Genomic DNA, 72,089 nt, shown 5'->3' with positions numbered 1-72,089 from the left:
GTCGCTGGCCACGCTCCGCTGAGCAGAGGATACCAGCGGCTGAGCGGTCCGCTCCGTAAAAACGCTGATGGCCCCAGCGTGCCGCGCATGCGCAGTTGGCATCTCCGCTCGTCCGCTGGGCCCGCTGAGGCGCTTAGCTATTACTCTCTAGCCTTTGTGGGCGAAAACCGAATACAGCAAAAGTGATAATAAGAAACGCAGGTGGCAATATGAAGCTGCGCACTGCGCGCGACGAACGCCACTCAATTCAGCGCGTTAGGTGGGGATAGTCCAAACTCAGAAGCGCTGTCTCAGCTGTACGACGACCTGTCGCTCTTGAATTCCTCGCCCATCCACGGACCTGAGAAGCACTGGCCTGGTATCTGCACCGGTGCAGGTTCTCATATGTGCCTTCATTGTAGTGTGCCTAAAGGCCACGCTAATCATTCAGTGTGCTATCCTGAATTTATTTTCCTGCACTGACGACTTACGGTGCCAGCTGAATGTCAGCTCTAAGCACAGTACAATGAAAGAACACAACAAAAGAAACGAATAAAATGTGAAGAAGTCAGACAATCCAAAGATTTGCGAAAGCCCCTTCTCAATGTGACTGCGATCATCGCGTTCATTACCGAGCATGTCAGCCTCGCAGGGAATCCGTTTGTAGTACGGAGGCAGAGCAGTCTCGAACAACCTCTGCAGAAGCTGGTGATAAGCTTCCGCGAGGGGAAAGCTTTTTCTAACTGGTGTGGTGGCGAGGGTAAGTTTCAGTGAATCACGAGACTCCACAAAATTTCGTCTTACGTTGACGTTGCACTCTGTTTGACCGCACAGAAAGCACACGAAGCCTGGCCTGCTTGCGCATTCGAAGCATTCATCAGTGTATCCGACCAGGCCCGTCTTCTTGTTCCGATAGAAAGCCTGGCTCAGTTTACGCTCCAGCGATTGAACGCTGTCGAAATCTTTGTCCTCGACGACTGCATGCAGACAGCCATCCCTGAGGATGCACGGCTTGATTTCCCTTCTATCTAGCGCCATGATGAGCTCATCAACGGTGTCCACATGGTTTGGCGGCTGCGTGATAGTCAATCGAGACGTCAGCTCGCTGCGAAAGTAGGCCGATAAAGGCAGAATTCCGAGAAGCCAGGCGGCTAGTGTTGTCATACGGCCAATCCGAGAGAAACTGACACCTCTTCTTGAATAGCCCGTGTCCACGGGTGCCGAGTTGGCCAAGAAAGTGGCGACCAAGAACATTCCGGAGTCCATAAGTGTATCTCTCTGCAACGGTCCATAGTCAAAGTAGTCAAATATGATCAACACAATCCATACGATCAGTGAAATGGCAACGAGGAATATCAACCCCAAGGGAGACCCTCCAATGAGCTGAAATACAGAGTTCTTGACAGGATTCTTGTCCCTGTGCACGTAGAACGTTTCGCGTGTGTATCTTAGGGGGTGGGGAAAAAGCATGAAACGGGCACTTTTATCGTCTACCTTCACAAGATATACAAAAATGTCCACGCTTCCATCAAACATAGCGCGAATAGCCGCTAAATAGTTCGAATATCGCTTGTATACCAGTGTCGCATTCAGGGAGACAAGAGTCACAAATACATCTGTGTATGGTTGGACAGTGCAGGTTGTCGTTCTCCAGACACTGTTTGCTACTGTGGGCGCACATGCTAACGAAACTTGCTGTCCGGCAAGCGCCGAAGCAAACGAAGTTCTTTTGCTGCTGCCATATTGGCCGTACTTCAGAACAGCTGGAGTTGCCCCAGTCAACGAAAGGCATATTTTGTCTTTTTGCTTTGGTAGCAAAGAAGATATTGGCTTTCTGCGATTTTCAGTCGTTAGAGTGAATGAGAACGAATTATTCTTTCCAGACGTGCTATTTTGACCTGGCAAAATTATCCAGTCAGTCATGTATGCATGAACGGGTTGTTTCATTACTAGCTGGAAACAGCTGTGTTGTAATTGTGACTCGTCTAGAAGAAAAACTAGAGTTCTTGCATTGTTTGCAGTGTTTTCCGACAACATATTATAAAACTTAGCTTCCGGGTGAGACCACAGCGTACGCACCTTCGGAAGAGCAGCCAAAAGCTTTTGTTGCATCATTGTCTGGTGACTTGAACAAGCAAAAAACACGACGTCATGTTCGCGACTTATCCAGTATTCAACAGTCGCCGCGCTGGGTTTGTAGTGCCCTTGAATGCTTCGTGACGTTTCCAAAGCTCCCAAGCACCAACAAGCTAGCAAACTGATTACAACAGCAAGAATATGCATCGTTAACCACATGCTATTTTTGGGGAATTGGGAAATTCACGCTTAAAGGACGGAGCTTGATTATAAAACTAGAATGTTGGTGGTGTGTATGAACCTCCTGCTAATAATTCTGCTTACAAAAATTAACTTTTGTCAAGTCATGCTCATATTTTACGAAATCTCAAAGTCAACATTGCAGATATGTTGTTCTACGCCTATGCATCTCGAAGAGAAGTTACAAATTTCAGGTGTTTCAAACATTCCGCAGTATTTAACAGCATTCAGTGTGCACCATTAGGGTGGAAATAGCCTGTTGATGTGCTACTAGCGTTATCATAGGACATTGACATATCCTGTACCAGTAACCTTATTACACGATATATAGATGTCACATGGACTAGCGTAAAGACACAGTAATGGCGCTCCACAATACCAGCTGTGTCATTCGCACCGTACAACAGCAATCACGCAACACTCTGCGGCAATGTATCTAATTGTCTGCCTTGCCCACTGCATGCAGCACTGGGTGTGTAAGGACGTTGCTGCGTTCAGCCCTGCCGACAAAACGCGCGCTTTAAATCTGGTCTGACGTGGTTTTCGCGTTAAACAAAGGATCACAGTGAGTTGAAGGCAGAATCCGTGTAAGCTATTGTGATGAGTCGTAGGAGCAGTGACAGTGATAGTCCACACAGTTACAAACAGTTCATTATAAATACGCGTCAAGGGACCACATCTTAACCACTATCCAAAGCACCAGGCCACTGTTCCTTCATGCGCGAGCACTGAAGAAGGATCTCGAATCACAGCAACTCCCTCCTGCGCCGTATGTAGCTTGTAGTCCTTATTGGTAACTGCGGGTCGGAAAGACGACGAAATGCCGCAGCCTCCAACACCGGACGACCCCACAAACTGGACTCAGCTTTCAGCGTTCACTGACAGGTCGACATCCAGAGGAACATGTTTTCGTGGCCGTGACACGCACTTAGGCACGTTATGTCCATGAGTCAATCAGCTTCGGACATTTCTGTGCGTTTATTTATGAAACGAACGATAAGAAAGTGCATGCGGTGCTCAGGAAATGCTCAGGAAAACGCATCACAGATGAACGTGTCCTTTTCTGAGCGACTTTACACGTGCGCGAGCCGGGATACGTGTGATCACTGTTGCGCACAAGGTAATCAGGCAGTCGTCGCGTATCGAGCAACTGGAAAATCTATGTCTGCATGTGTATCAACTTAGCTTTCCTAGCGAGAATGGCATAAAAAGTAGCCATCAGGGCTAGCACTCACAAGCTGTATCCTCTGCGATCGAAGAGCGCACTAGATTCTGCAGGAAACTGGAGTGCGTCCTCTTCGTTTATGCTCAACGTTATTGCTTCCGTGTACTCTCGTTCGAGATTCGTTGTTTCACGAAAAATGCAGCATAGAATCTATTGAAATTCACCAGTGTTTTCGACGGTGATAGTTTTACTGATTTTGCTGGCCGTATCCTACGCCGTAGATGTTAACGTCTATGGCGCAGGATACGAATAGACGTTAACGCTCATTCGAGCCGGAAGTATGTCATGTATATTCTTCAATAGATCATGTTATATTTTACACTGCACGCTGTTATGCGATCATCGCACCAGTCGATATCGGTGGCGGTGTTGGCCATCGCCGCTTCCAATGCTCGACAAGGCTATTGCGCATAGTCAGAAGAATGAATTCCACTTGCCACCGCTATCAAATCCAAACACTCTCCATAGGCGTAAACTACTCTCCCACTCAGCTAAGCCAGTGCTTCAAAACCACCTTGCTCGGCTTCACGGTACTTAGTCGGCTTCACATTGTCTCCAATGGTGACTGACTACTTCTTGCCTTTTGTTGTTCACGTACTAATTGACCGCGATGTACCTTTGCCTACACTATTTCTCCCGTGGCTGATATCACTGTGCTCGATCCCCCCCGCAACGTGAGTGTCAACTCAACCGGTCCACCCGGCCTGCAATTGTCCCCCTCCACTGCGCTTGACAATGTCATGGTTGCGCTTTGGGCGGTGACAATCCGTTACGTGGTCGTGATGCCAACTTCAGTCCCTAGCCTCTCGACGGCATTAACATAACCACCCCGATCTCACCCTGGCGCATTCTACCAACCTACCACGTTCTTCTGTCCTATCCCGGTATTGCACTTTTGACTACCAGCCAACAGACCGGATACTAGTGAAGCCTATCCAAAATGCACATGTGTATATCGCGTATTTGAAGAGGAGTGCCACGTCATTAAGAGTGAAACCGACGTAATGAATAATAAGACGTCATGAATGATTCCTCGAGCTCTCGAGCCTCCCCTGCCGTTCTCGTAAAAACGAAGGACGGCAGCTGGTGCTTTTCTAAAGATTATAGCAAGTTGAAAATAACCTATAGATATGGCCACGTTTTTTCTCCCATCCGTGACGCCTTCGGTTGCATTTACGGTGTCCAACAATCTATTTTTCCCTTTTCCACCTCGCAACCCTGGCGGCATCCTTAAAAGCGAACTACGATAAGACATTGCACTGCACCGGATGAAGTGTACTGCCTCAATAACGAATGCAATCCGGCCGTTCATCGCGTAGACCCTAACGGAGGACCTCAGCAGACAGCTGTTTTCTATTCTGGTTGAGGAAATGCCAGATATATCTGTTAAGTAGTTGGTATGCATATTAGTTCGCTGTTACAGTGACATTACCAAGAGGGTCGTCAGCATGTTCCTTGACATCAAAGAGATTGCAAAGAGATTGCGTCTGTGTTGCGTCAGCATTAGGGCAGCCTCAGTGACTTTGATGTTACGAACTTTGAATCGCTTTCTTTGAGTTTTAGCACACGGCTCAGTGCTCACAAGAAACTAGCTTTGAGGCGCCGCTGTTTCACCTTCATCAAGCTCAGTGCTCGCGATTTGCAGAAACGCTAGCCAAATGACACCTCCCTGCTCAGAAAGCTGAGGGTCATAAGTCCACAATCTGCCTTCGGGCCATGCGCCATGGAAGCCCTGTTTGGGTTGCCAACCGGTGTTTTTGTGTGCTCAAAACGAGAGCTAAAGTACCTGCAGCAGGTTGAAAGTGTCGCTTCAGATGAACCGCTTCATCTATTTTGGACGAAGGTACGCTGCTAAAAAGGCCCGTCTGGCTCAAACCCAATGGCCCATTTCGCCGCCGGGGGAATTCAGTCGCTCGTTTTGCCAAAATCCAACGCCCAAGCTGAACGAGTATTTTCAAGCCTTGCGCTTACCAATAACTAGATTAGAAATTGGATGTCTGACAAATTGCCTGTGTCCATTCTTGGAAATCCAGGGAATCAGAAACATGAAGTGCGCAAGGTTCGTCATTCCACAAGAAATCACTGCTAAAGCGAATAAGACAATGTTTGCAAGAGTCCCTGCAATATGGTTTTCGAGTGTATTTATGGCGTACTAATTTTATCATTGTCAAAAGCTGTTACTTCAAGTTCCTCCAAATAAAGTCACGCAAGAGGCGTGAAGCCTGTGTGATTCTTGCAACATGAAGTGCAAGATACTTTGTCATACGGCACGTAGAGACCACCAAAGTCAAAGTTTAATGCTTGAAGTTAGTGTGCGAACGCCGTACTCATTTTGATTACCGCCAAAAGACTTGCTTCTGGTCGTTTTACGATGAGTAACGAAAGAGTGAGAAGTGAGTGCCATTTCTCAACACTGTGTCAGGCCCGCACGAAATGACTATAAAGTTAAAATTTAGTGCTTGAATCCCAGCAATTATGCTATTAGGTGTGTTTATCCAATACCCATTATCAATTCCACCAAAAGACTTACTTCAAATCTTTAGAATAAGATTAGCACATAATACGGGTGAAGAGAGCGCCATTTACCTACAGCAACATACATTTCGTCATCCCACACGAAATGACTGCTAATGTAGAAAATTTATGCCTGAGTTGCAGAAGTTGTGATTTTTAAGTGTTCATACTGTAATTATTTTCGTTTCAACCGAAATGATGTTACATTCGGTTGTATAAATAAAAGCGTCGCACTTGCTTTCGAACACGCTTGGCTACTTTGGCTAAATTTACTGCCCTCGGCCCCAGTTGGCTATTTTCGACTTGGCTCTCGGCACCGATGTAGCGCGCAACTACCAACAACGCCGACGGACCAAGCACGTATATTCTTTTTCATTTTTATTGTAAAAATATCGAGGAATATATCTTGGTATAACAGCAACGTTGATGATCTAGGATTTCTTAATGCAGACGTCACACCTGACGTGGCACTTTTGTCATTTGCTAATCACTACGACATTTGTTTATTCTTAACGCACGTCATTCATTAACTTGGCATGTTCAAAACCTGACAGCATGTGTTTCTCTCGACCGCCGCTGTCTTTTGTCACTTCAACGTATCATTCTCGGTACTTCCAAAAGAACGTTAATTTTCTTCTTCTGTGAGCGAGGAAAGAAATTGGGCAGCTCCCACTGGCATTCAGAAATCTCAATGTCCAGCGACAGTCTGCTACGCTCCGTTTTCTCGAAGACGCATGTACCGCTTCGATGTGCACTGAACACAGTTCTTAGTCCCTCCAATTTTTAATACCTGCCAAAAACAGGTGCCACATATTTTACGCCCTGTAACGCGTTGCCTTTGACACTATCGGAAACGGGCAGGCTTCATTTCATTTCGCAGGCTTGAAAGAAGAAACCAAACCGTTGCCTCGTTTCTTTTTTCAGCAAATGCTCGTTTTGTGAAACATTTATCGAACAACAAGGCAGTAAGCGCCCGACTTTGAGGCCCACTTTTTACTTTCTGTTTGTTTATTTTTTAAAAGCGGAACTGTTTAAGGCGACCGTTGGTCCGTGCAGAGCGAACAGAAATTGTCATTATCCTGAACCGACTCACGCTCTCCTCGTTCGCTTCTTCATCGTCGTCCTCTTCTTCAGCTGCTTTGCTTGAAACACGTGCGCCGATTTCTACAGAGCGGGAAGCAATAACTCCGATGGCTGACGGAACGAGTGCAGAGAGACAGAGAAAGAAATAGAAATAGAGATAGAGAGAGTGGGAAAATTTTCGGGACATTCGAACCCGCGTACCCACGATCGGAAGGCGAACGTCTTAACAACTTGGTATCCGGGCACGCCGGCGGAGCATAGCATAGCCTTGTATAGTGTAGCATAGCAAGGGGGTGGGATTGGGAAGTGTAGGTGAGGAGGACAGATTTAAGGGGGAGGAGGAGGAGGGGAGAACGAGTACAGAGGGAGAGGGAAAAACGCTATAGAAAGGGAAAGAGAGAAATATATAAAGAAATTGAATTAGAGGAACACATAGAAGGCGAGAGAACGACTGCAGAGAGAGAGAGAAGGAAAGACATGGAAAAAAAAGAGAAAGAGACGATGTACAGAAAGAAACAGAATAAAGAGAGAAAAGGATAGAAAGACACTGAAAGAAACAGAAAGAGAGAAAAAGATAGAAATACAGAGAAAGAAATACACAGAGAAAGAAAGAGATAGAGAGAAACAGACACAACAACGAGAAGAAAGAGAGCAAGCATATTCATGTATGGTATATTATAGCAGGGGGGGGGGAGAGAGATGAGAGGGTAAAAGCTTAGCCAAGCTAGGACCAGCTAGGTGCCCACCAGCTGCTTTCTGCTCTTCTGACTTTTGTATGCCTGCACCTTTTCAGCCTGTGCCAGCATCCTTAATGCTGATCGCGACGAGTGGTACGAAAAACAACTACACGACGATGACTATCTATATAATTAACCTGTTGCTACTACTAGAAGCTCTTGAAATTGTTTTTAGCTTGAAGCACTTCAAGTTATCCGCTGGTTAGAGATAACAACAGGTGCAGCAAATTATATTCTTGCAGAAAAGCTTTTTTTTCCTTCGTATGCGTGGAGGGAACTGAGTAGTAAACGTTTGTTCCTGTATCAAAAGCATCTGCAGGAAACTGCTTAATGAGCAAACGTTCTAGTACTAGGCACGTGTATTTTCAAAACCACAGAGAAATGTTTTCATAACACATACGGCGTGTTTTAACTATCTTGCACCTAGAGTTAAATCAACACAACACACATACGTGCTACGCTCGTCGAAATAGCCCAACATTGTTCTGAGCCGTATGCAGAACGTCAGGATGTTTTTTGTCCCAATCCGCCAGCTCGGTAAATAACAAAGTTTGCGTAATTAACCTTAATTAGTAACTTGCTCCTAAACGTCTTAATTATGCTAAGAAAGCTGCCAGTACGTCAAGCTGGGTAAATAACAAATAATGCCTAATTAACCTCTGAAACGAAAAATTTTCTAACGCAAAATATTCAATAGAAAAGTTGTAACGCTTGTTCGGCAACGTCGAATTATTTCACTTATGCTATGACAACTGTCCTGTTTATTTTTTTCCCAGTTTTTCTTTATAGTGCGCGAAGTGAATAATAAAAATAAACATAGTTGGCGCGAGTTAGCTGAAACACCCTTTATAAAAGAGCGCGACTTGACGCGAGATTGCTATTTTCAGGGAATTGGGCCGAAAGAGGATGAAGAAGAAGGTAGAAGAAGGAAGAGGAGGAAGAAGACAAGTTCGCAGACAAGACGACGATAGTTTCGTAACACAATTCCCTGGAGAATACAATGCACTGGATTCAGCGAAACAGAACTGCTGTCCGTTCACTTGTATTGAGAAAGCAGAATCGAAGCCATGTAACATAGCCAACTGCATGTACTACAATGCGCTGAGGTTTGGTGGTCTTCCGTAGCATTCTAATTCCTGCAGACAGTGAGTCATTTGTAACATAATTGTCCGACTTCATAAGGCCAACCTGTGTTTTATGCGGAGGTTTTGAGCGGAAACCTTTCATCAGCTTCAATATATAGAATGAGGTTAATTCTTGCAGGTCTGTCGTTTCCAGTTTAAGAAATACTAGCGTACTAAAATTAGATATAGCTCCTAACGTCTGCTTTTACATTTCCTAGTTAATTTAGAAAGAAATGAGGGTGCCAGAGTTAAAGTTCACAAATATATGCCACGAGAGATGTCAATATTCATTAGCCCAAGCAGACTATTTTCATCATTAGAGGTACGCTCTGCTACCTCTAAAGAAACGTTCCCAAAAACCTGTAATGCAAGTGGATGGGTGATCTTTCCGCAGATTACTTTTTTATTTTTATTTGATATTTATGTAAGTTTCCCAGTGAAGGGATCGTTAGCGAAATACGTAGGAGAGGAGGATGCGAAAGAAAAGCATGTGTATATTATGTACTGTGCGTGTACAGATACAGCAAGATCTAAGGAAACATTATCAGCAATGTCAAAGCTAAGTACATTATAAAAAGCATACCTTAATATGTCTACGATACGTTGTAGCGATGCGTTGTAGTGCGGTTCATGTCGTCCAGAAGACACGACGAGTAGACAACGAAACTATTATTAAGCTGCTCCGTGATTATTTCCCCCTTACGTGCGTTCTGTTCTGTTGCTAGTTGGCTTGCTGTGGAAAGGGTTGAGGTTCAAATCCCCTCGGCAACTCCATTTATATAGGTTCTCCAGCGCAAGAAAAAAAGACACGGTTACCACAAAATAACAATGAACAATTAAAAAAACAACATTGCAAACTAAAGCAAATACAGAAAATAGCATGCCAATGTCGTGCAGGTAGCGCGAATAGAGAGAGCTGCAGACAATTAACATCGATGACTCTGAATGCGTTTTGAAACACTGCGTTTGCGTTTAAGCAGTAGACTGTAATAATTAAGGAAATAACTGTGTGGACTTCTTACACTAATGGAGTATTCCTGCTGTAAGCGTAATAACTGACAACTCCAAGCTTATCCTCCCGACACTGTTCCAGCGCTGACCCGGGCAACAGTAAGGTGAGAAATTCAAAACGTACAGCCGAAATCCGTGGAATCTTAAATTAGTGAATCCATCTCCAAAACGAGGACTTACAGAAGCTCTTCTGCTCAACATTTTAACACGAAAGTGTTTTATGCCGGTGTCTACCAAGACTTTCATGACGTATTTCCGTCACAGAAGTACGTCAGCAAAATATATGAACGCCATCAGATGGCAAAGAAAAAAAAATCTATGAGAAGAACTTGCGTTGACAGGAGTCGAACCCATGACAATAGCTGGCGGTTGTTTAGCCCACTGAGCTACCACCGACGGTGGCTACATGAACGAACGCGCATTTTAACTTCCACACTTTCCTCTCACAGTGCTCTTGGATGGATGGATGGATGGATGGATGGATGGATGGATGGATGGATGGATGGATGGATGGATGGATGGATGGATGGATGGATGGATGGATGGATGGATGGATGCTACAAGCCTCCCCTTTATAATGGGGCGGTGACACCTCTGCCACCAGGCTCGAAAAAAAAAAACATGCCGTTGCTACGACCGTCCCATTCGGCGCGTTTCCAATACAGGTTCAATTTTGTAAACGCTTTAACACACCGTGAAGTGGCGGCTTTAGCCCAATCCTCACTCATAGCATTCATCCATGCCGAGAAATAGCTCTTCGACGCTCGCCTGGCTGTCTCACCGCGTTCTCAGCTCGCCCTGTGAGAAGTAACGGCCAGACTAGAGGAACGACACAACGCGCGTAGCGTTTCTCTTCCCATTTCACGACGCTTTGAAGGAGTGCATATCGAGTATCAGAGTTTATTATGTGCTTGTTGGATGCCATCTTTGCGCGGGATTCACCTTATGCGATGTCCACGTATATGTTAAGAACTTCAGTTACCGCAAGGGTTCAATCATGATCATATCATAGGCGTTAGTCGTTGGTACGGAGATGTGCCACTAGGCGTCAACGTGAGTGCGATGCGTCCACATCAAGCGGTGCTATATCTGCCAAACAACAGTAGGCATTGTGCAAGCTCTCATACACCAGTGCACTATAAACAATAAACTACTTCTGTGGCGACAAATTTCACTTTCGTGTTATAGCGATTCCTATAATGGAGGATGTTTTTGAAGATATTTTGCTTCATAATATACGTATCATTCGATGGCATTCCCGCTGAACGACCTACTAGGAATAGAGAATTATCCTGGAACATATGTTGAAAATACCTGAAGCTTTTTTCGCGGTCATGTATCAAGCACGTTGCCGCTGACACCATAGTTCGTTTCAACCACACATAAAATCATAAAGTATAATATTTAAATCTGCTGTACACACACGCACGCACACACACACACACACACACTCACACACACACACACACACACACACACACACTATATATATATATATATATATATATATATATATATATATATATATATATATATATATATATATATATATAAGAGAAAGTCACTGTGACTAACATAACAAGATTTATGCTGAGCTTTCGACCGGGGACCGGCCATTATGAGGCCGGTCCCCGGTCGAAAGCTCCGAATAAATGTTGTTACGGTTGTTTTTCACTGTGACTTTCTCTTATATATTTTAACTGAGAGCCAGGTATATTTTTATATATATATATATATATATATATATATATATATATATATATATATACATATATATATATATATATATATATATATATATATATATATATATATATATATATATATATATATATATATATATATATATAGATATGTACACGTAAGCGTAGTGCATTCAGAACGCGTCGCGTAGCTTACTAGAGGAATCCTTGAAAGTTAAGTTCAGGATGATTAACAGTCGTGCCCTGTATTGTTACACGTGCCATCTCCGCGCTCCACAAAGGACTATGTTTAGTGAGCCAGTCACAAATTATAGTTCTCGTCGACAGAAGCTCCTCTCAGTATTAAATGTACGGGTCTCCGTTTACCAAGAAATAAACTGCTTTCTCCTGCTTTTGGATCGGCTGTTTCAGAGCAAATTCAACTCGCGCTGCCGTGGCATCTAGTTCAGTTTAATGAGACTGAGCATTACTCCTTGTTATACGCACTGCAACAGATTCTCATTGTCCATTTTTCACTTGAAGGCAGTCATCCTATGTTTAAAAAAAATAAACAGGTTGACGTGGACTTCGACAAGTGGGTCGAAGAAAAGGAGGCAATTTCTTGAGCATTTGCGTGGCATACGCTTTCCTAATGCAATTTTATGTGTCGGCTTGCTTTTCTAGTGATACATGACATCGGAGGCTTTGTTCAACTTCGCCTGTTTCATTCCGGCTGTCGCGGGCATCTGCGGCAACCCGGCGGCAGTGAGGCCCTTTGCTTCTTCGCATATCGAAAAGTAAACGCGAGCGGCCGTCTAGTCCGCTCCACTTTTTAATACCTCTCAGAAACACGTGACGAATAAATTACGTATCTGCATTCCTTCCGTTGCTATCGCATGTGTTCCAAATATCAAGCACGCGCTGGCGAGTGCCTCACCCGAGATAGAGCAGCACGGCTCGTTTCTTTGCCTGATAACGTGCAGTGTATTGCCGGTATTGCTTCCTCGGTGGATGTTCTGAAGGCATACACAACTGCCGTCGCTGCCCGGTTGTTATTACTTTTATCCTACGGAGATTAGTTGCAGAAATAAAAAATTAGGATGTCTGTCACTCTTTTTGGTGAGTTAAGTGGGACAAGTTCCTGCAGATTTATAACCACGGAACGTTCAGACATGTTCGACATAACGTAATATCTTAGTGTTTTTAACGACAGTTCACTGCCGTTAAGTAGCTTCCAGTAAATTTTAAATACAGTATGCGCGCATTGGTATGGCTTTCCGACCGCCTTTAAACTCGTTCTTGACCCAGTTAAGCTGGGCATGTTCGTTATGATCCAAGAGAATTGTCTGGAGAAATGGACAGGGAAGAGGTAAGGCGCATGAAGAGATAAAAGAAGATAGGAAGAATATACAAAAAGGGCTGAAAGCAAACAGCTTTCATTTGAACTGTATGAGTTTCAGTGAGTTCGTTTCAATTTGTTTACCTATTCCGGGCAGCACGTTGCTGCCGATGTGAACGCAGTTGTCTAGAATATGCGCAGGGCCGCAAAAGCTTCATATCGAGCATCTTATTATCGGGACAAAATCACCAAGTCATCTCGTGACCACCGCCACACATGCTACCATTTTAGCGTGTTATGCGCACCGTGTTATTGCAAGTGCATCAGCGCAGAGCGAGGTAGGGTCCATATAGGTAGTCCGAAAAGAAATTCTGTGGCTTTATTTAAATGCGAAGCATTTCTTAGCGAACCTCAGGCACTTCGGGGGTTTCTATCTACGTATCTATCTATCTATCTATCTATCTATCTAGCCGCCTACGTCTGGGCGCTCTCCTGGTTGTCTCCATAACTTGTAATATACCAAAATTGCCACAGCAGGGGATCAGTGTATGACGAACACGATTCACTGCTCATGACATGAATAACGCAGAACATCTGTCGCGTACGTCATGAAACCCTTTCTCTCAGTCACGTGTGGCACATACCCGAATACCAGAGTTCATGTTATGCGGGTGTGTGCCACAGGTGATACAAAGTCTCAACCAACACAGTAACCGCGAACACACACATTGATACGCAAGGAAAGTGATAATATTAATAATTGTGGGGGTTTCCTGTCCCAAAACCACGATATGATTATGAGAGACGCCGTAGCAAAGGGCTCCGGAAATTTTGACCATCTGGTATTCGTTAACGTCCATCGAGATCGCACAGTACACGGGCATCTAGCATTTTGCCTCCATCGAAATGTGACTGCCGCGGCCGGGATCGAACCCACGACCTTCGGCTCAGCAGCCGGGCACCGTAACCGCTACACCACCGCGGCGGACGCAAGCGAAGTGAGGAAGCTGAAGACATAACACACCTGGAAGACGCTCAACTACCATGCACTCGTTCATGTGGTCCACGACGTGGACCACGTTGATTACGCAAAAACCGGGGTCAGTGCTTCCTACAATAAATCTGCCGAGAGAACCAGGCCTCTATCATTACCAGTGACTTCAACATTGATTTATCAACACCAAACAACGCCTGGTATTTATACTACGAAAAAGACGGCTTCAATGTGGACAGGGCATCAAGAAACCTCGCAGCCACGTCCAGGACAGGAGGCATCATAGATCATTTCATCGTAGGAGGCGGGGGCGTAGATAAGGGGGGGGGGGGTTGGGGGGGTTCAAACCCCCTGAAATTTTTCAGTTTTGCCTGCGTATATATACACGCACACATACAAACGCACGCACAAACATACACAAATTATAGTTGAACACCCCACCGAAAAAAATTTCTGCCTACGCCCCTGGTAAGAGCCACCGAAGATTTCCACCAGCTGTGCGTGTACGTCATAACAGACAAGTATAAGCATAACAACTCTAACTGCGACTGTAACGTACGTGCAGTGCGCCAGAGCGTGCCACTCGGCTGTGTGTATAAATATATATATATATATATATATATATATATATATATATATATATATATATATATATATATATATATATATATATATTCTTTAAAAATACCTTACAGGCCTCTGTTGAGGCATTGTGTAAGGGGGGCAGTACAAAGGGAAACTTTCTGGAAAACTCTAGGGAAAACTTTCGTGAAACCTTGAAGCTTAGTTGCGAGTAACGGCTGTCCTGTGCATCTCTGTTCCTTCTTTCTCCTGTTCGGATTCGCGCTATCCAGTATTGAAGATTATAAGCACTACATATCAGCTTACCGCGTCCGGTCATGGTAACATCCATGTTGGCATCGTTACGCAACAGTAAACAACTGGTTATATAATACATATACTCTTCAACATATGAGTGTGCGTATACCTCTTTCACATTTGTCTAGCGTCATTCCGTAACGTTTCGCTCAATGTGAAAAATTACGCCAGTCATCATCACGCGCACGCTTCGCATAACATCGATTCCCACGGTACGTGGAATCTGCCGAATTTTTTTCAGATCGACGGTACGATTCTCCCGCGAACAGTTCGTAACTCGGCATTAATTATGGACACCTGCTCTTACCGCGAAGTTGTATATGCCGAGGCGAAACGGATGACCTCAAACGGGTTGTCGCTTGCGTGGGTATGTTCCACAGAAATCTGAGTAGCCGCCCTACTCACTACTAGTCTACTAAAGTGTCGCGAAATGGACAATGCGGCGAAACTACGCGTGCTGCGTAAAGGGAAAACATTAAAGGAACACACGCTACATTCAAATGGGACTTTCTTTACCTTTCCGTACCTCTCATGAAAATTCTGTGCCTTTCGTGAAGGTTCAGCCTCACTTCTTTACCACGTGTTACACAGCTTCGATCAACCTTCAGAGAGTTGAATGGCTCCGTGGTAAACCCAACTGATAAATACCGATGCCTCCCTTTTCTGCTCCGCTAGCCAACTATCTCCGCCGGCTGTATGAGCAGTGGGTTCTTTTATTAACGACCATATCACGCAACTTGAAGAGCGATTTTATGTTTCATCCCTACAAAAGCTCGACCAACGTCACTTGTGATCAAACACATGACGTCGACCTTAGCGTTAGCAAAGCAATAGCCGCTATGTGGCCTTGGTGGTTCCTTAGAGACAGACGTATTGATCCCCGTACAGAACAGAATGCACATTGCAAAGCGTGTGGCTCCGCATCACAACGGCAAGCTAGGCGATTTGGCAGATTAAGATCTTTAAAGTGATCATTGAGTTGGATCTTTAAAATGACAAAGTGATGAAACAAACAATGATTCAAGCAACGCTAGCATGTGAAAACGATAGCTCGTTAAAAGTGCCTTTACTGCAGCTGGACTTCACTCTCTGCCGTATACCAAACACATGCGTGGTAACGCGATCCTGATACACCAATATTCGCATAGCGCCCGCCTCACAATGCCCCTTATGCAGGAGCAATAGCGTCCCACTTCATCAAACATTCAATGCAGCTCTTGCAAAATTTCATCGTGTATTTCCATACAGATACCTTCACGTGTTTTGAGCATTATGTTATGTTTTAGGGAAGATATCTCAGCATTTGCAAGTCTTAATTTTAACGCTGTAGTCGAAGTACCAGCGATTGGGGTATCTTGGTTGTTAGACGAGAAGAGCAGGGCGAGAGGCTCAGGACCGCGAAACTGGCGATGATGATGAGTATAGAGAGATGGAGAAGACGAAGAGTGCGCAGGTTGTATACCCTTGCATAACGAAGTCGCGCATGTGTTGTATACGCAAAGCTGACATACAGCAGCTGTTTATTTGAAATTATAAAGGATGAGAAAAAACAGTGACTTTAGATATGGGTACTACCACCATAGGTCGGCAAAAAATGTGGAGCTCACTCAGACTCACTCATGAATATATTTTGCCTTTAGGACTCACTCGGACTCAGACTCACTGAAGTTTTTCTCAACCGGACTCACTCGGACTCAAGCTCACTAGAATATTGTTCGCTACGACTCACTCTGACTCAGACTCACGGATCGATCTGAGTCTGAGTGAGTCCACTCATGAGTCCATTGGTGTATAATTTACTTTTTCGACCAGTGTCAATGCTCTTTAACATCAGTATCTCATATAACTGGTGTTCTACTTGGCGCATTTTCGTCTCATATCTTCTAATACGAGTTATGAATGGTTACAATGCAGTAAGGACATTTTTATCGAAAGAGATGACTCACACGGGATATTTTATCAAGGCCTTCCCATGAAAGATTTCGCCAGAGGGAGGACCAACCATCCTTCGCTCGATCCCCTCCGTAACTCACGCCTCGCGTCAATAAATATTGAGATGGCGCATGAACGCTAGTGCTTTGAAGTATCTGTGAGTAGATGTGAATATAAACGTGAGTCATCATAAAGCTGATAGTAATGCTGAAGTTGAGTAGATAGGAATCTACCACTGTAGATATCTTTCGCTTCACCTACAAGCTGTTTCATGTTTGGTGACAATTGCCTATTTTTTATCGAGAGAGAATGAGAGAAGAGTAACTTCTATTCACACCTGTCAAAAAATGACGAGGGAGAAGGCTTCAGCCTCAGCTCCCATTCATCCCCCTAACCGTCGGCCGGAATTCGTTGGGACCTGGTGGCATCAGGGCGACACCGATCATTTCGCATGCTCGCAAGCTCATCATGCTCATCGGTTATGCTCAGGGGTTGGGAAATATGGTCTCACAGGATTCTGCATTTCTATACGGATCGTCATAGGAAGAGCAGGTGTGGATCATGTGGACTAGATCCGCAATGCTATTTCAGTGCGTACATCTAGGGCTAAATACTTCCGAATTCATTTTGTGCAGTTGAAGACATAGAAACAAGCCGGTTTCAATTTTCTCCACATACCTTCCTCTTTTTATCGAAAACATTCACTTATGTGAGAAGGTCTCACGACCATGGCGACGCACCGGACAAGAGCAATGGAAGGTGACAAGTAGCTACAGATGCGCTCTGTGTCGATGGATGTTGTGCGCTAGTGAAATATGTTTGTGAGAAAAGTTTGCCCAGTCACAACACCGCACCTGTCGCTCTTCTCTACTTACCTCTAGAGCTTCATTTTATCGCGCCTTTGTTCGAGAAGGCATTCGGTGGCAGTTTACGAAAACATTGGGTAATATTCACGCGAGTGCTTGAGTTTCTACATGTTCTATTTGAACGCATGTGTTGCCTAAGTGTTCGGGTTAGCGTAAGCTGAGAATATTACATTCCAGTGATTGCATTAACTATCAGTCACCACAGCTATTTCCTACATTTATTTTAGTAGGGCTGAATATGATGTCTCGGTAACATAACACCAAACTACATTTCATCAGCTTTAGTACAGTATATCTAAATTCAGTATGATTATAACAGGCAGTAGAACTCGTTTCCTGTGGTAGTCGAAACCGACGATGTACTAATGTAGTGCGAAATACTGGCTGTCAGCAACTTCATGGCCTTTCAAACTATGTGGAATCATGATGTGCAAAAAGTAGCGGTGTGCAAATATTCGAAAATTTTGAACAGCGAATCGAATAGCATTCTATTTGATTCGGTACTGAACCGAATAGTACATATTCGAAGTGCCGAATATTTTTCTAATGGTTTTCGAATAATCAGCACCGAGGGGAGAACCCGAAAGTAGCCAAACTCTGGAACAGCCAAAGGTCATTTTTCCTCTTTAATCACTGAATTACCGATATGCATGCAGCCCACGATTTTACGAAACTACCTACGCTATATTGATTACCGGATGAAGGCGTTTCTTCTGAAAGCTCCACTCTTACTCAGTTTTTACTATGCTGCAGCTGCATCACATTAATCAGTCTCTGTCTTCATCTTGTAATACCTCGAGATGGAGACTACGGCTGCATTCAGCTTCACGAATAACAACAGACACAAGTGTTGTTTTTGCGTAAATTGTTTATGCAGATACTGTTTTCAACACTGATGTTTACATGCTATCGATGCCGAGGCCCATGCTGTAATGACAGGTTCATCAGTTGTATCACAGTTTTAGCTTTATCCGTGGTGTCCAGGTCCAAATTGATTCGTTTTAATGTCTCCATTTTATTTCGAAGGGGGCGACAAAGTATCACTTTGATACTTTGTCAACAAGTATCAAAGTGATATATTTTGCAACCAACAGTTCCAAAATATTTCGAAGGCGCTGGTCGCTGCTGTACACGAGCTTATCTCAGCTTTCATACTTGAGGTATTTTGAATCGGTTAAAAATAACCGTAATGTTATTTGATGAAAATTTGTGAACATTTGTTTAAATTGAAATTTTTAGAGTTCTAGGACCGTTTTGAAAATGATTGTCTTACTGTTCGAAAACTATTAGAAGAGTATTCGATTAGTATTCGTATTCGATACGGTTACGAAATTCACTATTCGCACACCCCTAACAAAATTTATTGCGCATCACTTATTAGTCACTTAGAAATGAACTTGCCTACCCATGAAGACTTCATCTGTGCCTCTCTCAAAGAGCGATATTTTTTTTTCTTTTGCAAACCGAACCGAACCAATACACACTATTATTTGTTCAATTCTTAAAATTGTATTTGCTTTCGCAACCGTTGCATGAAAATGGGTAATCGGATGCGACTAATTCCTGGTGTTTCCTGTAGTGTTTACAACTAAAATGTTTCGCCGAGATAACAATATAGACAGCTCAAAACTGGGTTTCGTCTGTCTTTTCCTTTTGGATATTGTTTAGTCATCATTAATTGGTCTATTACCATAGCCCCTTGCATGACTCAGCGTCTAATTTTAAGCATCTGCGAGGTATCGATCTCTAAAGATATTGAAAACTGCTTCACGGATCCAACATAATTCAGAAATTGTGCTGCCTGTTCTTCACACGGTACCTGGCCGTGAAACTTCAGAACCAGGGGCGTAGCCAAGGGGGGGGGTTGGGGGGGTTCAAACCCCCCCCGAAATTTTTCAGTTTTGCTTGCGTATATAGGCACGCACACATACAAACGCACGCACGAACATACATAAAGTATGGTTGAACCCCCCCCGAAAAAAATTTCTGGCTACGCCCCTGTTCAGAACACCCTATGTCCTTGACGTTCAGTGCCAAAACGCGCGCAGAGGAAAAATACATTGACCTCAGCTTTATAAAAGAAACGTTAATAGATCTTGAGAGAGCAGCAACCTTCAACAAACTCACGTTTTCAACAAAGTTGTGCGAAACCGCAGACAGATTTATGTGTTCGCTAGAACTCTAATGTTGCTCAGTTTGTTAAAAAAAAAACTGCTTCATCTACTTTCTTCGAATCTTGTTTCTTTACCGTTTCTTATCAGATTAAATGTTCGCGGATCCTCTTCATTTGCTGACGCGGATGCTCTTCATGTCTAAACCCAGACTAACATTGCGCTAGTACTTGCGGCTGCTCGTAGCTATTGCACTGCCGCCGGAATTGTATACAATAGCAGTTATAAAAGCCCCTTTACTGAGAGGAAATCCTTTAAGGTTCCAATAAGATTGGGAAACAGCCGGAATGGGAAGTACGGTGAACTGATAGGCTAGGCTCATCTTCGGCAAGACTCGAACGAAATTATGGAATGTTGAGCTTATTTTCACGCTACTATCATTCTCTACCTGTGGGTACTCCCAGTTCTTGCTTCCATTATCCTTTCCTATCGTTGTGCATGCGAGAGCATAAGCAAAACGTCGTCATTACGGTGCGTTCTGATTGTAAGGACCTCAGTGGCAGGGAGTCCGAAAGAGCGCGGGGAGGGGGTGAGGTGAAAGTCCCCACCCCCCTCTCTCTCTCCCAGATGGAAAACCTTGCGTACGCCTTGCGCCAGAGGAGGAGGATATCTTAGCCTGTACGTGCAACGCGCCCCCTCTCTCCCCAACTTCCCCTGTATTTTCCAGCAAACGACAGGGAACAGTAACTGGGCGAGTGTTGGCAGACCGCAGTTACTCGCTACAGTACTGCATTGCTTAGCACGGGATAAAGTTGGCTGCTTGAGTAAATGCTGGCGATGAGCGGCTGGTGCTCGGTTATTGATGGCTATATTTTGGGGTCATGCTTCCTTACGTTTGTTAACCATGCCTGAACGATTGCTTATGTTAGCAGCCGTTAATTGATGATAGTAACATTTGGCTACCTGCTGTTGTAACAGCAACATCGGGTAAGGACATCAAAAGAAAAAAAACATTGCATGTGACGCATTGTCTCCGAGCCAGTGCGCTCTGTCACGCGCATAGATAACATGGCAGTCGCTTGTTCGGTGAATCTGTGCATGGTTAGACTAGAGTGAAGCCACTAATAAGGTAAACTGGCTAGCTAGATTGTTCAGCAACTTGATCGAGAGAACAGCGCGGAAAAACGCAGGAAAGATAGAAGCAGTACACGCGTGTAATGTTCGTGCATCTGCCTTGTCTGCGTTTTGCCGCGCTGTTTCCTGGATCAAAAATGCCGCTAAACTGAGGAAATCAAAAAGACCGGGGGACAGTGACACAGAGGTTCCCTGCAATGAGTCGTCACGATTTTTTCTTTGCAATATGTAGTCCCATTACTAAAGATATGCCCGTCTTTCCAGCGTTTCTACTCTGCGGGAAAGTAACCGACTAGAATCCGATCCAACGGCTCGCAGTGATGTTACCTTCAAGAATAGTGAGCACTCTGGTGCCATTATGAGAACAACAGTGCTGTTTTAATGTGCTTAAATTCTTTAAAATTCTTAATCAATATCTTAACCGTTTTATTGCACATGTTTGCTAGTGTAGTCTCTTTCGGTAGCTGCATCAGACATCAATGTCGCTGTCCAGGGGCGTAGCCAGAAATTTTTTTCGGGGGGGGGGGGTGTTCAACCATGCATTATGTGTGTTCGTGCGTGCGTTTGTATGTGTGCATGTATATATATGCAAGCAAAATTGAAAAATTTCGTGGGGGGGGGGGGTGTTGAACCCCCCCAACCCCCCCCCCCCCCTTGGCTACGCCCCTGTCGCTGTCTCTGTTTTCCTGCCTCTCGGCATTTTCTATTTCTCTATTTTAGTGACTTCATTTTAGCGTTAGATAGATAGCAACCTGGCTAGCTTCCGGCTGAACTTTATTGCTCGCCGCTGAACCCGTAACGCCATCTATGTCGGAGTACATGAACGAGGGCACTGTCCGAACCTGCGCGTTGTTTGGCGGCGGCAAGTTTCAATCAGGTAATCGATCAGGGACCGTTGAAGTAAGTGTTTCACCGATTTTGGAACACGTAACGGTCTTCGGGAAAAAACACAAGGTTAACAATATGGGTTGCATGCCGAGGACGCGAAGAGGTAAGAAGATAGAAGATGATTTATAAAGCAGAAAGAGAGAATATGGCGCACGAGCAAACGTCACTATAAAAGCGCGCCGACGCAGCAAGGACCGCGAAGCTTCTCTCCGAAAGGTGCAAGTACTCTCCGCCATAGCGCACACAGTATGTACAGAGTTAAATATTCTTTAAGAGACGTCGTTGCTTTGTTCTGATGCGTGGATCGTGAATTCAAGCTTGCCACTAGGTTTTTCATTTTATTTTTCCTTGTTAGCAAATAGAATGATTAACTAAACGATGGTACGAGCCGTAACACGTAGTTTTCCCATTTTCCCGCTTGGAAACGCCCGTAAGTGCGACGTCCAGTATGGTAAAAGGGGGGGGGGGTGCAGAAAGGACGAAGTAGGTACGTATTGAGCGAAGCACACAAAGTTTAGTAATTCTTGTTGTGACAGCTTGAAGTTTACGCCGGGCTCGTTTCAACAGCATACTACACGCCTACCATAAGTGAAGCCGGTATTGGGGATGTTAGGATTCGTGGTAGGGGAGAGCTTAAGGGAGAGGGGAATTGCAAAACCATTCCCATGCCACCCTGAAATTTTGTCACCTCTAGTTTAAATCCAATGAGGGGTAACAAAGCACGCAGCGATGTGCATGAAAGCTTTCTCCATTCAAAAGATTCTGCATCAATTCTTTTAGTGGAACATTGTTTTGGCTAGAACCATTCGATAAAAAAAACATAAATTGAACTCGTCATTTCACCAGCGACCTCTACATCACGCTGGCTTTCAGTAGGAGCTACTGCAAGGTAGTTTTGCGGAAAAGTGGGAAATTGGGGTTCGCCTTAAAAAGCCCAGATATCAAACAACTTCAAGGCAGCGTTGTGCAGCAACGTTCGTGTTAACGTAGACCCATGCCATCTTGATCCATACAATGCAAAGTGTGTGCGCAATTTTTTTTTCGCGCTATATTGTCATAATATGATAAATATATGCACTTTAACAGCGGTTCTCAAGTGCGGGAAAATCGCCAACTGCAATTAGATTCCAAGGACTATAGTGGCTTTACGTCCACCAGTATCGATCGTGCTGATGTCACCATTAGAAAGCCAACAGTGACGCTTGGAGCTCTTGAAATCCTCTAAAATCCCTAGTCATAAAATGAGCGTTTTATTGTACAAGTTCGCATTGTAGTCTCTGTCATAATGGCATCACACGTCTGGCACCTAAATGTCAAGCTTTCATGCGCATATGTATTTTGCTCATTAGACCAGCGTCTTCGTAAAAAATTGGCCGCGTGTCTGCGTGCTTCGCTGCAAATGTCGTCTAAAGACGATAGAAGAGGCGCTGCGTGAGATATGAACGCCATCTGGCAATACGTCGGGAAACATGAGTGCTGTGTTGCGGGCTGGTAGTCCCGGCGCAGCAGCAGGCGAAGACCGGCGGTGACCAACGCGACCGGCGGGGACGCCAGCCAGCCCGAACACGTGGTTTGGCGCGAAGCGCTGAAGCAGAAGAAACGTCCGCACTCAACGAGTACTCTCCACACACTATTTTATTTACACGTCGCCTGGGTAAAACAGGAATGCCAGAGCGGCGCCCCATGGCATTCGTACAGTGCAATACAGAACCGAAACCGAAACACAACAATGAGCTCGTGCAGAGGGAACGAAGGAAGGCAAGTTTCAGCGCAGCTTAAGAAACTAGGGTCTTTAGAATTACGTATGTATGCATTTTCTATTAAAGGAACACACCGCCTAATACTTACCTAGTGATGTTGCGCCTCAGATATGCGTAATGTTTGTTTTTTGATCGCCAATGTACACAAGTATGAACCTAGTCAGCCGTTCAAGATGGCTGGCCCTTGGGCAAGTGGTTCAACTTTGGCCGAGTGGCTGAATCGAGTGACGTGCCGACAAACAGGAAGACAGACAGACCAAAATTTCTACGTTTAAGTATCCCAAGAAAGATTATCGTCTTTAATAATACGTTTCAAAATCCCAGATGGCTGGCAGCAGCTCCTACGAGCAATGAGGTGACTGACACTATGCTGGTTTGTTTGAAACACTTCCCTGGCGACTTCTTTCTCCCTGGTGAGCAAACCTTTAATTTGCGTGTGCGTTATGACTGCAGGGCTGTTATGCCCGCCGTTTGTCCGGTTCGCGATGTAGACATGAAACTATCATCATCATGCCGGCGCCGGCTCGCTTCGTCACCTTCTGCTTCGCTCCCCGAACACGTGCGCTCGGCACGCACTCTCCCGCTGCGCCGATTTGTGGGGCGTGGGATGCAATAACTGGGACCAGCGAGAGAATGAGTACAGAAAGAGAGAAAGAAAGAGAGAGATATATATAAATAGAAAGAAAAACAGCAAGAGAAATATAGAGAGAGGGAAAGAAAGAGAAGAGAGAGAGAAAGACAGAGAAAGAAATAGACAGAGAAAGAGGTAAAAAAAACAGGCACTAAAAGACAGAAAATACAAAGAAGACAGAAAGAGAAATAAAGGGAGAAAGAGAGAGAAACAAAGCAAGAAAAAGCAAAAAATAGTGAGAGAAAGAGATAGAAAGACAGAGGAATCGAGAAATAGAGAGCGAAAGAGAAAAAAATTCGGCAGATCTCACGTACCGTGGGAGTCGATATTATGCGAAGCATGCGGCGGGTAGATGACTGTGGCGTAAGTTTTTTACATAGCGACACCTTATAAAGTGACGCTAAATATATGTATAAATTTTATACGCACACACATATATATATGTTGAAGAGCCTCATATGTGTTATATAACCAGTTGTTTACGGTTCAGTAACGCTGCTAATGGCAACGTGGGTATTACCAACACCAGAAGCGGTAAGCTAATATGTAGTGCTTATACGTGTCCCGAAAACGCACGCATGTTTCACGAACCCGTGTGCATGTGTTAAAGAAGTTCTTGACAGTTCTTGAACAAGGGCATCATCACCGTGATCAGTGAGCACCAGCAGCTGGTCATGAATTGTTATAGGATTCGGTCGTGATCGTGGTGACGAGGGGTCCATGTGTAGTGAAGTATGTGGTACAGTAGAGCTGTTGGAATTTTTGGATGCCTCGGGCATTGTGTCGACAAATTGTCTGTGGACAGAGCCGGCGACGTGTCGGAACCTGAAGCCACCCTTCGCGTTGGTGAGGTATAGACCATCGAGGCTGGTAGGCCTGGATAGTGATACGTAGACCAACATCAGTGGATGGTGTTTGTCGTATTCGTAGACTATACCTGGTCGTATGTGGCCTACGTAGCCTAGTCTACCAAGCGGCTGTCAGTCAATCTGGCATCGTCCTCGCTCAGCATGAGGCCATCGCACAGCCTCGTAAGAAATGAAGATCGTAAGAAATGCTGCGTCGTTCTAGCGGTCTAAGTGCACTTTAGGGTGCGATGATGTGAATATCATACGTAACTTTCGTTGATGTATTCCTCCGGGGTCGAGCAATGCTTCAATATAGCTTGCTGAATAATAGAAATACAAACATATAGTTTATTAGACTGCTATAAAAGCGGAGCCAACACTGCAACTACAGACGTTAATCTGAAATGACGCCTGTATCGTAGGAGTACACATCGTAGGGGTATCTTGCAGTGTTTATTGCTTTCTTGTAAAATTAGATAGCCACCACCACAGCCACAATTGACGTTGCACCGATATTACGCCTGCGTAGGCTGTTTTTCCAAACCACTTTACAGACCTGGCGTGGCTCAGTGGTAGAATACCTAATTGCCACGCTGAATGCTTGGGTTCGATTCCTGCTGGGATCCTAATTTTCATTCTTTCCATTCGTTGAGTCAACGCTGCCGATGTTGGTTTTCCTTAACGCTCTACCATTTAAGTTACCAAAGTCTGTTGTCACCCTTCCTGGGTAGATATAAATTGTCAATCACCTGTGGCTCATACCCGTACACCGCGGTCCGTGCTAAACGGGTATGTGCCACACGTGTCTAGTGGAAAGGGTTTGACGACGTACGCGGCAGGATTTTAACGTTATTCATGCCATGACCCGGCAGTCATATTCGTGAAATCCTCTTACCCCCCCATGCAAATTTCGGTCTACACCAAGTTAAGGAGGCGATCATGAGAGCACCCAGACGTAGGCGGCTAGATAGATAGATAGATAGATAGATAGATAGATAGATAGATACGTAGATAGAAACGCCCAAAGTGCCAGAGGTTCGCTAAGAAATGCTTCGCATTTAAAAAATAAAGAGAGAGAGAGAAACACCGAATCGAAAAAATGACTTGAAGGGACTGCTGTCCCAACACAGAATATCTCGCTCGCCACGCGCAAGTGCTCATAAGTCATGCCTGCTGCGCATGAAACTTGCTTTGTTCAACGTTCGATGCGCTCATTCTCGGCGGCATGCATGTGGAGAGTGAACGTGGAGGAGCGCGGAGCGGTGCCCCACCGCACGCTGATTCAGCGCCGGAGAAGGAGCTATCACGTGCTCTGCAAGGCTATGGCGCCCTCTTTTGCGCGGCGCAGGTGTCAGCCACATGTTTCCAAAGTGTCTTTAACGATTTTAAGTTCATTATAGCAATATCTTCTTGGTTATTTCTGCTAAATGTGTTATTATAGACATGGTTCGTTTACTTTAACCCTCTTTTGGGCATTCTTAGCGATGTTTTTGGCCTGTATTGACCACTTGGTTTTTGAGCGTGATAACGCCACATGAGATCTATGGGTGGACGACAAGCAGGAAGCTCAAAGTCCTACGCACTTAAAAACAAAACTTGCCGTAGTTAAACGCTGTTAAACAAAGTCTGTCGAGCGATAGCACGGTTTTGCTTGCTTCTGGAAAGGAAGGCATTATTGGTTTGCAGAGATTTACCTTTTATACAGGCCTTGTCTTAGGCTTGAACGACGAGAAGTTTACGCGCTTTGACAGCACGCCGTGACAAGGGAGCCAGCGTGTTTCACCACAACAGAACACAGACGCTATTCGGCGCCGTCGGCGCCGTCGGCGCTTTAAGCGCGAAGGCGTAATGAACATGAATGTAGCCAGCGCCTCTGGCTGTTGCGGCACTAAATATTCACCTTGAGCAGCTGTTTGTTTCGTAAATGTGCCGCGCTACTATTTCGCTGAAGCTCTTTCGCCTGTGTTCACCTTGGCAGAGCTTGAAGGTGAGATTCACTGAACGAGGCGTTTTCTTGGTTTGTACAGGTAGGAGTATTGCTTTAAAGAGCTATTCGAGTTAAAAAAAAATCACACCATTTCCCGCTAAAGGGGACCATGAGGCGACGCGAAGCCGGAGCACTTGCACGATCGCGTTCCGTTGGCGTTCGCTGGGCATGCTACCGACCTCGGGCATGCTACCGACCTCGCGTCGTGGAACGCGAAGAGGAACACTACGCGCGTCGTGTCTTCCCTCTAGCCTGGCCGTTAATTCTCACAGGGCGTGCGGGGAACATCGACAGGCGCGCGAGAGAGAGGCAGCGTAGGAGAGGTGGGAGAGGGGCAGGGGACGCGCATGCGCTGGCCCTCATCGCGGCGCTGCGCAGGAGAGAACTTCGGCATGTCGAGCCCGCATTTCAGAGGAGCCAACCGAGGCAAGCGCTGGACTGAACGCGCGCAGCGCTCTGCCATTTGAAGGAGGGGAGACTAGAGGAGGAGAGTAGCGTATGCGCCGTGAGAGCAGAAGCGAGAACGCCGGAGAAGCGCAAGCAGGTGCTGGTAGAGAAGTGGAGAGAGTAACGCGCAGCTGTTGGAGAGAGGGAAGGAGGAGAGTCGCGCATGCGTAGTGTGAGTGCGGACCACAACGCTGCGTGCGGATGACCACGCCGCGTTACGTACCCCCGAGCAAGAGATACTTCGCATCTAAAAATATAATTGTGCTGTTTAACGTTTCACAACAACGATATGATAGTGAGAGACGCCGTAGTGGAGGGCTCCGCCAACTTCCACCACCTGGGGTTCTTTAACGTGCACATAAATCTAAGTACACGGGCATCAAGGACTTTCGTCTCCATCAAAAAACGCCAGGCCTGCGCTGAAACCGCAGCACAGTCACAGCGAAAGCTGGAAGACGGCGTTTCTAGAGCCCGTTGTAAGCTCTCTTGGGGCTACCAATACAAGTACACTAGCAAGGTACCCCGGCATAAATCATAATTTTTGTGAGGGGGGCAAGCACCCACTACGCCATTATTCGTCACTCTGCGGAGAAGCGAGGTAGCAGCTACGCACCTGTAATGCATTTTCTGCACTTTGTTGATGCGAAGGCTGAAGGCGATGAAGAATTATGACTGCATGTTTGTGTACAGCGCGAGGATCGACTAAGACGGAAACAACAGAAGGGACACGGACGTCTTTGTCGATCCTCGCGCTGTACACAAACATGCTGCCGTACCGACTAGCCCAACGTCCAATACTGTTGAATTATGACTGATCCCTTAGTAATCGGTTGGATGCTTTAAACGACTCACTAGTTACGTAATTCGCCTTGTGTGACGCCCGGTCGTTATTTCACCCAACCACCACGCTATATAACTTACGTTAACATGAGAAAGAGAGGTAAAAAACTTTATTGAGACCCTCAGGAAATGGATCATGGGGGCTTTATGGGCTTCCTTGGCAACCAATACAAGTGCACTTGCGAGGAAACCACTACGCTATAAATCATAATTTTTGTGAAGTAGGGAATCAGCCACTATGCAACTTTTCGTCATTCTGCGGAGACCCGTGGTACTCGCTAAACACATTAAGACATTATGTGCACTTTGTTTTTCCGTGCCTAATGACGAAGAAATATTATGGCAGAGCCCTTTGTAATGAGTTGTAAACATTCAACAAGCCACTCCCATTTGCGTAATTCGTATTGTGTAACGCCTGGTTGCAGAATTCGCGTTGTGTGACGCCTGCTTTTGATTTTACTATTCTACCACGCTACATTACATATGGTAATGTGGTTCCTCCCCGACATCAATCCTGTATTCGCCGCGAGATCGGGCTACAGGTGGCAGCACCGTCGCCGCGCTAGTGTGGATAGGAGGTTGTCGGCGCGTATACAAACGTGCACAACAGCGCTTCGTTGTGGGCGATGTCACCCGATTTCCGGCAAACAAAATGCGTTGACTGCAGCTTTGTGGTAATATGTGCGCTCTTCATTCCCGATTTAATGCACGAAGCGCGCCGAACGTTACAATTATTTATGAGAGAAGCGCATTCTGCCAACGAACGGGTTGCTCGCCTTCGGCGATAGTCGGCGTTTTCGCAATGGGTGACGTTTTCTTGTTGTTTTATTTGTACATGTTTAGCTTGTGTTCCACCAACTACGCACTGCTGTATTGCGCGACTGAATTAACTATTTACTTCTTGTTCATTTGGATGCCCCTCAACAAAAAGAAAGCCCGTATTCCTGCACGATGAGTTGAAATAGCACTTTGTGCACTGCGTGCTCAAATATTCATTCGAATTTTTTATTCAGTTCTCCATGAAATGTAGGACAGTTGATATGTTTACTGAGGAAAGCTACGTGGCTGACAGCGTTTTAGCGCTACGGAGACGTTTAACACGCACACGCTTGTTTTTATTCCAGTAACATTACACAAAGGTAACTGTACAGCGCGGAAATTTCTTGCACGACAGTAATGGAACAAAGGTCCGGTTATTTCACGGGACCAAAGTACGTTTTTTCATACGAATAATGTCCGCTGCCTTCCGTCAATATAAACAACGCAACACAAACGCTCAAGATAATGTAAAGAAAAAAAGATGTGGCTTCGCGTGAAATTATACGACATAAATGTAAACTACGCCGTTTGGATTAATTTTGACCATCAGCGCTCTTTAACGCGCACCTTAATCTAAGTACGCGGGTGTTTTTGTGCCAATTTCGCAACAAGTTAAAATTGCGCAAGGCAACTCAGTTTTTTGCGATTTCCGTGTCATTTCATTTTCTGTTCTTTTTAGGGGACAATTTAAGTACCGAAGTGTCAGACGTGAGTTAACAGAAATATTTCTCTCTTGTGAGACCAGGACCGTACACAACTAAAGCTCGTAGCGTAACGTATAAACAACACCTAACCACAGCGCTCGAGTACAAGCGAGCCTTTTTTTTACCACCGCGCCGCCAAAAGGCTATATTCACATGAGATTTAATACTTCTCATCTTTAGGGCAACGCCCAGTGCACTTTGCAATGCGCTTGAACCACAGAGCGGCACATACACTGATATGACTCTCGTGAGCGGAGGGTACGACGACCGCACACAGCACTCTCGACAAGTGCACTCTTTGATCTTATTACAGTACATATACAGCCGATCAAGGCCAAATGCTTCTTTACATCGTGTTAGGCATACGTACGAGCGGTTAAAATTGCACTAACGCAACGGAACAAACCGCCTTTTGAGGATCTGCATAACGTACGCGCACATGCAAGCACAACGGGGCTAGCAGACGACGCATGGAGCAATCCACACTAGGCGCGGTTCAGCCAGAGGCCCCTAGGCGGCGACTCTGCTCGATCTCGCGGCCAATAGGGTGTTTTTGCCAAGCAGTTACAAGCACCGGCATGACTCTGAGGTATAATACTGGGCTCCCACGCAGATGGCCCAGGTTTGAATCCCGTTCCATCCTGAATGTTTTTTTCTTATTTCATTTTTTTATTTCGCACCATAACGGTTACGGACAGCGGCGGCGGCGGCGGCGGACAACTACGGCGCCAAAAACGGTCATTGTGCTCTCATAACAGCTTTCGCTGTAATATGAATAAATTCGACGTAGCTCAGCGCGAAGATTAGACGTTCGTACGCAAAGCGCAACTATTTCTGCGCTTTTGTTACTGAAATTCTTGAGACCGATCAATATAAGGTGATCGGCAGCAAGCACCCTTCGCCTTGGACGAATCACTGCGATTGAGCGACACACTGGAAGCTTCATCAAAATGCTTAGCGAAATTATAGTGAAGGAGCCGCCATGAACTTAGTTATCGGAGTTGAACTTAGTTATCGGAGTTATCGAATTTTCTAGAGTTGCGAATAGCGTCTTGAAAACAAAGCTTGCAGATCTTCAACCGGTTACGCCAGGGATGAAACGGAAGACGTCACCAAACCTCGCGGGTACTGCACTCTTTGACAATTTGGTTTCAGTTGCGTTCATCCCGGCCACGGCGGCCGCATTTTCGATGGAGCCAATAATGCTTGAGGCCCTTGTACTTAGATTTAAGTGCACGTTACAGAACCCCTGGTGGTCGAAATGTCCGGAGTCCTCCACTACGGCGACCCTCATAATCATATCGTGGTTTTGGGACGTTAAAACCCAACAATTATTATCATTATGTTTCAGTTTCGTTCATGAAATTAAGTGGAATTCATAAGTTTGTAAAAATTGCGACCACCTATTATCGCAAATCCCAGAACGGATATCGATTGACCTATCCAGAACTTTCACTCTTCCATTAGGTTCGATCGGCTCACTGTTCTGATGCAAAAGTTGATTATTATAGGTTTGTTACTCCTAAACATTTCACCCATACCTCTTCATAACTTGCGTGTCGGTGTGACCAAGGCAACTGCCAAAAATATGCGCAATTACTCTCGTCTGTACCATGCAAGCTTTTCGGACGCATTTTCCCACAAAGCAGGTATATATAGGTGTGATGCTAGAAAACTGTGACGTGTCGTGGTTCATTTGCCATGCATTTAATGCACTTCATGCTTTAATTCACTTCATCGTTGCCTTCTCGTGCCATCGTCTTATTCATACGTCACACGATTCCCCTCTACATCGAGGAACTGTCAGTTCAGAAGGTGTAAATAACGCCGCAGTGTGCTGACATGAACACTGTCAGTCTTTCAACCTAAGGGTGCTACGGAACGGTTGGTCTCACATATGCGATCAACAGTTCCCTGTCGCCATTAGATATTACGTAGAATCTTGTAAGGGCCTTGTATGACGGAACTTAGTTGGCCGTACTTTGGATGCCATGGTTTCTCGTAAAAGACAAAATCACCGACCTGGAGCTCAATCGGAAAAAATATCCTAACATGGGTGACTTTGTTCTTATTGTGGTAGGCGATGGAAGAATTAGCCGCAGCATTCCGCGCTTCTTCGACAGTTTCTGCTGGTTGTTCTAGTATAATCGGATACGATGGAATTCCATACATCAGGAAGGAAGGCGCGTAGCCGGTAACTACGTCTTCTGGTGTTCACTTGTACTTTGGTATCTTGATCGGATGCTTTGGCCTGGCCATGTCAGGTTGATGAGGTTCATCCGGCCGACAGTAGAAAACAGAGACGTGCCGTGGTTCATAGGCCACGCATTTCTGCTAGGATAATCTGAAAGGGCCCGTGTTACGCGCACAGACGATCGTTACCTTGCGGCGCGGTTCGGGCGTCCACCGAGAACCCAAGTTAGGCGAGCAATTTTGAAGCCGATGGACACGGGGACCGATTACGCTATCGCGTTCGACTCTTGAAGACGAAGCTGAAAGCGTTCTCCAAGATTTTGACCATATTTTCGAATGTTGCTTCTAGAGGGCGTAATCCAGCATTCTGTTTCTGTTATAATACAACATGCAGGCGCTGTTGTCACTTATATTAGAGGATATTGTTATAATATAACATTCAGAGAGTGGTACAACATACCGTGTGGTACGTAAAGGAATGCGTATAGAAGAAGAAATATACCGTAGCAAGCATACTAATAAGGTCGTATGCTTATATCTGCTTCTTTTTGTGTACGGTGCTTGTAAACACCCACTACTCCGTTCCAACTATATCTTTGGCAGAATCTCAGAGTTCCCACTCGCAGCATAATCGAAATGATGCTTGCCTATGTAAATACGGCGACTGCATGCATCCTCATTCTACCCCATCAAATGAGATAACCGAGGCGCAAACATTCTCCCGGTTCGACACCCAAGAACTCGTACTCGAACTAATCCGCTGAGCTCAGCTTCCAGATAAAGTTTATGGAAACTGAACGGCAGCGGAGTACCGCATAGCTTATAAGGGACTACGGCTTTCACGACGGCCGCTGTATAGTGCGCGCTGGCGCATTGAATTCATAGACGCTTTCGCCAGTACTGTAATTACTTACGATCGCAAAAGCGAGCCTGCTCCGCAGCTGTTGCGGAGCGTCGCTTTCAAAGACCAAGCGAACGACGACTAAGAATCCGTAATATTCGTCCTTCGGTGGCGACCAAGAAGCCTCGCACTGAAAAGACTCGCGTCCTCTCATTACGAGCAATGAATGGGCGCTCCCGGGGAAAACTCGCCGCTTACCGTGCCGTGTCAAACGACACGACGCAACCACGCGTGCTCGCTATACCTAGGTAAAGAAAGTGCGCCGCGGAACGCATGCGTCGAACAACTGAGGCGCCCGGTCGATGCTGCACGCACTTTCATTCAAATTAGTCCTTTCCCACCGCCGTGGCTGGATGCGAGCGCTGAAGGGCATGAAAGCAGCAAGAAAAGCTTTCCGCGTGTGCCTCCTTTATGGTAAGGCGTATATTCGGGGCAGGCGCTCTTGTCAGTATGCAGCAGAAAGGCGACGATCACGAGCTCGGTCTTGCGAGGCCTGTTGCTTGCATCCACGCTAGCGTGTGCCTGAGCGTGAAAGCTCGGCGTTGGGAAAAGTTTCGTGGAGCGTTGCAGCCAAAGCACACTGGCGCGTGCTCTCGCTCAGGAGTTCGCCTGCGCGATCTTCGCTGCGCTTTCGCAGAGAAGGCCTAACTTGCATCGGTTTGTTCACAGATACTTGAATTGTCGCCGTAAGTGGCGATAGAGAGTTCGCTTCTTGACGTCAGTGCGTTGCTTACTTTATTTAGCAGCCACAGCGGCTACCGTCGTGTTCCTTTGCGAGCAGCTCTGCGCTGTGTAAAGAGAACTGTTGGCAACACATTGCAAGCCTTTATATGATGTGTAATGACGACAGGCCCCCATCGGAACATTCAGAATTAGAATGCCGACTGGAATGGTCATCACACCGGAAATCTATTAAGGCATTTTGAGCTAGTTGCGTGGCAGTGGCCTATTGGATAGGCTATAGGACTGGCGCTCAGCAACTTTTTTTTTTTCGCTGGTTTTTTTCTTTTCGCGTGCCTGCTCTTCTCTACTCTCTTTCCATCTTTTGTTTCCTTCCGGTCCTCCTAGGGTAGGGTAGCTAACCGGTTGTTATAATTCTGGTAGACCTCCCTGCCTTTTTCTCATTTTGTTATTTCTCTCTCTCTCTCGCTAATCACCACATTGAGACTTCGCAGTGTTGCCCACTATCTCCGTGGTGGCTAGACGAATGAAAAGTTCCATCATATGAAAGGGGAGATAAAAAACAAAAAAAAAACACTTCAGGTTCGCCTATTTTTTCGAAGCTATTACTATAATGGTAGACTTGCTGTCCCGTATTACGACTTCTGCTGCTTCAGCAGCATCAGTTGAAGCGACGCCGAAACCAATCAAAATGGAAAGGCAATAGTTCGGCCTAGTTGTCTTTCCCATCACGAACCTCACTGTACTTGCAGAAACGTTTCGGGTAACGCCTTTCAATTGGGTGTGGTTCCATCGTGCCCCTGGCACCACACCGAGCGCTACAGGGTCACTGCCTTTACAGGAAACTCTCCTCTTCGCGCTCGAGCCATGTCGATGCTGTCGTGGCGCAATCAGCTGGGCGCCAAAGAAACCAGGTTAAAATCTAACCACGTCCACATCCCGCGTGTTGCATACACTAACTCTGCCTTACGAAAGTTGGAAGCCGTAATTTAGAATGAAAACACGGCTCCACTCTATAGACATGACCGAGGATATCGTTCGACGTGTTGAGTACTGTGCAAAGACTTAATTCTAGCAATGTCGGTGTCACCAATAGTAGAGCACTAGTTAAATAAAGTGAAATAGTTAAATAAAATACGGAATTGTATTCTCGGCGATATTGGGATGTGCAGTAAATAACATGCAGTTTCATTCAAGCTCGATGCCTTCGCCTTAAAGTTCCCTTCAAGTTCAAGTTCAAGTTCAAGTTTATTGTTTCTCAAGGTTTTACACAACAAAGGAAAGTATACAGACAGAGGTCCCACAGTTAAAAAACTTCAGCGGGACCTCTTGTTATTAATTACAGAACAAAAGTAAATATGCGTCGGTTGAAGACAGAAATATATACGAAAGTTCCATAATACTTACAATGATAAAGAAGCATGTGGTAGCACAACATTTCATTGCATAACACGAACGAGAAAAAAATACACTGAAACAATAGAGTTTACAAAGAAATAATGAGAAACAGATCAAAAAGTTAACAAAAGATACAGAATCGGTAGCATTTAGAAAGATACAGTATAACCTTTTAATGATCGTTGGTATGGTGACTGTGTCGGTGAAGATTTTAAGTGAACTGGTAGATCATTCCATAGTTTGACGCTTGCAAAACCAACAGTTAGTTTTCCGTAGTTGCTTCGAGACTTCGGAAGTAAAATGTTATTATATGAAGAGAACCTAGTATTATTTGGATTAGCAAGACTGTTCCGACCAATGACATAAAGTAATTGTGGATTCTTAATCATGCGATAAATGACGATGCCGTGATTGTAGGAGATAAGCTTATTTATAGTGAGCAGATTTAACTCGGTGAAGATGGAGGTAACATAAGCGTTATAAGGAGCCGAAGTGATAATGCGAACAGCACTATTTTGGATGTGTTGCAAAGGGGCTATATGACAGTGATATGTGAGGCCCGATGATGCTATACTATAATTTACATGACTGAAGACAAAGGCATAGTATAATGTCAAAAGAGTGTGCCTTTGAAAGTAGTGTCTTGCCTTTAAGAGGACCCTGACGCCGTATGCAATTTTCTTTTTTAAGCAGGTGATGTGAAAGTTGAATTTCAAAAATGAATCAAGTTGAACACCTAGAAATGACCATTCGTTAGATGTTGGTATGGGGTGGGATCCTATGTACACTGGAACAATATTGGATCGAGATTTACTGTGCGAACTAAAAACCATATATTTTGTCTTTTGGGGGTTCATGGGCAACTTATTTTTTCGACACCATTAGTTGGTATTATTTAGTTCATTGTCCAATCTGTCTGTCAGTGCATTTATGTCGTTATCAGAAGTGTAAACAGTGGTGTCATCCGCGTACAGAAGACATGCAGCGGAAGTGAGGCAGTTCGGAAAATCATTAATACATATAAGGAATAACAGCGGCCCGAGTATGGACCCCTGTGGAACACCAGTGTTAATTATTTGTGTGTCAGACAGTACTCCTGAAACGACAAACCTGTTGCTGACGATCGTGTAGTTAACTGCGCAGAAGCTCCAGCGATGGACCTGTTATGCCATAACAGTTTATCTTTTTTTTTCATTTTTACTAACAGACATGCCTGTGGTCAGAACAATAAACCAATTCGTCGTACGATCTACCATAAGGAATTCGAAGCGTGTTTGTATTTTCTAGCTATAGCAACAGTAGGTAAAACCTAATAGGTTCAACAGACAGTGAGGCCAGGGAACGTGTAGGGGAAATTATTTTTAGGCTTTACTGTGGTGCAGTAATTGTGTTATAGCTGTAACGAAATTAAAGTGAAAGAAAAGATAATATGCCGCCGGTAAGGAGCGTACCTACCGAGGACGATGATTGACGTTTATCGAAGAAATAATGCTGATTACAAGAGCAGACACAGATATGCGCGGCGCGTATCTAAATCCATTTAATACATTGAAGTGGCGTAACATATATGCCTGCCCTCCAACATCGGTCAGGAATCTGCTCACACTCGGTGATCTAGGAACGGCGTAGACAGCCCACAACAAACACACACAAAATAATCAGAGCTGGCAGATATGAGGTTGCATTCAATAATGGAGACTAAGTTTAGTAAAGACAAATACCATTGTATTTGAACTATTTAAATTCATACGGTGATTTACTTACTGAGTGTGCGAAATACACCTGCACTACATGAGTGACATTAAGTAGTCGGTGATTACATGGGCCCGTATAATTTGTCTGAAACAAGCGAGAAACGTCACTCACACCATCGTACAAGATACGCTGAAGCTATAGGCCGAATACTAATTTGCAAATCTGCTTGTTTAACTGCAACAGGAGTTCAGGGACCTTTCTGCTTGCCTCAACCGTCCTTCTGGTTGCTTTTTTGTTACATATGTCACAGGCTGTGACAACTCAGTATTAGTGAATTCATGTTGCACTTTGTTAGGTGATATTCCCTAAAAAAATTTAAGGTCGAAACTTCTTCCTGGGGAAATGTAGAGTTATATGGAACGGCTTACTCTGAATGTACAAGTTATCATTTCCTGCAAAACGCTTCGCACCGCAATAATACCCGCCTTCCAGGAAGAACACCTCTCGATGCAGAATCTCCGGTGACCCACATTGTACCGTCTTCAGATACCTTCGTTTTTCTAAGACCTGCCAAGGGTACACAGAGCTGTAATGTGGTGTCATGGACGCAGATTCATAATGCATTGGTTCACCAACATGGCGGCTTTGACGTTAGACGTGAAGGCACCATAATCACAACGCGTTTAACGTGATTCAATATGATAACGATACGATCATGTTGTTATTGGCCCCTGTGCGTCCCTAACAAGATAACTTGCAAGTGATGCAATGATGACATTAACTCGACGTCACAAACCTTGCGTCCTACCATGCAGTCCGCCAACGTGGCGGTTCCAGTGACGTCAGAGCAAGCCATTTGTAGATAGCGTGTCGGCTATACATGGCGAGGGCCTAAGAATTCAGCACGAGCTCTGTACCCACAAAACCGCGATAAACATGCCCTTCGCCTTTGTAAGAGAGCCGGATGCCGCCATCAGATAACTGTTTTGCAGTGACGCTGTGTATAACTAGGCCATTCGTGACTGCATGAACAGGTACCTATTCGGGAATTACCTACTTAAATAGGAACTGTATCATGAACGCCATTTACCTAGAAGTTAAGATAAAACTTACGCCATCTCCCACTAAAGGAAACAATGTGGGGATGCGAAGCAGCGCATAGGTCGACATAAAGTTCCGTTCATCACGGGCACCTTGCCCGATGTTAATGCGTCCTTGCAAGTGGAGCACACCATGAATTCACTGTAGTTGCTGTTGCTGTTACTCGTCCCGAACTCTTGTTGGAGCACGCCACGCGGGTTGATCCCGCGTCTGCAAAATCTCGTTCCCCGACGCCATCACGTGATTGCTGAGAGAGTGTAAGGGGCAGAAGCCACAGCGTCTTACCCAGCCCTTCATACAGGACCGAACGCGCGTGCCAGCACACATGGCTCCCTTTAGTGGGAAATGGTGTAATTTTTTGAAAACGGCGTCGTTGCCCCGGTGCCATAGCGCCGTTGCGAAGGAGAGTACAGAGCGAGCGCGCGCCGCATTATATACGAGCGAACAGCTGGGCCAGAGAGGGAGAACGGCAGAGAAGAACGGGAGAGAAGAAACGAAGCGGAGGCTAGCGCTCACACCACCTGCGCCAGAGGAGGAGGAGGAGGGGGAGAGCTAGCGCATGCGCAATGGGGAGCGGGCGGACGCCAACGGAGGGACGGACACAGCCCCGAGCAAAAGCTGCTTCGCATCTAAAAGGAAGCGGCCCTGGCCACCCAGACTGAGCTTAAACGAAAGGTGGCGCACTAGGCGAATTCGTTGGCGTAGCTGACACCCGGAGAGTAATAAATATGAACGTATCGTAACTCCGTGAAAGGTTACCTAATTAAGAACTAAGTGCTCAACAGAAAACACCTGCGAGGTATGGGCCACAGAAATTCAGCAAACTCCCCCTGCTCACCACAGGTCCAGTAAAAATACACAGAAGGGGTAAATAAATTAATGAATCAATAATGAACAAACACATCAGTAAATATGGAATTATAAAGTAGTAACCAAATAAATAAATGTGTAAATAAAAAATAACTGACTTGCGCGCCGCGCTTCTAGCTCATGCATATCGAGGCGGAAGTGCTTTAAAGGTGCGTACGGTAAGTGTAATAAATTATAATTAATGAAATCAATGAAATAAATGAATAAATAAATCCGTGTGCTACTCAGCTTCGCTGGTCATCCGAATTTACAGATTTAAAGGGCTGACGAATTTCCTCCTGTGCTACTACAATCGCCGCGCTCATTGGAAAGCAATGTAATTCTTTTTATCGAAGTGATGCTTTTTTTAACACTGATATTCTCCAGAATATCATATGGTCTTCTATAAAATTTTCTAAGACGCTCAAATTTCCCTAAAACCGCTGCTTCGGCGAGTATTCAAATTTCGTTGTTCTATAAGCAGCGACACAACGCCACATATGTGGGGTTAATTGCCTTAAGCTGCAAAATCATCGATCGCCGCAGAAATGAGCTAGCGTAATTGGCTGGCACATCTATACGATTTCCCATTAACCACGCTGATGCTTCGGGCGCACCCACATCGATGTTACTGTTGCCGCGGTGCTCTACTACTGACCTGTAAGTCGCGGGCTAATAAGCACGCCGTAGGGGAGGGTTCCGGAAATTGCAACCGCCTGGAATTCTTTGATGTGCACCTCTATCTAAGTACGCAGTCCTCTAGCATTAAAGTGGAGGCCAAATCCTAGAGGCCGGTGTACTTAGATTTATGTGCTAGTTAACGAATCCCAGCTGTCGAAATTTCCGGAGCCCTCCACTACGGTGTGCCTCGTAATCATATCCTGCTTTTGGCACGTAACCACCCAGATATTATTAAGGTTCGAGGCTATTCTGTGAGAATAAAGGTGTGTTCATGCTACTTCTTTGAGCTCGACAGCGGCACCAACGTCGCGGTATTCTTAAGTTATCGCTTACTATTAAACGGAATGGACCAGGATATATCGATATTATACAATACGGTCTTCCCACGCCAAACGTCCTATCTATTTTGGCGACCAGCTCAAATGTGTACGAAAGAAAATTGTGCTGAATTCTTGCACTGAAAACAGTAAAATACTAGAATATTTCGGGCAGACGAACAATGTTTGGTCTCGTTGGAGCCTTCCGAATTTCGCATAGTGTCGTCTGAATGGTGTTCGTCACAAAAGTTAATCTGAGAGTATCGTTTATCGTTTCAGTGCCAAATTTGGTTCACACATTTTGCAAAGGTACTTGTGTAAGGTGTTCGAAGCTCAACAATATTACTGCAACTTTTCTGTCACGTACGCCTCCAGAAATTTCGACGAAATGTTTTATGTTTGCATTTCTCCTTGTAATATCGCGCTCTGTATGAAGAACTGAGTAATGAATATTCACTCCGCGTCAGGTATACTTTATATTAAAATTATTTTCAGACCACTGAAGTTCCCAACTTTTACGAGAAAAAAAACACGAATTTGAGAAAGTAGTCATTTGTCGGACCAAGCTGAGACGTAATTTAGACCACGAGTTGCTCCAGTTCAAAATCAGCTTTATACCTCAATTGAGAAAAAAATATTTATAGGTCTCATATATCAAGTGGTGTCATTACATTTCCTGTTTTCAGGATAAAGATGAGTTTTGAAGTTTCTTATTGACAGCTATCTTCAAATTTGTTCACACGGCAGCTTCCTCATCGAAGTTCCCCATTGCCGTCAATGGGAAAGTTCAAAAATTATTTTCAAAATTATTTTCGAACTACAAATATTAGTAGAAGGCTCCGGAAATTTTCTACCACCTGGGGTTCTTTAACGTGCGCTTAAATATAAGCACATGAGCCTCTAGCATTTCGCCCCCATCGAAAATGCAGCCGCCCCGGCCGGTCTTCGTTACTACGATCTTCCTGTCAGCATTAAAGCACCGTAACTACCAGAGCACCGCGGCGGGTAAAACCACAGTTATACGGAACGAAGAATGTCACATAACAAACATTTCTTCCATTCAAGACGAAATCTATGGGCATTCCGGAGCTTTGTTGTTAAATCGTACCTATTTATGCGCTTTCCCTGTCTCTCAACTTTCACTTGCCGTTTCCCTTTATTCAGAACTTTGTAGCGAGCCAGGTGTATCGACTAAAAAAACTGGCCGTCTTTTTTTCACTTCTCTCTCTCCGGTCGAGCCCATCTTGGGAGCGTGAAATTGAATGATTGATCGTTGTCGCTCTCGACAAAGCCAATAAACGGGAACCCTGCTGTGTGCCTGCTGCAAATGAAGTCGCTTCAATAGGCAGGAAGAAAGCGGGTGCACGTTGCCTGGTGGTGAATACAAGAGGGACATGCAACCCAGGCGAGAGTATCAAGACAAAGTAAAGTTGTTGCCATGTCGAATCACATATCTTCAGGTGCTTTAGCTCACAATTCCAGCGGCTGTATGATATTGGGCTGTGAAAAGTTGTGCCTTCTTATGCACAGAGAACACAAGGGGAGAGGGGGGCGGAGGTGAGGGGTGATGAATAGGCCAGAGGTTCTAAGCAAAAAGCGAAATTACGATGAAAAGCGTATTCCGTCGCAGGAGAGCTAGCTGACGCGTCTCTCATTGTGAGAAGACAAAAAAAAAGGTACAACGTATCTCAAACTTCCATTTCCGACGGAATAGAAATGGAAATTTTTTTTATTGATGCACAGGTAACAAATGGTTTCAAATAGGCTTTCATCGTGCGCTCAACGGTCGACCTTAACGGGGGGGTGGGGGGGGGGGGGGAGGACGCACGTTGCATCATTTGCAGCTGATGGATTCGCAGAAGTGGAGAAGCTTTCTTGCCTGCCACTCAAATAATCGGCGGAATGGTCGGTAACGTTAATGTGCCGGCCGTTGATGGATTCGCGTACTTAACAATGGGATCCATTCGTAAACAGTCGAAAACTGATCACCTGCATTTGCTTGCAACACGCGGATTTTCATTGAGAATGGATCTACGCGTGAAATAAAAAGAAGTACAAGGAAACCTCAAATTGATTCCACAATAGAATTTCAGTATTGCGTCATCACCACAATAACATTTGCTGGCAGGCTAGTTGGGGATGCATAGTTCATAGGTGAAAACAGCACAAACAAATCGAAACACAAGGAAGACACGGGGCAGAATAATGTCCCGTGTCTCAGCACTCTGTCCGTGTTTTCCTTGTGTTTCGTTTGCGCTATTTTCACCTATGAGTCATGGGCACCGGGCTGAAGATAATGAAGCCGGAAAGCTGGAAGTTTAGGCAAAAGCAACGTCACTTTCGCGTGCAGTGGAAGGTATCGAGAAACGCGGTGACATGCTCGAATATTAAATAATATCGGTGTAATATTTTCAGCACCAAAGATGACGAGACTGAGGCACTAATCAAAGTGAAAACTTTTATTTGTGGCTCACTAAGCGTCTCTCTTTGTACTTGAGAAATCGCTGAACAGGGTTTGCTGCTGGCGCGAGCGTTTCAACATGTTTGAGTTGTCATCGTCAAAGCAGCGGCTGTTGAACCTTCATCCTCTGTCAAATGCACTATAAGAAAAAAAAAGGAGTAGGCGTGATTCCTTTCGGAAAGTCCTCACTTGCCACGTAATGACTCTCTATAAAGAGGCACGTTAACTCTCTTTGTGGGCCACACGACTCTCCGAAGCGAGTACAATGACCTCCAAAGAGAGCTGACGTGTTTCTTTAAAGGGAGTCGTATAGGTGACAGGTCAGGACTCTCCGGAAGGAATCAAAGGACTCTTTTTTAGTGTGACTTTTCACCACTTCGAACCTTGAGCTTCTCTTGATCTTCTTTGTTCGCAACGAATTGGCACTTATGCTTTTATTCAGTGGCTTTCTGAGTTCATGCCAGCGGGACCAGCCGCTAAGATGAACCGAGAGAGTCGAGCAAGTGGAAGTGGAAGCTCTGCAATCACCTTTGCAAATAAGGTGGCCTAAGCTAGGGGAACCTCTAGCGATGCAAAGTATCGTGCGGATAGTTGCGACATGACGTGCGTCCGTGGCGCGATCATTCAATGAGTATACGGTCGATACATCGGGTCATCGTCACCTTCCTAACATGGGGCACTGCTGTCTGGTCGCATACGTGAACAGAGCTTTATCGGGTTGCGGCACAGCGACTTGAGGTGGCCGTTGTCATTGAGATATCGCAATACTCTAGTGCACCTAACCTATGAGAGGCTGACTAAGCATACCATGCCCACAGCCAGAAGGGAAAAGCCAAGCCCCCCCCCCTCCCCTCCCTCTTCACGAAATTTCGATGGAGGGGGTGTTTTACCGAAAATAAATAATAAAATAGGTGTCTTTCTAAAGCAGTCAAGGCATTCAGCAAGTGCCCCCTCCCACAAAAAAATTTCTCGCTACGGGCCAGATGCACACGTACCACGCAGCAAAGCTACGAAAAGCAGGCATGGAAACACTTCCATTCTCAAGGGGTATACGCACGCTGTCACGTGTCTTTGCTGCGCTAAGGGCATCCTACAGTGTGCTGCAAAAGTAAGAGTGCCAGCAACCAGCAAACTTGTGAATGTAGTTCAGATAGGGCTCTATATGAACATACCCTAATTTTATTGTTGTTATACATAACTTTGTCATATACCTTGTATACTCGTGTAATGGCCACAATGTTTGTTGGCTTTTCGAGGTTTTATGTGAAACTCGCGGGGGGGGGGGGGGTATTACACGCTTAAGTACTGCTTTTTAATTGTATTTGACCTGTAGATTAGAATATGTGGCCTCATTTATCTTCTCCGATTAATTTGCTGAATTAATAAGCAAAAATACGTTTATTTAATACGCAGACGTGATTTGGCGAGACATTAGATATACTCGCCAATATACAAGTTGCAAGACTTTGTGTATACCTGTTGCCACGAAACTCATTGCATAAAAACTTCCATGCTAAAGCGTAGTTTTGCGTTTTAGCATATCATGCTTGTTATTTTGTTTTTTGTTTCTTTTTTGGTTTTCATCAAAGAGCTCAGTTACATATCTAAAACTGTGCGTAGAGCTGTCACTGAAGAAAATGTGCAAGGTCCAATCGGTGCACACGGACAATTGTTGACTGCTCCGTGTCATGTAAGTCTGTCCTCCTCATCTCGCATGGCTTCATTCGACTTTCATTCGACGTGGAAAAAAAAAAGCCTGGAACTAAGCGTGGCATATTGCATCATAAAAACTTCTTCAGTATGCATCAATAGAAAACTCATTGGCTTTACTCATGTTCCTCTGAGACCTTCGGGTGACGAGAATGCATGCACAAATACGTGCCAGCATATTTTTTTTATCTGACCGCCAATTACACGAACTGAGCAACCCTTCCTCACAATTTAAAATTCTGATCAGTCTTTAAAATGAAAATTCTGATCACTTCCCTCTTTTCCGTAGTGTATGGTGGACTCAGCCCTGGTTAGCCTCCGTGCCTTCTTTTTATCCATCCTCTCTCTCTCTAATCACTTCATGATAATATGCCACGCGCCTCACACAAAAAGAAAAACAGCCATGAATTTGCGTCGGCCTATTTCCATGTGATTGCTACTGCTCTCCGCTTCAGTGTATTCTATTCTGCGAATTTTCCCCCCAATTGCTCAATACAATGTGTTTAAAAAAGGGTCATTATCTTACGTGATATGTCATTTCATCACAGTAATTATCAAGAAAACTACGTCATGATTAGATAGGAGCAAATTAGCGGGCATAAGAAATACCGCTTTGATGTCCCCTGTGGTGTGCAACAGTAAATGAGAGCTTTTCGAGAAGATTTCACCTTCATTCGGGGCCATGCTCAATTTCAATTATTATTTTTTTCTCGTGAAAGAAATTTCCTCTATAGCGGAGAAAGGTTTCAAAAGTGTACTTGCAAGGTCTGCAGCCGAAGGTCGTGCGAAACGCTCGACGGCAGACAAGTTCGAAGGACAGATATGCTTTCTTTTCCCCTTCTTCGAGAACAGCAGCTGTGTCAGCGCCATGCGCGGGATTCTCGCAGGTCTCATCGCAGCCGCAGTCCTATTCAGCGCTTAAGCAGAACGGGACTCCCTTCGCGCAGCTGCAGAAAAAAAATACGGGATCTAGTTTGTTTTCTTCCCTATATAGCGCGCGTACCTTGAAAAAAAGCAGACGGCGACCATTACCATATATCTTTAGCGGCTGACGCTTTCACGTGTAATTTTTAGATCAAGCGTCTACTGTGAGCGTCGACTGTCACCCTGAAGCTCAGATGTCAGGCGTAGTTTCGAGGGTATACCTGTCGCTGCGGCAAGCCTATAGCGCTGGCTCGGAAGAATGCGTCTTTATGTTGTCACATCTGCTTCGTCATCGCTTGCTCCGTAGCATTGTTTCACGCTTCAACGGCGTAAGTGTTGCTTGGTCACCTTCAGCGATAAGAAAGTAACAGAATTATTTGCTAAGCTAGCTGGGTTTGCCTTCCTGAAGAGGTAAATGTGTCGCCTTTATTCTGAGGTGTTTTTTTCTAGGTTGTGCTATTTTGCTATCTATAAAGCACGTGGCTTATGCGCCATAGCATCCACTTTTTCTGTGTGTTAATTACGTAGCTATCATATCACGTATCTTTTAAAAACACCCATTCTAACGAGTGTAAGTACACACGGTTTCCTCCAGCAGGGGCTGCAAAAGCAATGTTGTTATTCTCAAACATTCTTTGTAAAGGTTACCAATGGCACTTAGCTCTTATTTAAAGGCGCATAAGACAACTCTACACCAAACAATTTCGGTTATTGAGAGGTCCGTCGGCTTTCGATACACGGTTATATTTTTGAGCCATTCGGAAATACAGGAAAAATACTTGAGGCCCATCGTAAAGCCACGATGAACAGCGAAACGTTGGAAAGCCACTGTCATCCGAAAAGATTCATACACATGACCAGTACTCAACTGTTGATGTGTGTGCGTGTTTTCAATTGTTTTGCTATTTCGTGCCGTTTAACTTTGCAGATGTCTCGACAACTTGTCCAAAGCAAAGCACTCCTGTACAAAAAATGTATCATAGTTCAGGGGGTACCGTGGCAGGATTTCTTTTCGGAGTACTGATATACGGCATTCGTGGTATCTAATGATAATGATTTCGGAATACATAAGCTTTTTTTCGTTGGATTTATTGCAATTTCATAGTTTGACCAACAGACGCGATTGTTCTAATAAATTACTTCTCATATCCCAGAGACACAATACGATGTGGTCAGAGATGCGGATTGCAACTGCTAATGCATGCATTTTGTGTACAGGCAAACTTCAACTTACAACAAAATCATTGTCCGCGATTGCTTGCGGTTTTGACTGGGGTCTTAATACGACTGTTCAGGCCACCAAGGTAGCCCGTGGCCTTGCACTCTTCCTCAAATGCTCTTGGAGCCACAGCGGCTGACTGTTGTTCACTTGAGCGTCTAACCACCGTAATAGCAAGTGCCCAATATGTGCGAAATTTAAACTTTCACTGTTATGTGTGAAACACACATTGCGACCTCTTTAATTATGTTATCATAAGACACACTGCTCCTTTAAAGAGTTACCGATGTCGCCGCTGTATCTAGAAACCGCGCTGAATAAACGTTGACATAGTCAAAGGGAAACGTTTGCAGTATATTTTTGTTCAAGCTCTCAGGCGTGCACAGATGCAAGCAGAACCTGGACATACTTGCTTAAGTAAGCATAAAAAATAAATAAAAGACTTGTCCTTTATATGTTTAACGCCCCACATAAGTCATGCTAGCTCTTCTCAAGATTCAGTAGTTGCGCAAGCCTCGAGTATGTAAGGGAATGTGTGAGTCCTAGTTCTCGGTATTTTTCGACTGTGACGTGCTATCGAAGACCGTGCAACTTGTTATGTTGTGTTATGTTGTGTTGTGTTTTGTTACGTTATGTTGTGTTATGTTATGTTGTGGTATGTTATGTTATGTTATGTTATGTTATGCTATGTTATGTTATGTTATGTTATGTTATGTTATGTTATGTTATGTTATGTTATGTTATGTTATGTTATGTTATGTTATGTTATGTTATGTTATGTTATGTTATACATGGGTTGCGCTGAGGAGGTCGATCTCAAAAAAACATCTCGGTTGCCCCATTTTTCTTTGTTGGCAGTCAAAATACAGATATCCTATAAATGAATGGGGACGCCAAAATAAATAATTAGGAAGCTAAAATCAGCACAAAAATAACAGAGCAAAGCAAACTTTTTCTATTACTTCGTCCACATCTACCTAGCACTGTACCATCTGTTGTCACGTCATGAACCAACTAGCTCAGCAACAATCTTTGTTAAATGAAGGTTCAATTAATATGATTAGCATCGAACAAACTGCAACAACGCGCACGATTGATTTCATTACTTTTTTTAAAGATTACTTAAGTTTCATTCCGTTCTATGAGTGTACACCAATGCTATTTCGCTTTATGAGTGCCAAATAGCTTGACAATTTTCACAGTTAATTGGTACATTAATGGGTATATAGATGATGAAGAGAACGTGCATACAATTACAACAACGCAATGGTTATCAAAAAAGCAAGACATGTAAACAAATACTCTGAAATATCGGTTAGTACGCAGCAATCACAACTTTTCGTTGCCACCTGACGTTGACCTTGGCGCACTGGAACTGCGCAAGCTTTTTTCAATGAACCTGTGCACTCAAAATACTTTCCCTTTTTGTACTTCCAACCATAGGAATGAATGAACTCATTGCTGTTGCCATAGTGCTCAACTTCGTCGCGTCCTCACCGTGTCCTAGTAAGTCGTGCATATCTTCAGTGATGAGCACTAGCGTATTCGATTTAAGTTCCTACGTTGTTCATATGCGGCAAAACATCTGGTGCCGAATTCACAAACCTCTCTTTCGTAAGCACGTTTTTCTTCTGGTCAGCCGGCTTGGCTAATTATATGTCGTACATCGTTATTGGCTGGAATATTTTATGGAAATTCTAGCGCAACAGGACTTTGTGAATATGGGCCCTGGAAAAATTGATACGAAATAAAATTGAATCCTGAAGGAGACCGAATATTTGTTTTTCAAGCTCAGGAACCCGCGAAATAGTTTGTAAAAATGGTCACGCCCATTTAAATTACCTTATTGGTCTGCGCTTTAGTTCCTTTTTTGCTTTTTTATGGTATCTTATAAAAAAACCTCACAGGCCCCATGGCTAAGATTCCTAGCGATGGGTGTGATAATACACGAATCCCACGTGAAAATCAACTGTGATGCCGAACTGTGGTATTATCACACACGACATTTACGGAATGCACAGGCGCGTGCATGATCGTGAAATGCAGAAATAGCCGTTTACCTAAACATAGGTGCACATTAGAGAACGCCAGGCAGTCAAACCAATCCAGAGTTCCCCACTACAGCGTGGTTCATAAACATGGCATGCCTTTGTAACGTCACACCGAAGAACATTTTTTCCCCGTGCATAATAAGTCGTATTTGCCACAGAATGACCGCCCCCGCCAATACTTGGTTCAGAATAACTATTGGCCGTAATTCTCTGCTATTAAAAACCATAGCGTGAAGCATTTATTGTTACAAAGCATGCTGTTTCATTGATGTTTTTCCGTCCCAGTAACACAAGTTGATGTTTGTCGTTTTCCTTGTATTTATGGGTCCTTTTTTGACGGATGAAGTGCATCACTCGTTTATCCGCTTTTTTTTTATAGCATAATTACTATTTTGCTAGCTTGTGCTGCGAAATAGTGCACACGCATGACGCACTACATTCTCAATGCACCCACTCGCACATTAAACGATGTCGCCAGCGTTCTGTCCACGTCTCTTCGGGTTTTGAAATGGGGAGTAACAGCGTCTTAGAAAACGTGACTACGCGCAGTAGCATCTCGGTGAACGTCCTTTCGAAGCATTCGCGGGTTTTGAGCAGTGAACGATGCCGACGCGGGAAATCTGACGTCGTGCAAGACGGTACTCTAGCCTATGGAGGGTACATTCTTCCTCCTTTCCCTCCCCCTCATCCTCACATCACTTCTGGTCATCCTCATTTCCCTTTCCCACAAACAACGCATTCGTATGGTTCCCGTACATGCTAGTACTGTGTAGTGGGGCTTGCCCAATTCCTGTGACGCGTACCCACCAACTGGTTTTTCCAGTCCACGAATCACACCTTACGCCTGGCATTAACAGCTTCGCCGTTAGAGCAGATTTGTATGGCTAGGTTCTTGCTACACTATGGGAAAATTCTGTCCCGACTGTATACGTGACAAACGCTTCGTTCGTTAACAGATCGAATGGCTGTGAGCGACACGACCGTGGCGAAACTTCTGAGGATTTTCTGGAAGCAAGACGGAAGTCGCGTCCAGCTGGGAGGCGTCGCCGGATACGTCCACGCCTTTCAGTATGACGACGCCACGGCGTCAAAATTCAACGTGTCCCGACTGGCCGGTCTTCCTCATTTCCGGCGATACTGCATCGCTGGCAGAGCCGACGTTGTTGAAGTCGACTACGCTTTCTCTGCTAAACTATCGGCACTGTGGTGGCGTAGAGGCAAGTGGCCTTCAATGTCTCGTAACGTCATTTCGTGACGTAATTGATTAAGAATTTTGCCATCGCTGTTCTGTCAACTTTCGAATGTGTAACAAGTTGGATGAGAATGAAACGGACACGTTTATTATGCATCTTGTGTCTGCAGTGAGAGAAATAGCTGGCTTCATGATGCGGACGAGGGTGGCAATGTGGGCTTTATGGGAATATATCCTACTTGATGGCAGCGCAAGCTAAATGACCGGGACAATAGAAAAAGCAGACTCGACACAACTCAGCGCTGTATTATTATATTAGGTTTGCGAGTTGCGTTTACCCTCACATTGGCCCTTTATTGTGTAATATTTCATGCTAGCAAAGCAAATATCGCTTCAGAGTGATTAATATTCTTTTCCAGGTCACAGCGGCTCCTTCGATGCCTACATCCACGACGTCGGAATGATCGTGCGCTACGTCGTTGGCCATAGCAAATACGACGGAAGCGCGTGGCTTTGCACTCACCACATCGATATGAACGGCATTGGACAGCCCAACGTAACGGTTAACCTTTACGACGGAAGCATCGACGTCGCAGTTATAGAAGCAGCTCGCACGATGCTGGAAATGGAGGAACCGCGGCTGGTCAGAAAAATTAAACATATCCTCAGAAGTGAAGTTCTTGCCTGCGGTGGAGGTTTGCCAAGAAGCGAACAGACATTGCAGGAGGAAGGCGTCATGCGCCAAGTGGCTCTACGTAGATTTCCGCTAAGTTCAAGTGCTGAATCAACAGTCATTCCAGAAACACGGTGGCGGCGAACACGATTACCGTACCACTTCGGGGAGGTTATTTTTCTGAGTGACCACGAGGTTTACGAGCTTCGGCTTCTATTTCGGCTTTTCACGCTTATAAATGCATTCTTCTCTATCCGTGACATGAATATTGATAACATTTCTTTCAAAACAATTACACAATGTATTCTTAGACCGATTGTTTTACAAGTGGTGGGAAGCTTGTTTCGTATTGCATGACTTTTTTACCTTGGATATGTGCTAGTGTATTATCATCGTCATCACATTTACTGCTATACACCGAAATGTTCACTTAGGGGCTTCCATTGTTGCCGGCTGGCTGCAGCATAGGCGTGCTCAGGGTTGTGTGCGAAAAAAAACCTCCTCAGCAATGGACGCAAATATGAGAATGAAGCTACGACGTGCTTCTTTATGGCCTGCCACTGGTCCCCGGATTTCCGGGGGGTAATGGTGCGATGTAAACAGTTCTTTGAATCAACATCAGGGCTCCTCGGTAGCCATAATCATCAAAAAAGCATTCATAGACATTACCCTGCGCATTAAAAAATTACGTGTAATACAGTGAAGCCTCGGTGATACGATCACAGCTCATACGAATTTTTCGTTGGTCCCGGCCAAGGCCCATTAGCCTGCAATGCAATGGAGTACGATTGTTGCGAACCAATTTTCACCCAGTGACGTTTGATACGAACGTACGCTACCGCACAGGTACGAAGAGGTGCTGTCCGTGCTGTCCCGGAAGACGCGCCGAGCACGTGCGAGCGCGGGAACGCAACCATGGGCATGCGCGCCGCACCGCCAAATTGTCAGAATCACGGTGTCAGAAAAACACTTTTCTTCCGGTCAGAATAAACCTTCCGAGACGCGTAACAGCCTCCGAGATTGTGTGCGCGAATCTTCGAAGCTCTCAAGTGCCTCCGTGTGCCTTCGCGTTTAGATTACACAGGACATTAGCGCCATGCTTCTTTTTCTAACGCGTCGACGCGGGATCCTGTCGTTGTACTGTGTTTACACGTTCCTGCCTCGTGCATCAGACAGCTTATGAGAGGTGAACGAGGACCGAAAGAAGACCAGGACGGTCTTTGCGAAGGAGTCACGCCTCACAATGTCAACATACGCGACCGTTGAGGTCGCACTTGTGCGGGCATGGCCGTAAATATCCCAAAAACATCCCCAACACCTCCGCGATAACAAAATCATAACACAAGACCGTGGTTCTGTAATTTGGTGGCCTTGATCCATCGCGTCAAAGCGCTTCTTTCGTTACTTTTGCTGCAGTACTCCGGTGTCATGCAAAAAAAAAACATACTAAAATTTTAAAGGGGCTACTGCTGTCGCAGGTCACAACGCACCTCGTTCAATATTTAAATACACGCGTACGGGCCATATATTTATGCGTGCTGGTATGATTGCGGACATCTAAAAACTTAACTGACAATCATTCAGGGTTCTTGCGGACGTTGCTGCGGCCCTGAAAAACAATAAATGAAAATGTACGCCAGCTTTCTTTTGTCGCATGCTAATTTTCCATGCTTTCTGCTGATACGAATTTCAGATGATACGAATATTCTTGGTGGTCCCGTGAGATTCGTATCACTGAAGTTTCACTGTATCCGACTGAGAAAAGGTATGGAGCAGAATTCGACCCCCCTTCAGATAATTAGGAGGGTGCCCGTCTCCCCTGCACCCTCCCCGTGCTCACGCCTATGGATTGCAAGTCGCGTGGGATCAACTACCACGATAGCATCCACCCTGTTCTTATTACATGCGCTTGTCTCCAGTGTTTGCCCGACTCCAGCTATTACGTCACCAAACCTGCAGTCCCATACTCGTGCGCCGACCAGTGCTAACTGAAATTAAAAAAATACATATTCCCGCTCTAAACATGGATGCTAGATTAAGTGAATCCGGTCTATACCACGTGCTTTCTTTTCGTCCTGCCTAGAAGTGACGCAACCTTCTCCCTATTGAACGCGTGCTATTTGAGAACACTATTCACTGTCGTCATAGAGGGCAGTATATTCACTATATCTATCTAGGGCTCTCTCTTCGTATATATTCTAGCCTGGCTATATCAAAGATACACTTCACTTTTTTTCGGTTATATCTATGTAAGGCTTGACGCCCGAAAAGAAGTGTTACGCTGTACTAGTCGCCCTGGCTGCATGCTACATGGACTCAGAAATTGACGTTCCTGAATGTGGGATGGTCCTTAGCTTACGAGGTTTGCAGGTACCTGAAGCACGTGGCATTGTCGAAGAGAAAACAAAAACAGTCAGCGGCAAGGTGTCGTGAGAACTGACTTTGCTCAGCGTCTGCAAGCCATCATGAGGGACGCCTCATAGTCGGCTGAGAACCATTCTAAAGGACGTCCAGGTCGCAGTATCAACAACCAGGCTTTCTGTGAACGAACGCTTCAGGTATCATTCCAGTGTCATAGGATGGACGCACTGACCCTGTGACCAAGTTCGTCGTTCGTTGTTCAGAAATAATTGACTGAGGATATTTTGTGCTCTCATTAAGAGAGCGCTGTGCGTGATTCAAGACAACGTGAGACGTGGACATAACGGGCGGTTGGTGTTCCGGCGATATAATAAAGAATGAAGAAGACTAGGCATGACATCACAGAAAACGTTCACATATCAGCTGTATTAGGCACAGGTAGCCAATGTTATCAAATATAGTTATTTTAAGCGCTTCACAATGTACACAAAACCCTCCTTTACTACTTGAATATCTAAGTGTGTCAAAGCAAATACTCACTAGAATTATTTACAACTGACCATTGCATTAGCTTTTTGGTGTTTTCCCGTAGTTCACACACGTAGCTTACGTACACGCAGTACAGCTCGCGCAACAACCGGTCACGGTCTTAGCTGTGGTTACGGTGTGGTCATCCTAGCTGTGGTCATTTGGCTCTTGCCGGGAAACGACGCCTCTCACGACGATGCCCGAGAAATCGCCCACCGGGCGCGTCGCTCGTCATCAGTGCAGCTACCCTCCCGACGACCACTAGCCCAGCAGGCCAGGAGGCGAGGCAATCGCTTTCTGGCACGTCTGCGCGAAATGCTTAACGTAACGCGAAATCCTTACGCATTACCGTAGTGCAAGATTGAAGTACCTACCCCCCCCCCCCACAAATCAATGAATGAACAACAGTCGACAACGTGGTGATTATATCCGACATGCACATTCCACACACCCTTTCTGTAGAGTCGTTCATCTATACAGACGTTTAAAACCAACTTAGTAAAACTTGTTCTTGGGCTAGTTGGTACATGCTTACTGAAATACAATAAAGACGCCTGGCGCCTGCTTTATGTAGTATGTCTTTAGAGAATTTTGACAGAGAAGGTGCCCAGGTTATTGATGATGCGAAGGTGAAGATTTCCTGGTATGTTGATGACTTTTCATTCATTTTTAAAAGCTGACCCTTCTTTGACAACCCTAACTCGGTGGACGACGTTTTAGCTCGTTTTAGACAACATGCCAAAGGGCTTTCTTTCACGCATGATCTTCCTGTTAAAGGCGATTTGCAGTTTTTAGACCTGTGTCTCACTTTCTCGGAGACGCCCATTTCGTCCGCGTTGACGCAATGTGCTTTTATCTTTTGATGCTTCTCATTCGAAACTTGTCACCAGGGCCATCGCTTGCATGTGCCTTCAAGGAACACTGGTGAAATCTTGTCCTCATAAAATGCAGGAAAGTTTCAACGATGAGATCACGCGGCTGCGTTCAGCTAGCTGCAGTAGCTCTGTCAGTGTTGCAGTTTCAGAAACCCTCCTTCAAAAAGTGAAGGGATCGACAGGAAAGAGGCAGCCGATGGGAAAAAGGCCAATGATTGTACCATACTTCCACAAAGTTTATCACAACCTTAAGAACGGGGTTAATAGGTACCGGGTACCATTGGTGTTCTCGGTGCCCCGAAGTTGGGCTGCCTGTGCCCACGAATTTCTAATGCACAGAGGAAAAGCACCGAGGTAATGCACCGAGTTTCTAATCTATCCTTGCGGGAAAAGACACGCAAGGCCGTATTTCGCCTGCTCGGTTAGCATGGTGTACGTTATCCCGCTAAGTTTCGGTAGGGTTTCCATCGGCCAAACATGCCGGTGTGTACACATCAGAGTTAGGAAGCATGAACTTTCCATAAAAAAAAACTTTCAACACATTTGCCTGTGCATTGCGGTTTTTGCAAGTGTGAGCCTGGGTTTTCCAGTCTATCCGTTCTTGGTAAGAGTAATGCTAGCCAAGCGCGTAAAATCATTAAAGCGTACTGTATTACTACATTAAAAAGAAGAAATATACGTGTCTGAGTGACAGATCAGTTGTGCTGCATGGTGGCGAGTTTAGTTTCTTTCAATCCTTTCTGGATGAAACGGTTTTTGTCATTCTCCTTATCCAGTGTATTTGGACGCGCGTGTGAGGCGATGTACTACATTGCGCATGGTTACTACTGCTAAGAGTGTCGCTGCTTTTCTCAGAATAAAGTCAGCTGCGAGCGACACCCTTTTCTGTTTGTCTTGAATCATTCCTTGATGGTACGCGCTTCTTTTTTTTTGTATTTCAGTAAGCTTATAAACCACATCGCAAAGCGTGCAGGGCGGCTTGAGCCAACCTTGATCACATTATCTGGGCACGTCCTGGAGCGACACAAAGTATTATACACAGCACCAACCCTGCATTGAAGATAACTATGCCGAAAAGTGGGAGGCTATGCTGCTCGGAACGTACCTCTAGGACCAACTTTATGCAGTCCGGCTGGCCGAAGTTGTCGGAACGAATCAAGGTATGGCCGCGGCCTGAGCTATAGGAGCGGCTCCGGTCGGGCTAGTCTGCACGACCTCGCCTCTCTTGAAATCAGCAAGGACAGAAAATAAAGCGGCGTCTCTCTCTTACACAAGTATTGTCGTGTCTTAAAGACAAAACAAGAAACGGTGACGAGAAATTGCGTTTCATGGCAGATTTCACTGTATTAGAACATAGAAAATTCAGGCGGAGCATATCTACCAGCTCTTTTGGATATCATGATCTAAAGTTTTCACAAACTTACGAAAAAAGCGCGTCATGCTCACGATATAGTGCACAAAAAATGGAAACACAAATTTGCCTGATTAGGATGAGTATACAAAACATCCGTTTGGTTACACAAAGGACTACACGAACTCGAAGAACAACTCGAACAATGCATTGCTAAATGTGTTTGCGGCCTTCCCTTCAAATTGGCCAAGTGCTCTTTTAACCTATCATTCAAGCATCGGCCAGTTTATCCGACATAACACCCTACATGCATGGTTTTTCCCATACAATTAAGAATGTGGCGGCTAAGTATGGTGTCAAGGTAGTTTTCTCGGCAAAGAACAAAGTAGGGGGCGTGTGTCTTCCTGCAAATAATGTGCACGAAACAAGCCTAGAGATATCAATAATAAATGTTCCAAGCGTGCTGAATCGCCGGGTGTTTGAGTGCAAAAGATATGTAGTTTATAAGATTCCGTTCAAATGTGGCCGGTGTTATGTCGGTCAAACTTGCCGATGCCTGAATGTTAGGTTGAAAGAGCACTTGGCCAATTTAAAGGGAAGGCCGGAAACACATTTAGCAATGCATTGTGCGAGTTCTTCTTCGGGTTCGTGTAGTCCTTTGTGTAACCAAACTGATGTTTTGTATACTCATCCTAATCAGACAACAAGAGAGATTTTGGAAGCTTGGCACATCTCTAGACTTCAAGGCATGTGTGTCAGTCATCCATCCGTAGCGCTGAATGATAGCGAAATTGACTTGATAAACAAGATGTGATAGTGAAACGTGTCTGTTAAAGGTTTTATTATTCTTTATGTAAAGGAATACACTATACCGTTCTGCTCATGCGCAGTGATCATGAGGTGCCTGTAACGAGTATATATTTTGGTTTCTTATTGAACAAATTTGTCTTTGTTTTACGTGGATTATCTCCGTACATATACCACTTCTTTAATTTATCCTTGCATATGTACCATTTCTTTCATTAAATTAAGTGTAGGTACCTTTTTTAGAGATTGAGAGAGAGAGAGAGAGCGAAACAACATTATTTATCCCATCTTAAGGGAAACGGGCTGCGAGATGAAGGCGAGGCATCCTACTCACGGTATGCCTCCTCTGCCACCTCAGCATAGCCTCCTGAAGTGTGGGTTGTAGCTGCGCATGCCAGCCTCCTACAGCTCCTGCCTTCCTAAATATCTACGAAGGTTTGGGGGAGTGGAGTGCTTCTTATACTGCCACATATTGTGGTTTAGGTCCGCTCAGCTGACAGAACAAGAGAGAGAGCTGAAAAAAGGAAGGCCGGGAGGTTAACCAGATATTAGCATCTGGTTTGCTACCCAGCACTGGGGAGGGGAAATAGGGACAAGGAAGAGGGTGTAGAGAGAGAGAGGGAAAGAAGAAAGAAACGCACATACACACACGCACGATAAAACAACAACACACACAGGAAAGGCGTTCTGGTTACAGTCGTTTAGAAAGGCCGGTCGATCGCAAGAAGCGCAGTAGCGCTTGCATGGCCTTCTTCGTGCGACGTTGTAGAATTCTTTCCTCCGACAAAGGTCGGTCATCCAACTTGTTCAGCGCGACAAGTTGCAGGCCGAACTAGGGCACATTCCCGGGTAAATGTTGTGGCGTAAGGCAGGGGAGCTTGTAGTTTACGCCATAGAACCTCGCGCCTGCGTGATGAACAAGACAGCAAAGGTGGGAGGGTTTGGCGACCTAGGCTGTAATGCCCGCGAATGTCGTGGTATGTAAGCAATTTTTATTTGGAGGCAGATGCTGGAGGGAGAGGATTGGCTTCTTAACCACCCCCTAAATCTAGCCAGCGTTCGGCTCGTGAAATCTCGAGAACTTGCGTGGGCCGTTGGTTCGGCAGCCGTGTCAACCACACATCGTGCTGAAACCACCGTCTTTTAACCGATGCAGGCTTTCCTAGCATGCTGTGGCTACACGTGACGGCAAACAGCCAAGCAAACCAGCGAGCAGGCGCACTACATCTGACTGTGCTTCCGGAGTGGGAGGGCGTTCTGCACACCCATATAAGCAGCTCGGATTCCCGGCGATTCAACAGAGTTGTTCGGCAGCCGTGTCAACCGCACATCGTGCTGAAACCACCGTCTTTTAACCGATGCAGGCTTTCCTAGCATGCTGTGGCTACACGTGACACAAACAGCCAAGCAAACCAGCGAGCAGGCGCACTACATCTGACTGTGCTTCCGGAGTGGGAGGGCGTTCTGCACACCCATATAAGCAGCTCGGATTCCCGGCGATTCAACAGAGTGGTTCGGCAGCCGTGTCAACCGCACATCGTGCTGAAACCACCGTCTTTTAACCGATGCAGGCTTTCCTAGCATGCTGTGGCTACACGTGACGGAAACAGCCAAGCAAACCAGCGAGCAGGCGCACTACATCTGACTGTGCTTCCGGAGTGGGAGGGCGTTCTGCACACCCATATAAGCAGCTCGGATTCCCGGCGATTCAACAGAGTGGTTCGGCAGCCGTGTCAACCGCACATCGTGCTGAAACCACCGTCTTTTAACCGATGCAGGTGGGACAACAGACATTTAGTTGCTTTCTGAATGTTATACTGTGGCTGCTGAACTACTCTCTGTTGTCGTTTTAGATGTTTGAGTATTGTTAGCTTTTATTCGAAGTTCTGTTGGTATTCTGCTCAGTATTATGGAAAGCGGAAAGAGTGACACGCTTGTGGAATTTACTAAGTCTATGGGGGACAAACCGCCTGGATCTATAAAGGAAGGTGTCAAGACAATGGCTGAAATGACCGCAAAATTTGCGGAAGTTTTATCGGAATTGAAGACAGAAATGAAAAATATCGACAGATCAAACAACAGCCTAAAGGCTGAGCTCAAATCTGTTGCGGCTTCAATGGGCTTTATCAATAGCAACTTTGAAGAGTTCAAGGAAGAAATTGCTAGTCTTCGACAAGAGCTTTCCCAGGTGCAAAAACAAAACCTGGTTTGTCAAACGGATGGACAAAGAACTCAAAGATACACGTAGGCAACTGACTGAATTGAAGCAGTACAGTCGCAGAAACAACCTTGAATTAAAAGGCATCACCTGCACTGAAAACGAGGTTCTTGGCGAAACTATGCAAAAGATTGCAAAATTCTTGATGGTCGATCTTGTCGAAGGAGATATTGATGCCATCCACCGTGTGCGCACAAGGGGTGATGGACCAGCCAATGTCATTGTCAGGTTTAACTCACACCGAAAGCGCGACTTGATTCTGCAAGCCGCAAGAAAGAAAAGGCCAACGACAGCAATGCTTGGCTCTGAAAATGCTCAACCTTTGTACGTGAATGAGCATCTGTGACCAGATATATAAGGTATTGCTCGGCAAGGCCATCCAAATGAAGCGAGAAAGAAAAGTGGAAATTCGTGGGGGTATCACAAGGCAAAGTGCTTATGCGGAAGGCGGATAACTCTAGGGTCATCAGCCTTACCAGTGAAGAAGATTTAGACCAAATAGTGTGATCCATGTTCCTCGGTTGCCTGTCAAGTTTAATCAATAAATCAAAATGGCTTACACATCGAACCAAATCGACCAGCTTTGCCTGAAAAAAAATGTTTCAATTTTTCATTGCAACATACGCAGTTTAAGGAAAAACGTAAACCTGATGACCGCATCTTTATCGATGCATAAATTTTTGTATGACGTCATTGCTACAAGCGAAACTTGGCTCTTGAACGAAGAAATCGTAGATATGCCAGGTTACAGATTAATATCCCGCCCGCGCGTGACACGCTCTCTAGGGGGCGGTGTCGCCCTTTTCGTGAAAAATGGTCTCCGTTTCACACTTCTGCCTTCGATTACATTCTCATCACCTGATATTGAAGTGTTATTTGTAAAAATAGAAACTGGATATATTGTGGGCGTAGTCTATCGTCCTCCAAACGCGACCCTTGTCAGTTTTCTCGATGAAATGGAAACAATTTTTTCTTATTTACGAATATACCAAGACACGCCGGTTGTAATTGTTGGTGACATGAATATTGATACACTCCATTCAATACACAAGGATTATAGTTACCTCCTCGAATCATTTAATTTCCGAAATATAATAAGCCAACCGACACGTGTAACAAGCACTACGGCTACTCTAATCGATCATGCATTGACAAATATCGAATCTGGAATTGTGAGTGGAGTGTATATTCTTCCTATTTCGGACCATTTGCCATTTTTCACAGCGTTTGATATCCAGCAACGTTGCTTGTTGGGCGAGTTGGAACGAGTCAGTCATAACGTAATTCAGCGCAAAAAACAGGCAACCAGCATCCAGCATCCCAAAAATACTGTTGACAGGAGGCTTGTAACTAAGTTAGATTATAAGAAATTCCGAGACAAACTCACAGAGGCCGACTTCGAACGAATTTTCAGCGACAATGTAAATAAAGAGTTTTCCAATCTAATCAGCTTTATAACCAGTCTGATAACCGAGTGTAACACAACATATACTCGAGGTTCTTATAACGAGCCTATCTGTCCATGGATGACGACCCAAATTTTAGAAATAATAAAAGCAAAAGAATATTGGTATAACAAGTGGAGGCATAATAGAAGCAACGAATTCTATTCAGGTCAGTACAGAACATTTCGCAATAAAGCTGTATCCATGATGAGGGCCCAAAAAAGATATTTCAACTTACAACGTATCAATCAAGCAGATGGTGATTCAAAACAACTGTGGCGAATTATAAATGAAGTAACAGGGAAAAAAACGAAAAAGAGTGTTTATCCGCCTACGGTAGATGCAGTCACCGTCGAAAATTTCAACGCATATTTTACCACTGTAGGCCCAGAATTGGCCGCTCAATTACCTTACTCGAATAGAAAACATATTCCTGCTCCAATTTCACTCATAAATTCATTTATCTTAAGTGAGATAGAACTTCATGACATCGTTTCAACTGTATTAAGTACACCCAACAATAACGCGACAGGACTCGATGGCATAACTGTCAGGTTGCTTAAGGATAACATTGACATTCTAGGCCCAGTACTATGTCGCTTGTTCAATCATTTCATTACACAGGCTCAGTATCCAGCTCCTCTGAAAATTGCCAAAATCATTTTTATTCATAAAGACGGTGATCCGGCTGGCCCTGCAAACTATAGACCAATCTCTGTTCTAAGCATATGCAATAATATTTTCGAAAAAACTTATTTCCAACCAGATGAAAACATTCCTCGAAAAGTACAATGTGCTCTGCCATCAGCAACACGGCTTTCGACCACGCTTCTCGATAGCAGCCGCAGTCATCACGTTATCACAAAAGATAAATATCGCTTTACATCTAAATAAACTGGGAGGTGTTTTTTTTTTAGATTTAAAGAAAGCATTCGACACAGTTAATCATAACATATTGTTGGACAAACTTAAACATTGTGGATTTCGCGGTAAAGTGTTCGACTTGTTATCAAGTTACATGGAAGATCGATTTCAGGTCGTGACGATCAATAATATTACTTCTTCAAGACAAAACATCGTTACCGGGGTTCCACAAGGCTCAGTATTAGGTCATCTTCTTTTTTCGTTATATAAATGACCTGCAACAAATAATCGGCTGTGCAGAAATATTGATGTATGCAGATGATACATGTATTATAGTAACTGCGGATAATATTGCTGAACTTCAGCATAAGTTAAATCTAGAGCTAAATATTATCTCGGAGTGGTTATTCGGTAATAAATTAACAATTAACACGAAGAAAACAAAATATGTTGTATTTCAGTCTCGATTCAAAGTAGTAGATACCACAGATTTAAACATACCGATCAATAGCATTTCGCTAGAACAGAAAAGTTCTTACAAATACCTTGGAGTGGTTTTTGACAAACACCTACAATGGGAAGAACACATAAACAGTGTCTGCTCCAGATTAGCGTCTGGTTGCTACGGCTTAACACTACCTCGTGAGTACTTTGACATCCCAGTTTTGCGACTCATGTATTTTGCTTTTATTGAAAGTCACTTAAGGTATTGTATTGACTCGTGGGGCTGGGCGTATAAAACCTTACTAAACCCAATTATTAAACTCCAAAAACGTGCCATAAGAATTATGTCTCACTTTAAGCATAACGATCACACGGCCCCATTATTCTGTCAATATCACATATTACCATTTGAATACTTGAGACATCTGAGCATTTCACTGTGCGTTTATAAGATCGTTAGATTCAACCATCCATTCAGCTCATTCCTATTTACTTCGTCCTCGCGCTGTACTAGAAATGTAACTGCAGGTCACTTTAATCTCGCGCCATGTAACAATGTGTATGGTGAACGCATGCTTCAGTTCACAGGAATTAAGACCTGGAACAGGCTCCCAGCGGTAATCATTAACTCTGTGAACTTCCCTAGCGCCCTGAAACAATATTTTCTTTCTTTGTTAAGGATAGAGTAAATTATAAATACCTTGCTAGTTCTAAACGAATTATAAATTTTACTGCTGATATCGTGCAATTACTGTCACATGATAGTGTTGTATTTCTATGTAACAAAAAAGTCGTATTTCTGCCGTTTTGTTCATTTGCACAAAATGTACGCATTTCGCTCTTTAACAGACATACCTTGCCTGATAAAGGTTTGATAGATATGCACTTCTTATTTTTTTGTATATGTCACAGTACCTTTTCAATGTATCTGTACGTAGCCCCTACCTTATTGTTTGGACTACAATAAATGTTAATTATTGGTTCTTTTACTTACTAAATTGATTTGTGAAATCAACAATGACATTTTTTGTTCATTGCAAATGTTACAACTGCTGTTTTTTTTTTTATTCTATTCCATGCTCTGTTAGGATTTCCTATATATTCTTTTTTTCGGATCTACAACTAGCCTTTGGCTACAGGTCCGGTAAATGTTTGTTATCAGTACGTACAATATGAAATAAACAGTATCTATCTATCTATCTATTACCGATTAGGCCTGGGAAGCTAAGCTTCAGTCCCTTGCGAAGTACTTTTTCCAGAAATTTTTGCAGTAACTTTGATATAATGCGCAGTTAACGCCCGGAACATAGATATACAACAAGCAGCAATATGTCCTTTGCATAAGGATACCGGACTGCTTCGCCGTTTGTGATCTCAAACGCGGAACACTTACGTTGGCTGAAAGAGTGACTTTGCTCTCCTCCTCTCTAACTTTCCTTCCCCCTCCCCCCCCTTCCCCAGTGCAGGGTAGCCTACCGGGCTCAGCCCTGGTTAACCTCGCCGCCTTTCTTTTATTCTTATTCGCTCTCTCTCTTCAATTACAATTTTGCTGGAGTTATTTCTTCTGTGCCACTACATATCTCAACGCATGTGCGACTCGATATATATGCGTTTGCTTTCGCTGAGCGTTGTCGCTCGAATAACTTCTTTTTGAAACTCCATCTGATATGGTCCGCTGTTCTTAGCCGCAAAAATCAAGAATGAAGAAGTGGAGCCCGGTCCTTAATAAGGGGCACATTCAGGCAATGTAAAAGCAAGGTAACTAAGCAATCTTCTTACACACGTTTTTAAATTTTAGGGAAGGCTCTGGTACACTCCTTATCAGGTCCTGGTTAAATGCTGGTTATATCCAGGAAACCAGACGAAGAATGTCCGCTTCCCTGGCTATATCTAGAACTTTAAGCGGGACCCGATTAATAGTGTATGCACCGTGACTTCGTAGCTTTCCCTTCGTCCCAACATAAAGTTGCCCGGCGATACGGAACGTTTGTCCCATCAGTCGCACACGAAGTTTGCTCAAATTGCATGTACGCTTTGGCCCACTTCTGTTACGCATACGCTGGTCTAACGAAGGCACAGCAGACAGACTGAGTATCTCTCGCGTTAAAGTACAGCTTCTGTTCAAGGACTGCGTTATCCTTGTGAGTGCAAACAAATGAACGAGCGCGTAAATTTTCCTCCTGGAAGCAGACCGGCTCATTATTCAAGATATGCGCTAGTATATGACAGCCCGCTCCGCTTTCTGCACTCTTTTTTTTTTTTACTTGAGAGAAAAAAAGCAGCAAAATGCCAGAACCAGCATGTAACGTTACTGCGACGCACTGCAGCAGCTTCAATTCAATGTGGACATGCGTATAGCTGGGAGCGGTGATGACAGAAAAAGAAGGTCAAGGCGAAGAAGAGAGGAATAAACAAACAGTTGTGCAGCGAATAAAGGGAAACCTCGGAGGCGGAACCATACCGAGAAGAACAAGACCGATTCTGGGAAAAACAGAAGACTACGTGAGTGGGCATAAGTGAGCAGATTTCCACCGTGTTCAAGAGTGGATTGTTCTCGCTCCACTCTCGAACCGCTCTTCTGTAGGTCGACTTGACCTCCCAAGGCGCTTTCGAAATAGAAGAAACCTTTCTTCCGTGCGTTCGTTAGAGAAGTGCAATTGCTTCGAGTACCGTGGTTCAACACGTGCCTCATTGGACGGCGACATTGTACTAAATTCACCACCCCCCCCCCCAAAAAAGAGCTTCAAAACGGGCCTTTACTTCGTGAAAATGCTCAGGAAATGCGTTTTTACGTATATGATAAAACTGCGCTTTTACATTTGAATAAAGAGAATCACGCAGGTACAATCATGGCAGGTACAGAAATTGTTTTGTGATCTTGTTTTTATAGGCTGTTGCATTAACTGTTTCTATGTAATGAGCTGTAAGCATAACAATTACTTTGTCATAACTGTTTATTCATTCACACAGTAAGTAGAAACATTTGCACTGCTCTTGCAACCATCCATAATATGCGAGTTGGCATTGCCATATGAATTTAAAACTCGATCTAACGGTACCCAATTTTACGAAGTTCCCGATATAACGGAAAAAAAAAATTGCGATTTCACAGCAGGTGTCCAAAGGAGTCAACGCTGTCATGGAGTCGAATTAACAAAATTAACCTGGCCTTAAACCAATTTACCCACGGTTTGTCTGAAAAAAAAAATCAGTGAAAAGGCTGTTTCTTTCTCTCTTTTTTTGGTAGAGGGGTGTGTTCAGATAAGGACAGACCAAGGGGGGTCCCGACTATTTTTTGTTTTGCACGAAATTTTTATATCAGCTGGGCAAATGTCTCTATAGAAAGGAATGGACCTTCGTTTTGCGGAAATTGTCACGGATTTCTAGGAAAAAATTCGCGTTTCACAACAGGTGGAAAAAGGCAATTCTGCAACTTTCAGATTTCACAACTTTGGAGGCCTATGACTAAAAACTTAACGCATTGTGAACATCAGTGTTAATTTTTCGTAAATCTACGGCAATAGTACTATCGGCGTACGGAAAGTTAAATTTGTGTCACTGACAGTACATTTCTGAAAAATCGCCAAACTTTAATTTTTGAGCGACGGCCTCTGGCTGACCCCAAATTCAAGGGTCTTTTTTCGCAGTTTTCGCTAAAGCGCTGAATCTGAAAAAATTTCTCACAAGTCTACGGAAGGTTTTTCGCTAATTAAGCAAAAAGTTATGCGACTACACTGCATATTTATTTCGTTATAAAATCCTAAAAATACCATATTTGCAAAACTAGCGAAAATTGCAACATTTTAGGGTCATTTAAAAAAAATAATCATCATCGATTTTTATGAAAATGATGAACTATACCCGGCCATGACTGGTAAATATTGTGCTGCAAAAATATGTTGCATTATTTTGTTTTAAGTGAGAAAATTGAGCCTACTTTAATACTCATGTATGGTCTTAACATCGATGTGTGGCGTTCTTATGATAAAATAAATTTAATAGACATATTTAGTTCGTAGCTCGCTTTTTTGGTTTTAATAATGATGATTTACCCAGCTTGTGTCTTTTTGACCGTTTTGAGTCACAGAAAAGCTGAACTCATTGAAACATTTAACGTGTATCATTTCTCGTTGCTCTCAGTGGAGAGTTCGGGCTAGAAAGCGGTCACATTAACGCTCTTGGAAAATATAGGCATGTTTAGGTCTCATGCATGCTATAACTGGCATTCCAAGCATGAACGTTGGGAGAAAGACTTCTTGTTGCTATCAAAATTCTAGTGGTTTAAAATAGCGTTGCTTGCATTTGTTGTTGGTAACCTAGGAGTTGCATAATTTGCTATTGTAACGGGGATATTACCGGGTTTATATGGAATTCTAGCTCTACAGTTTTTTTTTCTTTCTCACCCCAAAAAAACGCATCATATAGGTTCCACTATCGCAAACAAATTTACATTGTTCTGTCATGAACTTGATGGACAGTGACAGTTCAAGTTTTCTGGAAAACACTTGTTTTTACTTTATCAGAAACTTTGAAACTAATGACGCTCGAGTGGCTGTAAATAAGGAAGAGGTTGAACGTAATATTCGATCAAACTACACGGCAGGAAGAGACACAAGGAAGTTCTTCGTGTCCCGTCCTGCCGCGCCGTTTGATTGAAGATGAAAGCGCACCAAATTACCCGGCTTTCAACGCTACTTGAAGCTAATATCAGGTTTTTGCTAATTAAGTAAACTGAACCTACACTTAGGTTATGTGATACTTCCTGCGCGAATGATCTTCATGCTGCAGGTACATTTGACGGGCACAGGGCAAATGCTATTCCATTCAGCGCGCGTGTAGGCTTCGTACCGGTTGCTGAAATCAAGCTGCCCCTTCGAGCGTGTTTAAACAGTGACAGGGAATTAATAATTCGCAACAAGTGTTTTTCTGTCTCTCCATCTGTTCCGTTGCAACATAATGATCGTTCATTCACTGCGGTACATGCGTCGCTTACAGGGACTATTGGACACGGACACGGCATGCAAACTGTTATTTACGCCGTACTTATGCCATCAAGTTAGCGTCACGGTCCCCACACTAGTGACGGAAATCCTTCGATAAACTGACTATCGATAACATTGATTGTTTTTTGAAAATGTCGATAGTGTAAAGAAACTATCGATAGTACTACTATCGATAGTGCAATCGATCGTGTCATTGGTAGTATTACTACGCATACTAATATCCATAGTGCGGCGAATAATTATGCTGTTGCTGGCTGGTCACATTTCCAGAACATTTTCGATAGCGTAGTATCATAAATTCTCGGTTTGCTTAATTAATGAATATTTTAGCCGAAGAGATAAATTATTCCCGCAGCAAAAATGCCGGAATATATTGATGCAAAATTCATATTCAAAAGTAACCATTCACAACTTACAATTAACAAACTCAGTAACGCTTTCACTTGGGCCAGTTGGTCAAAACTTATAACTTCATTCATGGCTGCGGTAAAAACACGGACAATAGAAGAGACGTACACACGACGGGCGCATGTCGTGTGTACGTCTCTTCTATTGTCCGTGTTTTAGCGCAGCCATGAATGAAGTAACAAACTCAGTTCTTGATATTTTTATGTTGGGCCGCAAAACCCGAACATTTATTGCTTGATATATTTATTTCGAAATCACAAAATGCAATATACACTCAAAGCCCCGCAGTTCCACCATATGTAACGGCTTCCTTTTCCATTCAGAGGGACAGTTCAACTTCGTTATCATGTGTCAACCAAGCATTCTGTTGGTTGTCACAACCAAGCAACTGTTGTTTTCATGGCCTTTTTTGTCATTTATGGGCAATTTCATGTTAAATAGTATTTTTAATTGCCAAGTTATGTTGCGTTCGTTCTATAATTATATTGTTCCTACTTTATTGGGTCAAATTCTATTGTATAATAAACCATCGCAGTCCATAGTGTATTATTGCGATAGTAATTATGTGAACACTCTCGGCGGATCTTTGCCGTCGCCGTCATGTCCTGGATATGTATATGCATGTATGTATATAACAAAGGCACAAAGAAAAACAAAGTAGAGAAAATTCTGAAGCACCGGACCGGGGATTCTAACCAGTTGTCTAACCCAGCGCGCTTCGTTAGACAACTCAACCACACGCCATGCATGTGCCGGCAAAATAGCTGCGATGCACCATTTACCACTAGTGGTACGCAGATCTCGGAGGAGCTTGGGCGCGTTTTCTATCACGCAATGATCCTACATTTTCTTTCAACTTGAAAACTGCCCTTGATACGCGCATGACAAAGTGGCCCCTTTCTGTACCCACTCGTGATGTGGAACGAAAAAAAAATACAAGAACACCGGGCACACCTAGAGTCACTGTATATGCTACCTTTAGGTAGCAGAGTAGCGCATAGGTCCGGCTAGCAACCACAGCTATGCGGTGAAGTCGCACTTCGTTTTTGCAGGCGACATGCCTACCGTGTCGCCGATTAACCTGTCTGGCGTGTCGAAGACCGGCGATAAACATTGGCTGTCGATGGCTAGTGTTAATTCAGTTCGCTGCAGCGGCGGAGTCGAGAAATAAAAAAAAATGGCCCAAGCGGCAGCTTCTCCGCAATGCATGGTTGCTAGCGGCGTTGGAAGACAGATGCGCAACTCTGCTACCTAAAGGTAGCATATACAGTAACTCTAGGCACACCTTGCGTCAGGCGCCCCCGTGCGGCAGGTGACGCAACGGGGTCACTGCACGCGCCGCAGATTAAAAGGAAAAGAAATATCTAAGAGCGTCTGATTCTCTATTGTCGACACTTGCACCGCGTTCCTCAAGCACAAAGACGTAACAACTGCGGGAGTTGTTAGTTCACGTTTGCCCTGTGCATGCCTGTGCGTTCTTTTCGGGCGTCCTTCTTTGTGCCTCAGCGGCGCACCGCAAGTATCGAGCTGCTTGTCGTTCCTCGTATGACATTCCAGTTTCTTGCTATCGCATTCATTGCTTCGCCCATGCGGCGAAACTGCGACTTTTTTTCTTGCCTCCTTCGTTTGCTTTGTTGAATATCATCTAACACAATATTATAGTTTAAATTCCCGGATATTTCATCGTAACATCTTTTTTTCGTTCTCATTTCTGTATATATATTTTACCCCTTCCTTTTGTTTTCTAATTATTGTACATGTTGCAAAATTTTATTGCATCACCCCATTTACGCAATGCCTCTGCGAGCCTTTAAGTACAGGTGCCCCAAAAGTAAAACGGAGCACGCGAGCTGTTGCCAAACTAGGCTAAACTGCATGCCAGCGCGCTCTATCAGCAGATCAGCAGCAGATCGCGCGAGCGCGTAGCAACATTTGGCTGATCGATCCCGATGTTCTGGTCGCCTTATCGCCGGCTCGAGTGAAATCGCGCTGCTACCATCATTGCCCATCATGGGACGCTATCAACGTTTCATGCAATTGTTTGCCCGCGCTTTCTCCATCGCCTGCACTTTCTGCATCGCATGCACTTTCTGCACCGCCAAGAATGCCACAACTTTCGCCGCTGACGTGCAGTGATGCTAGTAGAACGGTTTCACTCAAGCCGGCGATAAGTGAGCATCAACATACTGGAATGGGTCAGCCGGATATGCCGTCGCACTCTCGCTATCTGCAGCGCATTTTCTGATAGAGCGCAGTGGCATGCAGCTTCGCCCCGTTTGACCACAGGTCGCGTGCTCAGTTTTACTTTTATAGCACCTGTACCTAAAATAAATAAATATTGTGCGTGAAATGTCATTGCATGGACGCATGGCTTCCGTACAATATACACAACACGCTTTTAAGGTGGGGTGAGAGTTCGTTTCGTCAAAAAATATTCGATATCGAGATTTTGCGATCATAGGATAGAGAACTTTCACACTTGGGTATTCGCGGTTTCAAAAATAATTTTTGAGTCCTTCATCTACGACACATTGACAGGGAAAGTGAGTGTCCGTCTACGGGACCTCTGCGTTTTTTGTTTTGTTTTTTTAAATCAACACCTTTGGAGGCTTGTGTACCTTTTTCTCGGAAACTGGAAGGCATAAGCAAAAAAAAAAAAATTCTCCCGTGTGTTATTAGTGGCATTTACATAACTGGCACTAGAAACAGTAGCCTAGGTGCATTTGAATTCTTTTGATTACAAAAAAAAAAGAAATGACAGGTGGCAATTTTCATACATCAACAAACGTAAAAAACATAACAAATCTAGATTTTGTTGCACGCTCACAATTTTAGTCACACTTCTGTAAAGCCTTAGTTGCTAGCTTTGTACTAAATTGCAGTTAATAGATCTGCGCTTAATAGACTCTGCGGCAATAGATCGTAACTGAAAAGTACATGTGTAGAAAAACTAAAACATAAAAATAAAAAAACAATAAATAAAATCTGAAACTAATTTCGAGCTCCAATACAACCTGCGTCTAGCTTTAAAATTTCTTGCAAATTTTAGAGCCATAGCCTTTTTCTACTACTGTACAGCCGAATTGTGAAACTCATCTTCAGTCTCACCCCACCTTAAATATCGCTCATCGCTCATTCGTGTGTTGAATTGAATAGTGTCGTAACAAAAAGGTAGTTTAAGGGAAAAGTGCAAAATAAAGAATAACGTTGTTTTTCTAGTATAAACCATGGACTAGATAACAAAGAAAGCTTCTCACAAATTTTGGCCAATCGTAGCATGTATACGAACCTCCTTTGCGTCGTTTAATACATGCACCCTGTTTCTGGATGAGGAAGTTGTGTAAACACTTCATGGTTTGTACTTTATTGCGGCAGCTAAATGTAAGCGCTATTGAGATCCCAAGAAAATCATCTACATCGCAAATTCGTGCTGTTCATATGGAGAAGAACCCCGAACAATAGAGAGAACGCCGTTTAGATATCTGGACCGGAAGTCTGAACTCGAGCGAGCTCAGGCTTCTTCGAGAGGCAAGGACGAAAACGGCAAATACTGGAGACCCGGCGGAGGGAGCCACTTCGCTTTATACGCTCCCGCAGTTGAATTCGACGCTTGAGGCTGCGCAGAGCTCTAGCGCAAAACAAAATGCGAGTCCTTGTGCTTAACCGGCTGCGGTCCGGAACCTTGTGAGAACTGAAGAACATTCGGGTTCCTTTGCCTTCTCTTTACGCGGTGCGACTGCGAAGACGATTGTTTACATCCGGGGCTTGATTTTCCAGCCCAACGAAACTGCAGCTCGCAATGTGCCGTGCAACCAGAAGTGGTGCGCCTTTCCGCCGGCAGCCGCGACGCGCATACAGAGCAGGCGGAATGTGGACAATCTCTTACGATAATCAGCTTTTCGGCTTACCTATAGAAACAGCACCAAAACAGAGAACATTGCCGCCCACGCCGCTGCTAGAAACTGAAGGTATAGCATCTTGGTACGTGCGCTGAAGAAAGAGGCACCGACCACTCCTTTTCAATATTGTCCTACTGTGTATGACTGTATGCAAAGCCGATTTTCAAGGTTCTCGGCGCACGCCTACAGACTTTCTTGGTACTCGGCTCTTTGAAATTGGCCCCCATTTCTTTATTAAACGATGTGTTATGTATGTTGAGCACTCTTTGAAAAACTATCCCGCGCTTGCGCAAAATGCGCACGCAAGGTTAACTGGTGCATGCGTAAATGATAAACCCACTGACAGAAAAAAAAAGTTCGGCAGATCCCAGGCGTTCTGGGAATCGGTTTCATGCGAAGCAGTCAGCGAGTATTTCTATGCTGAATTTTATGGCTTTGAGCCAAGCGTTACGAGGTGGATCGACGTGTTTTTGTAAGTGTGGTAGCTGTGTGCAGATCGTAGGCTTACCAAGCATGTCGACAACACTGGCGTTTAGAGGGTAACTTATGGTGCGACGCAACGTCAGCCCTCACGATAGACTACATACGTCAATACTGTCGAAACTAGGTGTACTTTGTTGCGCAATCATGTGAATATCATTCTAGCTTTCGTTAGTGCATTCCTCCGGGGTCGATCGATGCTTCAATACGGCTTGCTGAATCATGGGAATACAAATGTAATGTTTATTACACTGCTATGAAAGCCGAGTCAACGCTGGAACCACACACATTAACCTGACATGACATCTGTATCGTAGGAGTACACATGTAGTGTTTATCGCTTTGTTATAAAATTAGATAGCCAGCACCACAACCACAAAATCCGTTGCACCGATATTACGCCTGCATGTATAGGGTGTTTTTTCCAAAGCAGTGCGTGGACTAGGCGTGGCTCTGTGGTAGAATACCTGATTGCCACGCAGAATGCTTGGGTTCGATTGCTGCTGGTATCCTGATTTTTTATTCTTTCCATTCGTCGGGTCAACGATGCCAACGTCGGTTTTCTTAACGCTCTCGTATTTAAATTACCAATGCGCAGTGACAGACAATAAAGCCAAGGAAAGTATAGGGGATGTTATTAGTAGTCAATGTAAGGTAAATGCGAAGAGAACAGCGCTTTGCGATAGGGGGCGAGACACTGGAAGTTGTAAAGGAACACGTCTACTTAGGACAGGTAGTAACCGCGGAGCCGAACCATGAGAGTGAAATAACTAGAAGAATAAGAATGGTATTGGGCTCATTCGGCAAGCATTATCAAATCATGAATGGTTGTCTACCACTATCCCTCAAGAGGAAGGTATATAACAGCTGCATCTTACCGGTACTTACCTACGGAGCAGAAACCTGGAGACTTACAAAGAGGGTTCAACTTAAATTGAGGACGACGCAGCGAGCGATGGAAAGGAAAATGATAGGTGTAACCTTAAGAGACAAGAAGAGAGCAGAGTGGGTCAGGGTACAAACGGGAGTTAAGGACATCATAGTTGAAATCAAGAAGAAGAAATGGATATGGGCCGGGCACGTAGCACGTTGGCAGGATAACCGGTGGTCATTAAGGGTAACTGAGTGGATTCCAAGAGATGGCAAACGCGTGATGGGGAGGCAGAAAATTAGCTGGGTAGATGAGAATAAGAAGTTTGTAGGTATAACGTGGCAGCAGAAAGCACAGGACCGGGTTGATTGGCGGAACATGGGAGAGGCCTTTGCCCTGCAGTGGGCGTAAACATGCTGCTGCTGCTGATGATGATGATGATGATGATGGTGGTGGTGGTGGTCGTGGTGGTGATGGTGGTGGTGGTGAAATGCGAAGAAAAAAAAGTGGACGAAAAGACGACTTCCCGCGAGCAGGGACCGAATCTGCGACCTTCGAATAACGCGTCCGATGCTCTACCAACTGAACTACCGCGGCGTCCAAGTACATTTAAACGTGGGAGCGTCAGTCAGCGCCGCC

The sequence above is a fragment of the Rhipicephalus sanguineus genome, chromosome 11 (assembly GCF_013339695.2).
Source record: "Rhipicephalus sanguineus isolate Rsan-2018 chromosome 11, BIME_Rsan_1.4, whole genome shotgun sequence".
Classification (NCBI taxonomy): Eukaryota; Metazoa; Arthropoda; class Arachnida; order Ixodida; family Ixodidae; genus Rhipicephalus; species Rhipicephalus sanguineus.
The sequence above is the reverse complement of the archived record's forward strand: the minus strand, read 5'-3'. Positions refer to the sequence as shown.